The sequence below is a fragment of the Amblyomma maculatum genome, chromosome 2, assembly GCF_055883805.1.
Source record: "Amblyomma maculatum isolate TAMU_Amacu chromosome 2, ASM5588380v1, whole genome shotgun sequence".
Lineage (NCBI taxonomy): Eukaryota > Metazoa > Arthropoda > Arachnida > Ixodida > Ixodidae > Amblyomma > Amblyomma maculatum.
The window spans coordinates 93,378,171-93,433,778 of NC_139345.1; the positions used below are offsets into that span (position 1 = coordinate 93,378,171).

The 55,608-nt window shown below is 44.1% G+C and overlaps 1 protein-coding gene and 1 pseudogene across 2 annotated transcripts in view; both read left to right on the forward strand.

The window, feature by feature from the left end:
* Positions 1 to 6,618: 6,618 nt before the first annotated feature.
* LOC146199273 (steroid 17-alpha-hydroxylase/17,20 lyase-like) lies at positions 6,619 to 23,763 on the forward strand (annotated as a pseudogene). The gene is made up of 9 exons (XR_014704669.1): positions 6,619 to 6,723; positions 8,631 to 8,811; positions 10,930 to 11,023; positions 13,483 to 13,638; positions 14,271 to 14,476; positions 15,317 to 15,446; positions 17,151 to 17,254; positions 21,900 to 22,031; positions 22,507 to 23,763. The product of XR_014704669.1 is annotated as a steroid 17-alpha-hydroxylase/17,20 lyase-like (transcript).
* A 12,758-nt stretch (positions 23,764 to 36,521) lies between these two features.
* LOC146199274 (arylsulfatase B-like) overlaps positions 36,522 to 55,608 on the forward strand; it is a 26,090-nt gene continuing 7,003 nt past the window's right edge. The window contains exons 1-7 of the mRNA XM_084592088.1: positions 36,522 to 36,593; positions 44,938 to 45,042; positions 46,421 to 46,580; positions 48,263 to 48,375; positions 49,557 to 49,667; positions 50,631 to 50,756; positions 53,086 to 53,209. Coding sequence (XP_084448214.1) covers positions 36,522 to 36,593; positions 44,938 to 45,042; positions 46,421 to 46,580; positions 48,263 to 48,375; positions 49,557 to 49,667; positions 50,631 to 50,756; positions 53,086 to 53,209 — 811 coding nt within the window. The remainder of the gene's footprint in view (positions 36,594 to 44,937; positions 45,043 to 46,420; positions 46,581 to 48,262; positions 48,376 to 49,556; positions 49,668 to 50,630; positions 50,757 to 53,085; positions 53,210 to 55,608) is intronic.

Sequence of the window (55,608 nt, forward strand, 5' to 3'; positions counted from 1 at the left end):
TCCTAATGAACTTATTCCACAGAATGAAAAGAAAAACCAACAGAAAGTCACAGTTATCCCATATTGCCACACCCTTTCCCACAATCTAAAGAGGATAATGAGCCGAGCCAAAGTGCGAGTGGTGTTCTCCGCTCCTGACAAATTATCAAACCTTTGTAACCGCGTGAACCCTCTTGCTAATAAAGCCAAAAAATGTGGAAAGAATCATAAGAACCAATATGTCTCCTGTAAAAATAATGTAATTTATTCTATACCACTGAAATGCGGCCGGAAATATATAGGGCAGACCGGCAGATGCCTTAATGACAGGTTACGCGAACACAACAATGATGTTAGGAATGGTGTCAAAGGGCATCTTGCTTGCCACATTAATGAAAAAGAAATAGATGGAAAAACCAAGAAATGTCCCAGTTGTTATCCCGATTTTAAAAGGTCGGACGTCATTGATTGCCACAAAGATCAGCTTACAAGGGAAATCATAGAGGCGTTCAATATTTCATTGCAAAAAGACATGTGCATCAGTGCTGCCTCAGTGTTTTTATCTGACAAAGAAATGCAATACCTGTCTGCTAATCTGTGAACATGTTTGACGATAACGCTGTTTGATTGCTTCCTATATTTTAACGTTTTTATGTCTCCCCCTCTTCTTTGTCAAGAAAGTGCTTATATTGCCTGGTCTTGCATTAAAAATTCAGTTGTAAGTTAGCGCCCGTCCTGTGTGTCTCGCTGTGTCCTTGTCTTTTTAGCGCTATGCACCAATCGAACCATCACCAACTCGCCCACGCTTCCACTCTTGCAAGTTCTGTATCTGTTGTTTTGCGTTATGTCTTCTAAAAACGTCTATACCAACTAACCCAAACCAAGCTTCTGTTATTACCGACATCCTCCACGATTTGTGGGTAGGTCAAAGGTGATTTTCTTCAAATAAAGAAATCTGCATATTCTTAGCGTATTCCTTGTTAAGGCGCATCAGATAACTCTGTCAGCACTAGACTTATAATCATTGCATTTTTGCTTGAATCACGCTGTCTGTAGATATTTTGAACTAATTTAAGGCGAAAGCATTTCTAGGCTCATATAAAATACGATGCGCGAGATGTGCGCGGGATCTGTGCATCGAATCTGTTTGTTGGTGTGTCAACCATCCTGATGGCGTCATCAGAAAAATAAAAAGCCTGTCTCCACCTGTAATCCAACCTCCATCCCTCGGATCCTCAGCCGAGCGCTTTAACCAACTGCGCCACGCCCTTGATCGCGAAACGCAAATCATATTTCTCCTTTTCTACCGTGAGGATGATAGTAGTGATGACAATGATTCTGCAATTACTGATAATGACAATGATGACAGTAGCAGTGATAATGACGGTACTTTTAGTTGATAATGATAATGAGAGCAAACGTGATGCTCCGTGTGCACCAGCAACGCTCCGACTTTCGCATTTTCTACAGAGCAGATACCACAGTGCTCTCGGAATTTTTTATTTTATTCTACAGACCGAATAGCCGGTGCCTTTTATCAGTTATATCGAAAGGAAGTCAGGTGCCTTTCCAAAACAGTACAAGTGCCTGCTGATAACTTCATGTCACATTTAGAGTTTTATTTCCGTTCGATTATTACTATTAAAGGTCAACGACCCGAGTAATGGTATCATTATCTGGGCGTGCATGGCCGAAATGTCGTGCAGTATCTTCCTCATGGGCGTTGACAAAGGATTATCTGAGGCGATTAAAGCAATTAGTGTAATAAAATTTCTCAGATATCAATACAATTTTGCTTTGTTTGGAATAAATACAGTCACCTTTGATCTATCCCCGAACGTTAAATGATGGTCTTTCTAGCATCAGACAACTCCCTAAAGGAATAGATTTAACTTTCGACCTTGCTAAGGAGAACTTTTTGAAAGTATCAGACCTACAACTACAAATCTCGGAGACGGAGGTTTTTCTGGAAGTATCAACCCCGTGCACCAAAAGCTTTGCTGACGCATGATTCCAAGCTTGTACAAATTGATTTCATGTGCCTTGAGTCCGCCCTAAGAAAGTCTTGCTGTCACAAAGCACAGGAAACCTTTAAAGATCAGATCGCGAAGCTAAACGAGGCAGCTTTTCTTTCTCTGATAGATAGCACAGTTGCCGAAGCTTTGCTAAAGAAGACTTTAATAACCGCGCAGGTAGAATTGAAGGGATTGGATAGGACACAATTAAGAGAATAGAGCGCTACCAATGGTCAAGTCAAAGCAATGGTCATTCCTTATCTGCATAAAGCGGCATAAAATCTTAAACGTGTTGCTGATAAGTCCGATGTGCCTATGTTTTTCTTTTCTTTTTTCAGACCTAAAGAAACTCTCCTTAGCGCTCTATTCTCTTGTGTTCTATCCCGTCCCTTCTTTCTACCTGCGCTGTTACTGAAGTCATGTTTAACCAACTAGCTCAACAAGCACAAATTTTGCTAAAGAAGCTGAAGCAAGACGAAAACATGAATGACACGGTCACAGAACCTCAAAAGAAAGTCATACAAACGGTCACCCCTTATCAGCCTAAAGCGGCATAATATCTTTAACATGTGGTTGATAAGTGCGATGTGCCTGCGTTTATTTTTTTTTTTCTGACCTAAAAAAACACTCTTCACTGCGTCGTTTGGTTTCATGGTTTCATAGAATAATGGCGTCAAATTACAGTGCGCTATTAAACGGGTGCTATAGGACAGAGGAACTAGAGACCAAATTGCCAACCTTCGCTGGATCATGGAAAAAGCAAGAGAGTTCCAGAAACCCATCTACTTCTGCTTTATTGATTATGCGAAAGCGTTTGACTGCGTAAATCACAGCATACTGTGGCAAGCTCTCCAAGAGATGGGAGTTCCAATTCACCTCATCTGTCTCCTCAGGAACCTGTATGAAGGGCAAGAGGCCACAGTCAGAACTGGGCATGGTCTTACTGATTGATTTTCTATCGAGAAAGGAGTGAGGCAAGGCTGCATACTTTCGCCCTGCCTATTTAACCTATATGAAGAGTGCATCATGAGGAAGGCCGGTCTGGACGAGTCTTCAGCTGGAGTGAAGATTGCTGGAAAACGTATCAACAACCTTAGATATGCGGATGATACCACTTTAATGCCAGAAAGTGAAGTGGAACTCATGAGACTTCTGATGCGCGTACAAGAAGAGAGTGAGAAGTTTGGTCTTAAACTGAACATTAAAAAGACAAAGATCATGGCGTCTTGCCCTATCAAGTCCTGGAGCATCAATGGACAAGAAGTGGAAGCTGTGACAGATTTTCTCTTCTTGGGCTCCAAGATTACCTCGGAAGGAGACTGCAGCCATGAAATTAGGAGACGCCTGCTTCTGGGAAAGAGAGCAATGGTTAGCCTTGACGGCCTAGTAAAGAGAAGAGACATTAGTCTGCCAACCAAGATCCGTATAACTCGTGCTATGGTCTTTCCAGTTGTGGTGTATGGATGCGAGAGTTGGACTGTTTGAATTGTGGTGCTGGCGAAGACTCTTGAGAGTTCCTTGGACTGCGAGAAGATCAAAACAGTCAATATTGTCGACCATAAACCCTGACTGCTCATTGGAGGGTCAAATTCTAAAGTTAAAGCTCAGCTACTGTGGTCATCTGATGAGAAGAGAGGAGTCGCTGGAGAAACATTTGATGTTGGGAAAGGTCGAGGGTCGCCGGAGAAGGGGTAGGCAGAGAACGCGATGGTTAGATGGCATCCTCGAGGCACTGCAGATGAAGTTATGTGATGTTAGGAAGATAGTGAGAGACCGGAAATCGTGGCGTGACATGGTCCATAGGGTCACGAAGAGTCAGACACGACTGAACTGAACTGATTAAACGGGTGTAGGTAAATGTGGGTAAAACGGGTGTAGGTAAAAAAAAATGTCCCCGGTAAATACGTCCCCGGAAGAAACGACCCCTGAAAAAGCGGAAGCTAGGTAAAAAAAGGTTACCAAGGCAATACCGGCCATAAAAATTATTTCTTCCGGATCTCACATGATAGAAGAAAACATTTTATGCCATTCTTTCTAGGCTTTGAGATAAATGTAATCATCATTTGGAACCTGCGTTCTCTGGGGACCCGAAATGTAAAAGAATGGTGAAACAGCCATCAGGTTCTTTATACATTGCGAGGTTCCGAGCTCCGCAGCTCGTGAAGCAATCATATATGGCAGGTCTAATAAGCTTGATAACACTGCCCGCTGAGAAAGGTACAAAGTACAAGGTAACCTCGGTAAACCGCCCAAAGCAGAAAACATCCCTAGAATTACATTCCAGACCTTCTGGTGGCGAGGTTCAGCCGTTCTTCTGATGACTGTGTAGAATTGTGATAAGGGTGATGATGATATAAGGAAGACGAGGTTTGCTTAACCGGTCGTGCATCATGGTCATATTAAAGCATCGCTCCAAGCTTCTCCGGTAAATCCAGTGGTCAGCTCTCATTTTCCCCGCAAACAAAGCGAATGCGAGGCGCTGTCATTGTATTACCGCTGCCATCATTTTTTTTTTGTTATGAATGCCCGCATCAGTTCGATATTCCCGGTCAATTCCAAGCCGACAGGTGAAACCGCTGTAACAAAGTTAGCATGCGTCATTCATCATTTGCAGCTCGCCACAGGGAAACGCAGTCTACGTCCTACAACGCAAAACTTCAGCCCCGTTCGGCGACATTTTTTCTCACTTTGCAAATAGGGACATTTTCCGAGGACGTTTCTTCCGCGATCATTTTTTCCAGGGACGTATTTACCAGATTCCCTATAAATATAGGAACCATTTTGCGAAGTTAAGAGAGGTTGTTTATAAAATTTCATTGACATGTCCGAAGGTGTACATTGCGTAATCGAGCCGTTGTATTAATGAGCGCTATATGGGAATTAGTCTATGGGGACTGTTAGTGGTTTATACCAGCCCACACACATTAATGACAGCGGAAAAAGCATACAAGGGTCAGGGTTCGGGCTAGTGAGTAATCTACATGAGGTGTCCCTTCTTTGTCGTGCGCTATGGAACCTCACTGCAAATCAATTACTGGTAAATATTGAGATGCCTCAACGTGCAATACAAGGCTCCAGGGCACTGGCATCCTGGACAAGAGCTCTGACATTATTGCTTGGAAGCCAATTGAAGCTTATCACATCAAAACGTGCGGGCGTGAATGTGTTAGTATGCCGTACGTGTCCATTTATATAAGGAGATTACATTTTTTGGTGTGTAAGGAAACATTTGAGTCACCTCTGCCTTCTTTTATTTTCTTTTTTTTTTTTCAATTCTTACCCTCGCATGTGACATATATCTCACCTTTCCCTAAGTATAGGATGATCCGCACTGATTTTCCCGAATTAGTCACTTGTATGTTAGCGCTCTGTATTGTCTTCCTTTTCTCCCCTTTTCTGACGTAAAAGGAGTCTGATTAAACAATTACACGTCTCTAATTTCGCTGTGCAGGCTACGGCAAAACAAAGGAATTTGTTTTGTTTTTTTTTGCGTTCTTTGTGCCTGTTACTGGTTCGAGGAATTCGACTTGACATTTCGCACGGGACAGTAACTGCCGGTAATAGATCAAATGCTCATTTATGGTAGTTTACGAAATAGCGTGCTCTCATATATCTCAAATATTTCTATATAAAGATAGGAATTATTTTTCGCCTGATGGATCAAAGGCTTGTATTAAACTTCCAGAAATAGTGAATATTCGTTCAAGGTAGTGTCTGTAAATAAAAATAACGAAGGCCTTGGTGCAAGTGGCCGAAAACTCAGCACAAACATGCAGAAAATAAAAACTATAAAATGCAGTCGCTGTAAGCTGATAGTTTCGCCAGTTTTAAGCTCGATCTTGAACACGGTAACAAGAACACCTTCATGGCAGACGTCTTCTCCTGTATATCGCGTATTTCATCTTCATAAAATCATTGTTCTAACCGTTAGTCAAATCGATGCACGTCTGTACGCTTAGTTGGACAACAAGTCTAGGAAGCTGCCAAGGCTCCTTGACGTAAACAAAATTATGCAAAAGCATTCTGTGACACCTCAACAACAATGTTTTTCAAAGTGACTCCAGTTGTGACTCATTCCCGCAATTTGTTTCATGCGTCGCCTGCACAAATTCCGGCGTAAATTAATCACACTGACAGCTAGCTGACAATGCAATTAATTTAAACGTGAAAAATGGTTTCTAGACTCTCAGTATGTGTTTTATAAACTCTACTGCAACCCATTAGGCTTTCTACTTTTCTTTATAGTCAATCTGTAGGCTATCTATCAACAACCGTAAATTTGTAGATAGTATATAGAACTTATTCACAGAAACTTATAGAGTATGTGGGCTGTCTTAAAAAAGTTTACAAGGGAGCGTCAATAACATGTCTAAAATGGTTGTTCTAGTTGGTATAATTCTTTTGCACCAGTAAGTAGGAGTTTCCAGTTGCCTATCTCGGAATAACACAAAGCATAACAGCACAGCCAAAACTAATCGTTTGGAAAGAATGCAGCAGCTCTTTACCTAAGTGCACAACATCCTGAATGTGACGGGCGTGATACTAGTCCTCGCCTCGAGACAGGCAAGATGAGTGGCAGCCTTGCACTTTTTCACGTTCTCTACCAGGTCCTAGCGGCACAGCCATGAGTGTCGTTGCTATGTTCGCGAGCTGCCTGTGCGACTGGCGGTGGCTCACTATGGCGGTGATCTTCACGTTGACGGGCCTGGTGGCTGACTTCTACTACCGGGTGTCCAAATATCCCAGAGGGCCGTTTCCGTTGCCAATCTTCGGAAACCTTCTCAATAATAACGTTTTGTTTTTTATTTGTTTTTCTCATGACTTATGCCGCTACCTTCATTCTGGCTTCTTGGCTCAAATTCTCTTAATTAGCAGAACCGCGCTTTTCGTTTTGTACCTTCTAGCTGCATGTCACCTAGCAAGTAATGTAACTGCCATTAAGTTAAGTTTGTCCCTGCCACTTCTATCTCACCACAGGTGAAGCGCGTCATTATGCCTTTTTCATAAAATTTACCACTACAGCAATCTGAAAGACATATTACTAACAAGACCATCTTACTTATCGGCACGCTTTGATCACCACCACAAAACTGGGGCTCCATCTTGTCACACAATTTTTTTTATGATTAATTCATACCCAGAGCTTGTGTCAGCTGGAATAACTTTCCCCACGACATCTTTTATATACCAGGTTATAACCCATTTCGCAAAGCTATTTGTTTCTCTTTAAATGTTTGTATGCTAATACTTATGGCAATATTTTCCTTTTACTCCCTAAAAAATATGTTTTAATGTATTCTCACCGCATTCTGAACGTATTGTCTTCTTTATTTGCAGTTATTTTATATACTTGTAGTTTTTCTCTTTGTCATTGCTCTATATATATTGTATCCCCACTGTATGGATCCCCAGTCCCATCTGTAATGCCCTCGGTCCCTGAGGGTAAAATAGATAAATACTGTTCGGTTTTTCACAGTGGTCACTTCCTATAAAGGACGAGAGATTGCAGGGTATTTCTGTACCGAAATCTCTTGAATGAAATACAGAATGAGAGAGAGAGAGAGAAAGAAATAAAAGAAAAAAGAAAGAAAAACAGAAAGAAAGAAAAAGAGAAATAGGAGAGAAAAAGAGAAGGAAAGGAAGAGAAAGAACGAACGAAAAAGAAAGAAAAGATGAAATCTTAGTTATTCCAAATAATCCTCATAACAACACGTACCCGAGTCGAGTGGGTGTTTGGCTTTTAAGTGTTTATTTTGTCACTTCATTGAGCTGTCGTCTTTGTAAATTTTGACATAATTCTCCATCGCACATTTTGTTATTATTGGGCTTGTTATATTTTAGTTGATACTTCGGTGCTTATATAGGGACGGGAGGGGGAGGGGGGAGCTGAGCAATCATTCTAAGTTTCCATGAACTGATTATAAACAGATCCGTCCCTGACATGCTAATCCCTTGTTCAAAGCTAGCCATGGTTTCTAGAGGAGCCTTACACAATGTATTATTTCTGCTGTCTTCTTATAGGATAGCAAAATAGTTTAACTTTTCATACCACTTTAAACGTGGCCATTTTAGTCTCCAATGCTTGTAATTTGGTTTGCCTCACGAACTCCTCGCACGATCCGATGTGTTTAACTTTTACGAAGTATCTACCTCTTTGTAGCTTAAAAATAAAAAAGCGCCATCTATTGCTGCTACTCGTTGAAATTATAATCTGCCATCGCCAAAGCTGCCTGGAAACTTGAGAAGCTATAAGCATGGGTAAGGCTTCAAAGCAGTTCAAAACTTTTGTTACGGCAGGTTATCAAACTATGCTTACGACTAAACCTTATGAGCTTCTGACTAATCACGTCGCGTCAGTTCGATTTCTTCAGCAGCGAGAGCATTTCTAAGGAAGGGGGAGGGGGTTAGTGGGCGGGAGGTTGAACATATGAATGGTCGGATAAGTATTTGGATTTCGGCGCAGTTCCGACTACCCCCCAGTATCGAAACTACACCGATACTTTCAACCGCGGTATTGTGTTCTAGAATTGCGGTATGCCTATTACCGTGGTCTGGCTTTGGCTTGCAAAGTTCATAATTTTGTTAGTTTTTATCGGGATTTACGTTAACAGCAACCGCTTCATTTGGCTCTTGCAGCTCTGCGAAGGGTCAGAAGCTTGCCACTGCCAAGTAACTGAGTGGTCCCAGGTTTACGGCGACATCTTCACGTTGTGGATGGCTCACAAACCGACGGTGATCTTAAACAGCCACGAGATTATCCGAAAAGCTCTCCTCGACCGAAAACACCAACTGTCTGAGCGCTTGCCATTCAGGATGCGTGAGTATACGGATATTTGTCTGCGCCTACACGTATTAGTTTGCGAAGATGCTTCTTTAATGCGAACACGGAATCCAGAACATTGATGTCCATCCCAGGTGCGTCTAATTATTATCCGTATTAGACAGAATATCCCCTTGAAGATTCCTTCCAGACTTAAAGGACAACTCTTCGTTTTTATTGGAGTCTGGCTTAGTAGAATATTTGCTATTTGATACGGCAGCAAGTGGCACTTCTTTTAATAGCGCTGTCGTGACCATTTCTTCGGCAAGCAGCCGGGCGCATGTACTACAGCTGCAACAGGAAAATATTAGCACAAGTGTCTTACGACCGAAGCAACAAAGTTACAATACGCAGCGCTATTGCTGCCGTACGCGCAGATAGCGAGAAGGCCAAGCACGCTTTGCCGACTTGGCTACACACTCAATCGAGTTAGTCTTTTTTCTTTTTTTGTTTGGGGGGGGGGGGGGGGGGGGGGGAATGAGAGCAACTATGCCTTTATCGCAGTGCTCATTTGAACAAAACATTGCTGGGCGATGCACTGTCCAAAAATTGCCGAGGATTACTTTACTTCCTAATGCGAAATTTGAGCGCAGCTCATCAGCTGTTTCATCTTTTCAATAGATTGAGGCAATTTTTTACATGTATTTCTCCACGAAACACTCCACTAACACTTCTTGGCTGTTATGAAAGAAGATTTGTGGTCGGAGAAATGAAGAGAGCAATTAAGTTATCGGGAGGCTGCGGGAGACAGCGCGTGGGCCCATAGGAATGTTATAGCAGCGACTAACTGATGCCGCTGACGCCGCTAGCGAGTGAAAAAAACGTGGCTCTGCGTTTCGGCTTGGTATGCACGCACCATGATCCGCTGATAGCGAGCCGGAATTTCGCTAGCCGCAGATATATAACTTGATGGGTGCCAGAAGTGCTCTATTACTCGGCTAATAAAGCAAAAACTTTGCCTTGTTACCTTCGACAAAGACCAGCAAACAGGGTCAGCTACGTAGTCGTGGGCCTTTGCCGGCAGTGCTAGCTATGCGAAGACGCGCTAAAGCCGCGTGATGAGAGGAACGTATTTTGCACGTGACACTTCTGTCATTTAAAAATAACAGTGTTTAACTTCCTGTCTATGCGATCAAGTAAAGCCTACGTGACAGTAGGCTACAGCCGCGGTTATCATCTGGTCTACTTCGTTCGCTTCGATGCCGACAGCGCCGAGAACACCAAATCTACCTTAATTTGAACGGAGTCGTTCGCTGTATTTGGCAGTGGTAACTGATGTGACAGGCGGTGACTGGTTCCATAGCCCTCTCCGCTGCTGCCTCGATGCGAAGCACGCCAGGCCTTCGGCGCCCAGCGATGGGCGCAACAACGCCGGCAGACGGCACGTAACCAGCACGAATGGACCGAATTAGTAATACCAGGTTCAAGATAAACTTACTTACTGCTAAGTTTTGTGCATCAAATCATCGATATATCTAACTATTGCGATCCCCTTTCAGTTCGATAGATATATGATCGAATGTATGAGGCTTGGGTATGGAGAAAGGAGATGAACTGTCTATCACCATACGCTTGGAAAGTGTCGTGGAGGAAGATATTAAATGGACGAAGATGAAGAAGTGAACAAAAGTGGAGGTGCATCCTATGCACTGTTTCGGGTATGCTTGTGTAGGTACAACGCCCGAGTTCCCGGCCCCGCGTATAAACCAAATTCACGGTGTGTTTGCACAGTGAGGACAGCACTGGATGTAGAATAGGTACCGGGATAACTGATGTAATGGGTTTTCATAATGCCTAAGAGCGTACAGGTGGGTGTCTGTGGAGAAAAGCGCACCTTTATTTGGCTCAGCATGTTTAGCTTATGCAATATAAGCGTACGAATCTCGGTAAGGACATATTGAAGACTTGCCTGAGAAAACTGGGCTTTTTCTTGAATGTTCTAAAAAAAAGCGACCTCACATGTAGGGCAAAGTGGGATATGTTGAAGAAGGCAAAAACATAAATGCTACCATCCGCTGCTTTTAAGCAGTTTGAAATTCTTGAAAAAGGCATCACAAGGCGATTTCTTGTCGTGTAGTGTCCCATCCTTTCAGCATGCCTTGTTTGCTTTTCTAGGTGATATACAAAATCGAGGAAACCATGACATCATGTTCGAAGACTATACTCCATATTTCAAGGCGCTGAAGAAAGTAGCTGCCCTGGCTATTCGGTAAGTGACCCCCGGCGTAAGTCAAACCTCGGCACTAAGTGATTGCTTAAAGGCTGTAGTATGCGACCACTAAACGTGAATTTGCTTCCTAGAATTTCGTTCGCTGCGTTGGTCAGCTGAGATATAGATGCACTTTTAATCACAGACGTGTCACAATATATCCATATTTCTCAAATCCAGTTAGTCTCATTGCACGTGCATAGGTATAGGCTCTTAATAAGATTTGTTTAGAATTTAATTTCCCACCTAAAGTCCTACTCAACGTGCTTGCATGTGCCCGACGGGTTGTCGCTCTTACGCTGCCCTTAGTGAGACGGTATTTTTGCTTTTAAAGGCCAGGCATGCCTTTTATTTTGTAATGGCAACTTTTGGTTATTAATATGGAAGAGGTTTTTATTTATTTGAATTTTAACGTATCATTTAGGATATTAATATGAATACAAACGGCATGGCAAGTAAATTAGGTTCGGCAATAAGCGCTACATTTTTGTGCTAGAATATCCACTCTTTGGATGTTTCTGTCTTTTTGTCCACACAAGCAGCCACATGCATGTTCGCAGTTAAAGTGGCTTGCTGCTGTCAACAAATAAGCGGGTCACAGATAAAGTCAGATTGTGTTTACAGGAAGACCCTCTAAGCAAATGATCATGCACAGATAGAGTATCACACAGCTGAGCTAGTTTTCCTATGGAATATCACGGAACTGGAAACGTTGAAACGTGGTGTCAGGCAGAAAGCCACACGAAGAAGCATTATTTACGTCGAGAGACATATGTGGCTGTCTAAATCCCCCTGAGAATTAGGGCGTCACTGCACTTTGCCTAGATTTGGCCCTCTTCTTCCAGTCTTCAAGCTCTTTCTCAACTAGTGAGAAAATCTAAAAGAACTACAACAATTTTAACACCTTCCTTTTTCTCCTTTTGTACATTTCTTTCCTGTAATCAGGACTTTTCTATCGTCTCTTCTGGTTGAGTGTTCACGTACAAAGTAAGCAGGTGGTGTGGGTGTTCGAAGCTTTCCATTGGCCCCTCGGCATTCAACGGGCTGTTATCTATTTACTATAACAGGCCTGCGATCCGATTCTATGTGCTGCCTCGCATCGTCACTTGAGTGTCCACTATTCTTCTGGTTGGCAGATATAGGCAGTGCACTTCATCTGCATTATCAGTATGGTAATGCACGTGTAGACCATGGTAATTCAATTGAGCCTGCTGAGAAGATGTGATGCCACAGAATAACAGATTGCGGGGTTAGTGGTGCATGACAATCAGGAACAGCTGTGCCACACAAACAGCACAAAGAGAAAACACGACACGCAGGCGCACAGCACCAATTGTTAACTCACACTTAACAACCTCATCTTCATCCCTCCCACCCAAGCACATGACCTACATCAATATCGCACACCCCTCAATCACTCGTGAACAAGGCTCTGCAACACCTTTTTTTTTTTTTTCTTTCCAAAAAACCAGAAAACGTCTTGTGCACGGCAGTGTCCAACCAAGAAACCAAGACAGGGTCAAGGACACGCACTAAAAGCAGCCACACCCTGAGACCAAAACATTCACAAACCTCGCCACTTAAACCCAAAGCAAAAAAAAAATAAAGCTACATATCTCTCAACAGTTCTGAACCTTCATAAGAATTCTTCGAGAAAAAGAAATTCATTTCTGCATACAGCAAGTGAGGCATCGCGGACACATTTGTCACTTTTCTTTATCAAGTAAGCCTCCAAACTTTCACGACCTACCTGATCCCTACGCCTGCCTAGGATCCTAATACTGCTCTACAATTGCTCACATTTGCATTCTTGGCGATGGTGTTTTCATTGCAGCGGATAGTGTACGCATGCTTAGTGTCCTTTTTTTTTGTGCTGTCTTCATCGTGCCGCTGTTACTGGATATGATCCCATGTGCGTCGATTGCGCTGAGAGGTGCAAATGTCTTCTTCTGCTGAAATTTTTTGCGTCCCAAGCTAACTTAAGGGATGTCATTTCAGCCGTTCGGTGAGGCGCAACAGTCCAAAACGGTTTTTAGATTTTTGCAACAGCTGCGGTTTCCGTTATATCTTATTCCAGATGGAAGCGTGCTCAAGGCAGTTCAGTGGCATTTCGCTATCCTCTGAGCTCGCTCATACCTAACCTGCAGCTTGTTTATTTAAATGCCAAAACTGAAATAATTTGTGCGAAATGCATTACAGCGTAACCGTGATTCAACTAACTTAACCAACGCAGTCACAGTTTTTACACCTAGCTCCAGTGCGCGCATAAATCAACTACTAATTTTTTTTAATATGAAGGAAAGTAAATGAAATGCTTAGTATGTGGCAAACCAACACTGTTGGTTACTTTTAAAAGATATTTCAAAATCATATTCCCAACAGTCACAGTAGCTTACAGGCTCCGTAAATATGTATGCAGGGAGCTTTGAATTGATAATGCATCTTTTAAATCTCTGTAGGAAATTCGCCGTTTCCAAGTGTTTGGAGCACCTGTGCACTGAAGTCGTTGATAGCTACGTGGATTCTTTAGAACAGGGGCCACAACTCATCGATTGTAAGAAACTGATTTTCTCTATGATGTAAGATCTCAATGGAGCTACGATTTTCGGCATAAGGTAAGCGAACTTGATGTTACTTCCAGATAAAATGCCAGAGTTGTTTCTAACAATGCTTAAACAGGCCATGACTTTGCATCTCGTGAACCATTTGAATAGCAGCAACGCCGAACTATCAGAAGTTAATTACAGTGCGGCCTATATACTTTGTGATGTTCGACAAAGAAGTTATTTATTCATGACCTTGTTCTCCCAACGTGACCTGATTTTTCCCAAGGGTCCTAATGTGGCAATCGGCGGGCTCGTGCAGCTATTCTTGGCTGAAAATAAAAGCAGGAGCTATGCTTCATTCGGTCGCATCCTTTGCGAAGCATTAAAGATGGAAAGAGAATGTTGCGTGTTGCTGACGTCGTGTATTATTGTAGTGTCATACTCACAGTTCGCTACGTACCACCGCTTTCTATTAAAGATAACTTAAAACTTCCACATTGCACCTGACTAATAATACTTCTTGTAGCCTGAGTAATATTCCTGATTACTGATGTTATCTCAATGTGACTCGAAAGGATTTTTTTATTCTTTCAATTTTTTTTTTATTTTTTTTTTTAATTTTTTAATATACGACCGGCACATATACATCATTATGGGCCAGCCACTGCGATGAACTCATCTGAACAAAATTCTTTGCTCAGGTCCAGCGACGGCTACGAGATCAGGCGTCTCGAGGAGATAGACCACGAATATTACGAGGTGTCCCCAGATGGTCTGCCTAGCGATATCGCGCCCCTAGTGGGGCTCTTGTATCGAAGACGGGAGAAAAAGATAGAGGCCTTGTACACTGAATCCCGAGAAATAGTTCACCGGCTGTTCACCAATGCAGAAGAATGCTACGTCCCAGGTATCCATTTTATGAAGTGCACTGACCCAGTTTTGCGCACACAGAAACAGGGACCATTTAGTTGCTAAACTGAAGATATCGCTCCAGTATAAACAGCTCAGTCACTTTTTGCCCAGTTCATTGAGAGAATTGCCTAATCTTTGTTGCATTACATGTTGTTTAAGCTAAAACTCTCGTAAGCATAGAATAAAGGTAAAGGTTCCGTTGCGATGTATCAGTGTTTATAGCGTCGGCAAATGAAAACAGGAACAGTATCGGTTCCGGCCGCGACAAGTGAATTTTGATTGAGGCAAAATGCAGAAACGCTTATCTGCTTTGCGGTATCAGCATCCTTTAAAAGATATCTGCTCCACGGTCGAAATGATCCCGGAACCCTCCCCTGCTTTAACAGCCCACATGCAGCTTTAGCATGTGGCATACCACCCCATATTAATGCTCTAGAATGGAATTTGGTGGACACTTATGACTCTTCCCGTCTCACAGTGGCGTTAAACGGCCGCATGTTTTTCCTTGACACATCATAAGCAATAACCAGGTATGCTCCAGTGTCAAAGCGGTACATGTCGTTCAGAAAGGTTCATTGGTGGAGAGTCATGAACACCCAGCGCAAGAAATGCGGCCGATGACTGCTCAAGTCTGGAAACATTTCCACCGAGCTCGAATACATTTTCATCAAACCCCGAAGCGGTTAGCAGACCCGTTTACTGGGACGAGGCTCGCAGAACGGCAGCACACAGCCTATTGGAGAACAGCCTTAGGACACGCGCTAAGTCCCGTCAGTCGGTCTCATGGTGGCTTCGGCAAAGTGTCAGCACTCTATTATTATTTCCGTCTTTTCAGGCCAAATTGTAACTATTGTACACGGCCTGCTTGCCGCAAGGGAAGAAGCCATTCAAGAGAAAAAGGATGAAGCCATATACCTGACCAAAGATAACATGGCTCAGGTTACAATGAACCTTTTTGGTGGTGAGTGGCATCCGGCCCATGCTAAACTTTCTTTTGAACTGCTCTGCATTTTTTAATGACTAGGTCGCTTTGGGCGAACTAACCAGTTACTCAGTGTAAACACTATGCAACAAACGTCGGAATGTTCGAATTCAAATGCCTAAATAATGAGAAATTTGTTATTTTTGACTATGTAGTGAAGACGTTGTCACTGGGACACTAAGCAGAAACTGACACTGACGAGAAATGTATTTTTCTGTGTGTGGTGAGGATGCTCTCCCTGGGTCACTAAGCAGTAGCTGACACTGAGGACACTGAATAAGAGTTGGCACCTAGTATTCCGAACAAGAGCTCGCACTGGAACTCAGAACTGACGCTTAGGGAACTGAACAATAGGTGACATTGAGTGCACTCACCGAGCGCTGAAACTGACGGCACTTAAGAGGAGCTGCCAATGAGGACATTAAGCAAGAGATGTCATTGAGGGCACTGAACAAGTGCTGACACCAATGACGCTCAACCAGAGTTGGTACTAGGGCGATTGAACAAGATATGACGCTGCGGATACTGAGCAAGAGTGACAGTGAGAATTTTGATCGCAACCCAACAACGATAACAGCGATCAAAATCTGGCAATGAGACTACAAATACGAGACCCTAAAGAAGAGCTTAAGTGGTCGCTTCTAAACCCGCATACCTTCTTTCGCCTCTTCTGTTTCTCAAGCCTACCTTCGATATTAGAGCCGATAATTGGCACTGATTGTTTAGTTAATTGTCATAACACTTCAAATTCCGACTAGCACTGATAGAGCAGCAAAACTATGAATCCTCATAAAAACTGCTGTCAGGCTTGCGTCCCCAGGATGCTTCTGTTAGTTTCTCACTAAGCACAACTCGATAGTATTCCTATACCATTGATGACCCCAATTGTTAAAAAAAGCTAATTCAAATTCGTTGTGAAAATGAGTGCGCCTTCAAAAATGGCATAGTCAACCAAACCATAGAAAACCAAACAAGGGGTGACTGGTAGCCGCAATGCGCTATCCAACGTTTTCACAAGTGTACTTCCCTTCACCTGAGTAGCGCATCATCCGTGGCGGAGTTTATATACGTTTTTGCATTTGAAGCAGAGCAGGAAAAGGAATAGGAGGCGAGCAGGGCAAGAAATATAGTACTGTCTTGAAGATGGCTTCGTCTGAACAGGGAACTTTTGATCCCCGACGTAAAAGAGGAACTAAAGAGGCGACAGCAGCAGAAGTGCAGTGCAAGGTGCGTGGGGTATCAACACAAGCACCACGCTCGATGTTTACGCATGTTTTCTGGAGAAAATTAGCGATTTCAAAGTGAGGTGATAAGAATTATTGCAGCAGCATAATTTTTGAGAAAGCATCGAAAATTGTGAGATACCAACGTTGTCTGACGGTGAATATTATTGCGAAAAAAATAAAGGATTTTGCTCTAATGGCTGCTTTGGCCGATCGGCATCTAGCCGCCTGTACTGAAAACCATGTTCATCCCATTCCAACCCTCGTCGAATATACAAATAAAGCATTGCACGCGCTGTAACTTATATAAATATTATCAATTCCTACTTACGCTTTTAGTGAACTTTACAGGTTACTTTCGGTTAACTTTTGCAGCCCATGAACCCGCATTTAGGTTTTGTGCTCGGGAGTGAGCATACGAACGGTTATTGCTGTAAAAGTCCATGTCATTCGACTTTCGTAAGGGCAACCGACACTTCAACCTCGACCCTTCTTTGGATGCTTCTCAGACTCACTAAATATCCAGTACTTCAAGACGAGATTAAAAAAGAGATTGAGGACAACATTGGTGAGAACAAAACGTTTTCTTCACCAAGTTATTGTTTGAGAACACCGTTTCGCAACTAATTGTCTGTAGCTGGGCATCACCAGCTCAATATTACACCATATATAGAACAGTGACTTCAAATTATAATATTTTTAAGTAAGTTTTCAAACTTGTAACTGTTAATCTTTACCTGAATAGTTCAGTGAGCTGAGTACGTCACTTATCGGTTTGGCCACAGTCTATCACATCCGCATGGCTGGGGCTTTCCGCTCACACATTTGCTCCGACGCAGCGGAAGGAAACTTAAGTTTGTTTCTCTTTCGGCTACTTCATTGCAAAAATTAGGTTTAGAGCAAACGATTCCTTCGCATCCGTCTCTTATTTTGAAAGCGCACAGTAAATTGTGAGCTTAAATCTGAAAAAAGGTTGATTTGGTTGGCTTGTGGGGTCAAACGTCCCAAAGCGACTCAGGCTATGAGAGACGCCGTAGTGGATGACTCCGGTAATTTCGACCACCTGGGGTTCTTTAACGTGCACTGACATTGCACAGCAAACGAGCGCCTTTTTTTTCGCCTCCACCGAAAGGCGGCCGCCGATCCCGCATCTTTGGGAACAGTAGTCGAGCGTTGTAACCACTGCGCCCCCCCCCCCCCCCGGCGGGGCCTGAAAAAAGAAATGCGTTAGACTTTTTCACCTTTACGCGTGTTCCCCACCGACATTGGATTGGTAAAACGTTTATTCGGGGCCTGCAGTAGAACGCGCGCTCGCGCGCGTTGAAAAATTTATTGAGCGTCATATGTCGGAGGCACATCCGCAAGAACCTGCTCTCAAGCTGCATTAATGGTCGAAATGTCTGTGGCATCGAGGAACGGAGCTGCTCTGTTTGGCTTCACTGTTTATCTTCCTGGCCCCAGTAGCCTCATTTCTTAGCGCTCTTCCACTACAGGGTACAAATAGCAATATCTGTCGTAAGATATCTAGTTATAAATGTTTCTTAAACCCGAGAACTGATAGCGGAGGCGTAGTTTTGTCGACGCCATGAGCATGCTGAGTATATTTCGAAACAAAGGTGCGCAGTGACTCCTGAAAATTATGGAGCACACTTAAGATCCGTCTTTAAGGATATGACGTCATGGCTTTAGGGGCTCCCGCTTGCGGCTCTCCTTGCGGCTCTTAGCGTACATGAGCCACGCTGCTCGATTACTCATTAATCCTTTATTAGCCCCTTATTCGATGCATCTGTTATCTCACACATCCATATTATCATGCAGTCTTACGCTACTATGTTAATTGAAAGCCCAACCTGCATAGATGGCCTGCTTCAACTAAGCCATACGAACGTTTTGGAGCTGAGGCGAGAAACTACCAGCTACGACAGCGTCACTACAAGAAGGATCGAAAAAGAGACGTGAGCACAAGACTTCAAATAATGTTGACAGGAAACTTCGGCTGCCGCATGCCAGGCGCGCTTGGAAATTATAAGTAAAAGGGCATGATGACCTAAAGTAGGACTATATATGGTGCTCGGTTTCAATGCGTAACCGTTAAGTGTCCATGTTTCCGTTCGTCCACAAAGGTTGTGGGCCCAATTTCGTCCTAACCGAAGGAGTTACCAAAAACGAATTATTGTACTAGATAGAGGAGGAAAAAACTCGTTTGGGAAACTATATAGGTAAAATCGAGTAAGTAGGTAATTACGTATGGCAAAAAGTCAATTAGACGTCGAAATAACCAGGCAGAGTAATGTTGACGTTAGGATGGAACGTCACACTTCCGGTCACGTGACGTGTGGCAAAGGTCTTGTGACCGGAAGTGTGACGTATCTGCATATGTGTCAGGTGTACGGAACTTGGTCGTAGGGAAAGAACAAATAAAATGTGTAAAATTAATCAGAAAAGCTTCAAGTGTCGTGTAATCGAAGACAAAAAAAAAAACTAAAAGAACATGTTCAGCCTGCTGCACAATGTTGTTAATGCTTACGCATTTCTCCAGTGGTGGTACCGCAGTAATCTGTAACGTTTTATTGCAGAAAGGGATTCAAAGGCTACATTTCTCACCTCTTTTTTTTTCTTCTCCGCACATTTTCGTTCGTCCTTCAACAGCACGCGTAAGGATATAGACGAATTTACGGAAGGGTGAAAGGTACTGCCATATTGGCACGCTGGGCTGCTCCCTTAGCAAAGGAAAGAGTTGACGACACCCCCCCCCCTTTAACAGCCCAGTCAAACCGGTTTCTCCGAGGGTCGTAAAATGGTATATATTCTTGAGTGGCAATCGAAACTGCACCTTTCAAGTTGCTACTATGCCAGTGGCGAAGCTGCACTCTAAGTCCTTTTTTGCCGACGAGAGCTGACAGAACTGCATGTGCTGAAGAAAGAAATAAAAGGAGAGTACACGCGAACTGCGCCATTATATTCGCGGACAAGTTTTTCTGCCTATGAGCCAAAGCTACGGGGGCGGAGCTTTCGTCATGGTGTTACTTACTACACCATGTAAAGTCTCTTCGATTTGGCTGCACTAGTTCTAATAGTGCAGCATCGCCGTCCTCGTTTTGCCGGTGACGCGCGTGCCGTCTGCACTTCTCTCCTCGTTTTGTCAAGGTGCAGGGCTAGTTCTGCACTAGTTCTCGCCCACCCTGCACTCGCTCCAGAGGAAGTGCAGAAAAAAGTGCAGTGTGGCGTACGCTCCGCTCGGCCAAGACCAGACGACGCTGCGCGTCGTTCTGCATAGCTTTTGTAAAGTCCATCTCCTTCAGAACCCGGATGGTTCGCTGCTAAACGGATCCGCGAATGGTTGCGTATACCGGGTAGTTGGGCTGCATTCTGGTGATTGGCATTTTGTTGATGGAGGAGCGGTATTATATGTAGTTGTGGCCACATATGTAGTGGTACGAGGCCGCGATACGGCACCTTTGCGCGCGTTGTCCTATGTAGTATTTTTGTTTATCGTGTTATGACCTCAGAAGACGGGTAGATGCGAACAGAAATCAGTTGCGATCGATCTAGTTTCTGTCGTTCCAGGTGTGTGTGCCACAAGACAGACATACGTTCGTCAGCTAGCGCTTTTGGACAGAAGTCCGCGGAAACCCCTAACCCTTCAGAATATACAATATACACTAATTCAATACAGGCTATACGCGTCATTCACAAGGGTCGCATTCCTGAAGAACTACACGATGATTTACACAGAGTTCTCACCGAACTACGTCCCAACACTGTCACAGTGAGGTGGATTCCTGGTCACGCTGGAATCCCATGCAATGAGGTAGTCCATGGCCTTGCCCGCGAATTTCAGCACCGGGCGCCTGGGATTTCCTGGCCTTATCCACCCACGTGGGACGCTACTCTTGACTACAAAAACGAAATCAACACTCACTATGGCAAAATTAGGGAAACTCTTCGTACACTTCCTCTTCCTGATAAATCCCTGACTACCACGCAAATACGCATACTTAGACGCATACAACTAAATATAATCGTTACTCCTGCGCGATCATTTCCATACCGAATCAGACATTCCCCCACATGCCCAAATTGTTCTGAACATTATGCAAACTTAGAACACTGCATGTTTTCCTGCCCTGTTACAATACAGTCACCTCACTTTCCACACCCTCCTCCCCTAACCTGGCGGGCTTGGTTAATGTCTGACCAGCTGAAGGACCAGTTGGCCCTGGTGACTCTGGCCCAGGACATTCTCGACGCTTAATAGTGCGTTCAATGAAGTTGTTTCCTCCTCCTCTTCTACATTGTATTTCGTTAGGGTCTCGTCTAGTTAACCTGTGCATTGTCTAGTTAACCTGCCTGCCTTTCTGTTCTATTCCTCTCTCTCTCTCTCTCTCTCTCTTCACAGAGAGAGATTACAGGACTAATTAACCACAAACAAAATTTTTCAAACAAATCCCGTAAGCTTTTTTTGGCCTTCCCGACCATTGTCTTCATTGGTGTATAATATCATAGCGAGCCCCTCATTTCCCTACATTTCTCTGCCTAAAATGTTACGAGCACCTTCTTGGTTATGGCAGTCTTGAAGTCATAGGCAGAGTAGGTTGTCACACCTTCCAGGGCCCTTGCATCCTGAGTCACTGAATCAGACACACGCTACCCCTAGTCCACGCAGTCACGCTCGTTAGGCTAGGTTAAAGCGGGACTCTGTAACTACGTTGGGAGGCCTTCCGCATACGACTGTATGCTAAAGAGCATGTGTAAAATATTAGAGCTGCAATTTAAGTTAAAAGTAATAAAATGACTGGTACAGTCCAATTCGACGCGAACAAGAATCCGCAAAGAAAGCTGGCAGACGGAGCTATTAGGGTTGCCGCTTTATACCTTTAATGGCAAATCTTAAATGTACCCAAACTATTTATAGGGTTTATTCTCTCAGGCAATACCGACATGCCACCTTTCGCAGCTTTTGACCCGCTGCGGGAATGTAGTGGTTAGGGCGTTCAACTTCGGTGCCCAAAAATGTGGGCCGCGGCGGCCGGTAACGAACGTTAAAGAACGCCAGGTGGTCGAAATGTCCGGACCCCTCCACTACGGCGTCTCTCATAGCTTGAGTCGCTTTGAGAAGTTAAACCCCATAAACCAAGCAAACCTATAGCAGCTTTTTCTCTAAATCTTCCATGTGCTAATTTTGTCAGTTTGAATACTGCTGATTCATTTAGGGAGTACCCCACCAGTCTACGAAGACCGCGAGAAGCTTCCTTTCACCGTGGCTTGCCTACTTGAGACGCTTCGCTGCCATCCTATTGCTCCGCTGGGCATGCCACATGGAGCGAGCGCAGACACGAAAGTTGGTAAGCACTCAAAGCAATATCATTTACTGTAAGTGAAAGTGTGTCCAGAAAACAAAAAAACAGCCAAATGCGCATGGAGTACTCGTAGCGAAGGTCTCTCCGGATCACGGACGAAGTTGTTAGAGAAGCGAAAGGGAAGGAAGGAGACATTTTGAAGAATATAGAAAAATTTGTGTTGATTTAATTCCAGGAAAAATCAAACATTGTGCGCAGTATATTTTGCACTCAACACAAACTTGTTCTTGCTAACGATATTCCACTCGGGCAGTTTATGCCTGCAAAGCCCTATTGCAGTAAAGCTAGAAGATGGCATTTCTGCAGGCCCTCACAAGGCTTTTTTGTGAGATGCTCGTGCCGAGGACATACATTTAGTGAACGATGACAACATGTAATCAGGCGAACTGCGAAGCCTCGTCGAAGAATTCAAGCGTAACTTTCACATCTGCATTCTACTCTATATGATTCATGTCTGCAGGCTCGGCGATCATACCCGAAGGCTCGACCGTGTTATTCAACATCTACGCCGTCAACCACGACCGTAGCGTGTGGGATGACCCAGAAGAGTTCCGGCCAGACCGGTTCATGGATTGCGCCACAGGGAAGCTGCGTCAGGACGTTGGACCGCTACTCACCTTTAGTCTCGGTCCCAGGGCATGTCCAGGGGAGAAGTTGGCGCAAGTGGACATGTTCTACATCCTTGTTCGACTTCTGCAGAGGCTCAGTTTCAGCGCACCTGAGGAGAGCTCGAGTTTAGACATGAGTAGCATCGGATCATCAGTCTTTGTGATTCCAGCCCAGCGAAACCTCGTTTTAACCAGGAGGTTCTGAAAGACTTGCACTGGGACTGTGCTGAGCACTGCGCTTTTGTAAGCAAGTCACCGAGGCGGAAACTCGCTGCTGGCATACATTGAAACAAAACAGATGATGAGATAAATATTACCATCATACACGCCCTGATTAGCATCTACGTCATAATGACGAATCCTCTTCCAAGCTTAAGACGCAAGGAGGCAAACCTCAAAGCTCGCGCTTCAATTATTTCTCAAGCTTATTGTTTTTTATCGTGTTTTTCTATTCCTGTTTCCTGCACTACGTAAAGTTGACATGCAGACTGCCTACTAAGCTACACGCCGTTGGCCACTTGCATCCTTTTCGGTGCTCTTGCAATATATGTTGTCTCGCTGCATACGTGATCAAGTTGTTACCGCAAAACTTTGGTAATATCCATCGGTAGCTTCTAACTTAGAAGCTTTAATAAACGCTGACGACGTTCGACCGACGAAGCGCGTAATTTTTTTCCATTTTCATTCAGGGTGTATTTATTTATTTCAATTTGTACACGTCAGCCCCACAGTGCAAACATATATTACAGGCGAGATAGCACACAACCCACTACAAAACACAAGTTCTCACTTTCAGCCCTTGCACGGTCGAAAGCATTCGCGATCGGTGTTGTGGATTTTTGTACAGCTAAAAATAACTGCGATTCATAGCGTTCCAAGAAACTAACAGTTGTAAATGAAGCAACAAAACTTAAAAACTCGGCGTGCGGTGCCCTGCGTTGGCCGTTATATATTCGGTCTTACTTGTGCTGAATTTGTGTTACATATTTATAAGGTCCTGGGTGGAACGAGACAAAGAAGATGGCTACACTATTTGAAAGAGCACTGAAGAGTAGAGGGCAGAGAGTCTCACTTTGCACTGAGGCTCCCGCCTAAGGCTCCCCTCCCCCCCCTCCCCCCCCCCCCCCGATCAACTCTTATTCAGTGTTCTTTCATATATTTCTAATATAAATTACAATAAATTTGGTAAACGTGCGAGGAGGAGGAGGAGGACTGTGCCAGTGGCGTGAGTCATTCGAAGCCGCAGAAGTTGTACCGAATCTCTAAGCTTTCTTTCAAACAGAGGTGGGCCGCTACGTGTTTAAGGGATGCATTTTTTTGTGGTTCCGCCGTCCGTGCATTCCGCTAGTTTAAGGAGGATACTGTCGATTAGCATATCCGTTCAGACTACTTCAACTTGCCTCACTTTAAGAAACTGTTGTTACGCCCATTCCTAGTGACAGCTGTCTGTTCATGAAAAGCAAGGAAGTATTTTCTCATAATGTATTACCTAAGCCAACAACAGTACACAAACGGCGTAAAAGAGCTGAGTTTAAAACGTCTCACTGTTTTCTTTTTGCTCAGCAACTAGCTAGCAGTATCCTGTCCTTTTCTTGAGTGTGTCCCGTTGTTAGCCATTTTATTTTCACTAATCAGTGTTTACCAACTTGCTCAACTCTGCCCTGTGTAGCCACCTCCATTTCGGAGCGGCGCGCGTAACTTCAATAAAGTTGTTGCATTCTTATAAGCTTGTTTTCGTCTGTGTTGCGTAATTCTAGAGCTATAGTTCTATTACACCAGGGACCGCTTCAGTGCGTCAACCTGACCTTCAATATCACCCAAGGTCAAACTCAGACTTAGCCTGCCTAGCGACAGGAGTCTTGCTTAGTACAATGTGCTGTAGTGAACTGGTGCATAAGAAACCTTTACTGACCAATTTTGACCGCATAATTAACTGACCGCTTTATAAACTACATGTACAATTGCAGTTAAATATTTAATTGCGAATAAGTATTGAAGCATCGAGGTATGAATAATTGCTGTTAACTGCGAATACAAATTGCACTTTATACTAGACAATCAAGTCATATTGTTGGATAGCTTATGTCGAGTATGAATGCCCTAGACTAAATTTAAATCTTATAAGATTTAAAATTAGTATAGTAACTAACAGTAATTATAATTACTGTTATTAACTTAATTGAGAATAAAAATTAAACTTTTGTGTTACAGCCTCATGTAATATATTGTTGAGTAGCCTATACTGTGCTCGCACTACACTAATTAACTTCTTAAGGGCCGTTAACTGTAATTAAAAATTGAACTTCGCGCTACGGCGACGTCAAATATCATTTAAAAGTGTTCTGTGAGTAGAACCCGGAAGTATCATCGTACAGCTATTGCTAGATCTCTGGTGTAGCTAGGGTTAAAACTTGGTGCATGCGCTTTCATTGGTGGACAGCTCTATACTCTTCGCAATGCAACTCCCAAGATCATTCCCTTGCGCTTTCTTCCTTGAGCCGCTGGAGCATGCCTAGCGAGAGCGCTCCTGCCCACGCCACTGCCCGCGTCTTCGTCTTCCTCGTCCCTAGCACTACCGGGGCCACTGGTCGTGGACATGGAGACTCTCCGCTGTGATGCCACATGCCTACGGGAGGAGGAGGGGGGGGGGGGGGGTTAACGAATGTTTCGCCGGTGCTTGATTGGTCAGTGTTGCCAAGGATGATGTCTGTGCTGGTCCGAACAGGCCAACGCTTCGGCGCAGGCATCAGTCTTCGGGCTGAGTCGGATCATCCAGTCAATATAGTTCGCCGAGAAACAGCAGCGAAGTGAAATCGTGATCGCTCGAGGCAGACACGGAAGAAGACGCTCCCATAAAAAGGAAACGCGAGTACGACCGTGCCGACATGCTGAACAGAGCTCGTGCTCGGACAGGTAGGGGATAAACCTCCTCAGTTTTATACATTTCATAGTTTGTCTTAAGTTCCTCAAATCCTTTTCTGATCAGAATTTTCATCCTCTGACTGAAGTCATGTGGCTTTGAATTCAGCTTCCTTTTTGCAATGCATTGCAAGGAACCATTGTTTTTAATTTACATATTTATATTTTATAAGCTATAGGAGGTCATCGCCAGAGTCTGTGCAGCCAAGGTTCACACTATAGCCAAACGGGCGAGTTGGTGGAACATATTGGATGGAAAAACAGACAAACACTGCAGCAAAGGAACTCAAGATGAGCATGCAAATAACTTAGAAGCTAACAAATCTACTAATCTCGTTGACCACGTCCGTGACTGCGAATCTTGTTATCCTTCACTGCCCTATTCTGATATCCTTTATAAACACCCGGCGCGCTTAACACGTGAGATAATGGAGGCCTACCACATGAAGAAAAAAACTAGGTTGTGTGTTAGTAAGCCATCTATTTATCTACATGAAAGTGAGATTGCGTGCCTGCATCCCACGTAGCAACACGTGTTTGTGCTTGTCCTTTTTTTTTTCATATATTGTGTTCCCTCTTTAATAAACTTTCGGTTGTGAGTCAGCGCTCGTCTTGTGTTCATTTGCTGTGGTGTTCGTCTGTCGCGCTGTTTTTCCATTCAAGGTTCACAGCAAGGGGAGGACTATGCACTTTATATACCTTAATCATTAGGCAACTAACCTATTTGTTTGTGATTTTAGGGAAAATATATGGCACTGTTGAAGGCTGCTAACTTCAAAGGTGAGTCAATTATTCAACTTTTCTAATCAGAGATGTGGCTCAATATATTGAACATTAAAAATACGCATCCTAAAATTCCTTGGCTTGACATTTTAGCAGTGCGCATTGATTAAATTGGGTCACGTTAATTTCTTGTGCATGGAATACAGACTCAGTTCATGAGTTTGTTAATGTAGAATAAGTTCCTACGTCTTACTCCTGTGGCCTCCCGCTAACTAATTCACCAGCAACAAAATTTTCAAAAAAATCCCCTAAGCTTATCTTGGCCTTGCTGACTATTGCCTTCATTTGTATGTGCATCAACAGTAAAGAGAGAAGTGCTACTCGCATTGTCCATTTCGCCTTGTGAGGCAATCCCTCCTTCTTCCCCTCCCATCTTCGGTAAGCGCGTGTCAGCAGAGACGGCGCAGAGACAGCAACGCTGTCGGACTCAGCGGGTCACGCTGGGAACTACAGCTGGCAAGATGACTCCACTCCTTTATTTGGATCGCTCGCCTGCCCTCTTCCTGTGCTGCCGAGAGAGGCCAGCATTTAGGAGATTCCAGAACATACACAGTGTTTTCTGCTGGCTGTCCCTCGCTCTGCCGTGTGTAATGTTTTTCGTCGCCACAGGTATGGCCGGACCTACCGGAGCAGCCTTGTTTCTACTGTCAAGAGCCATTTTTATACACCAAAGTGAAGACGCTCTCGAAGTCCACCTGTGGGAGCTACCTTACGGAGTATATCATGACACCCGCCACATAAGCAGTATTGCGAAGTCGGTAGAATTTCATGTACGAATGCTTTAGTACGGTTAGCGACTGAGCTATTTCATCGGGAGATCCTACAGGATGCGTATCCAAACCTGACGGCGAAAGCTTCTAATCATCTCTTCGCTAGGTCTTGACTCGGGACCGCAAGTGCGGCTCATCTATAACGAGTTTGTAGTGAGATGCTATCGTACTACTTTTTGCGAGGGCTACCCTTCACATTCGCTAGGTCAAGCCGACCAGTTGGGCCATTTTACAGGTGATGTCCCAACGCCTAGCTCTACCAACGTCAATTCATGCGGTAAGTGTGAATGCAGTCACTCGCCCATAAAAGGTTGATTCTCAAGTGACCAGCTCACGTTTGAAAAAGAGCGGCGAATACGTAGTCACAAATGCACTGGTCGCTGACAATCGATACCGAAGACGAGGGCATAATTGGGTAGCTTTCGTATCACCATCTGCGAAAGAAAATCGTATCGGGTAACTTGTCATATGTAAAACACTTCGAGCACGTGCACTTTGTTGGTGTAGATATCCCCCTGGAAGTTATGCTCAACAAGGAGGAGGAGGAGGAGGAAACAACTTTATTTAACGCATTGCATTAAGCGTTAAGAATGTCCTGGGCCAGGGTCACCAAGGCCAACTGATCTTGCAGCTGGTCAGAGGCTAATCAAGCCCGCCACGTTGGGGGAGGAGGGTGTGGAAAGTGAGGAGATTGGAGGGCGACAGGGCATAAAAAGATGCAATGCTCCAAGTTTGCATAGTGTTCTGGGCAATTTGGGCATGCAGGGGAATGTATGATTCTGTATAGAAAAGATCGGGCAGGAGTAAGCAGTGTATTTAGTTGTATGTGTCTAAGAATGCGGATTTGTGTGGTAGTGAGAGATTTATCAGGAAGAGGAAGTGTACGGAGTGTTTCTCTAATGTTGTCGTAGTGAACGTTGATTTCTTTTTTGTAGTGAAGAGTAGTGTCCCACGTTGGTGGATAAGGCCAGGGAATCCCAGGCGCCCGGTGTTGAAGCTCGCGGGCGAGGCGATGCACTACCTCATTGCCTGGGATTCCAGCGTGACCAGGAATCCACCTCAGTGTTACAGTGTGGGGACGTAGTTTGGTAAGAGCTCTGTGTAGATCATCGTGTAGTTCTTCAGGAATGCGACCCGTGTGAATGGCGCGTATAGCTTGTATTGAATCAGTGTATATGGTGTATCCTGAAGGGTTAGGGGGTGCTTGTGCGAGGTCTTGAATACTGATAACTATTGGTAGGGTCTCGAGAGTCGCTGTAGGAGGAGGATCTATGTAAGGACCGAGGATATGCGTCACTACATCGCTACAGCTCTGAATTGAGTAAGCAGCCGCTGCGACGTTTGTTCGTGATGCATCTGTGTAGATGATCGTGGAATCTGTCGGGTGAACATGGTTGGAAACGCGAGCGGAACGTCTGCCTGTGTTAGTGTCGGGTGCAACGTTTTTTGGAATGGGGATTATTCTGAGGTTATCCGGGAGCGAAGAAGGAGGGGTAATTATAGGAAGGTCTATAGGTTTGAGTGCGACCTGCTGTAGTATCCAATGTCCTTGTTTGGTGCTAGAAAGACGTGCCATTTGCCGTCGCGATGTTGTTGTATGAGGTCTCCCAGGGGCAAGAACAGCCCCGTAGAGTATAGGCGATCCGTGGACGTATGTACAGGGACGTTAAGGGCGGCCTTGTACAATATGTGAAGCGCAACCTCAATCTGATGCCTTTGGCGACAAGTTAGTGTAAGGTAAGGAATCGTATATAAAATTTTGCTAAGTGCTAATGCGTGGACAAGCTGCCTGACTTGACCCTCGCGTAGCCCGGCGTGCTTATTGACTATGCGGCGAACTAGATGCGTAAGCTGATTGCAAACTTTAACGGTTGTAGATACATTGGCCTGATTGGTTGACTCATGGATATGAAGTCCGAGGATCCGGCAGGATGATACACGAGGGATGGGGTGACCTGCCATTGTGAGATTGATCAGCTGGTTATGTTGGCATTGATAGCGAGTTTTTGCAATCAGCAGCAATTCGGATTTTTCAGGTGCGGGAGATAGCCCAACTTTATCAAGGTAACTAACGACTGCATCGATACCTTGCTGTAGGGTCTCCTCTACTGCTCCAGGAGACCCAGAAGTGCACCAAAGAGTACGGTCGTCTGCATAGAATGTGTGTTTTAGGTTTGGGATAGACGCTAAAGTACGAGATAGGGGAGCCATTGCAAGGTTAAAAAGGGTGGGTGACAGAATAGCGCCCTGAGGAGTACCACGTGTGAGGGGGAAAGGATCAGATATCGAATCGGGGAGACGGAACTTGGCCGTACGGTCGCGGAGAAATGCTGTGAGGTAGCCATACATCTTTGGACCACAGCCAGTAGAGGCAAGGATGTTTAATAGAGGATCGTGGGCAAGGTTATCAAAAGCTTTTCGCACATCAAGGGCCACTATGGCTTGGATCTGGGAAGTGGGCGGAGGGTCAAATTCGTGCATGAGGAGAAAAAATAGGTCCTGAGTAGACACGCCTTTTCGGAAGCCAATTTGTTGAGGGGGAAAGAAATCTATGGATTCAAGATGAGTCTCGAGCCGATTGAGCACCATCCGCTCCATGGTTTTTCCCAGACATGATGTTAAAGAAACTGGGCGGAGGTTTTGAAGCGCAGGTTTTTTGCCTGGCTTTGGAAGTAGGGTTATAAGTGATTGTTTCCAAGATGCTGGGAGTGTGCTTTCTTCCCAATGTAAGTTTATAATGCTGAGAAAATGTTCTTTGTCCTTGTCAGAGAGATTTCGAATGAGTGAGTATGTAATCTGGTCTTCACCTGGGACTGACTTTCGCTTTAGCTGTTCTAGCGCCCAGTCGAGATCCCAGAGGGTAAACGGCTGATCGAGTTCTACATTGGAAGCACCAGTGTACGGAGTATAAAGGCTGGGTAGGGGAGGAGGAATGTAGAGATCGCGGAGTTGGGCTGTTAAGGCATCCGCGCCTAGTTGAGAATAGTGCTTCTCGAGAGTGGGAACAGGCGCCGGTTGAGGCCCGAGTAGTTCTCTGAGTAAATGCCAGGTTCTTTTTTGATTTAGTGTGCCGTTAATGGTGTTACAAATTTTGTTCCATTGATTGGTGTCAAGTGTAACGCAGTGTTCTTTAACCTGTCGCGTCAATTCGGTGACTCGGTCGGAGAGGCGAGCATTGTTGGGCTGAGTGCGAAGAGTGCGCAAGAGTCGTTTCCGCCTCTTCCAGATGCGTACAAGGTAAGGGTCCGGATTATCTGACGGGGCTGAAGTGGAACTCTCCTGCGTAGCTTGTTTCTGAGCATGTTTGAGTGCTTTTGTCCAGCTCTGAAGACTGCCAGTAGTATGAGAGGTGTCTCGTATAGTGCGAAAGGTATTCCAGTTTGTGTGGGAAATTTTACGTTTACGCGGACGGGTACGGCTAGGGACAGTGATGTTGATAATGTAATGGTCGCTGAGCAATTTTTCATCTGTAACTTGCCAGGTGACCTCTCGCAGTCCGCGGCCCACTGTGTGAGGTCTGGCATGGTGGATTGTTGGTTCCTGTAACCTTCCCGGGTAATGGAGTTTAGGGTGTTATAAAAAGTTAATTGAGCTCCGTTTAATGCGTCGTTGAGTATACGGCCAGGTCGGAAGGTGTGTGGGTAACCCCAGATAACGTGCGGGGCATTAAAATCCCCACCTATCAAGAAGTCGGAGTCTCGAAACAATCTTGAAGTAAAGTGCATTAGCGGTTTGAAAAGCGTGTACTCTGTAGGAGGGTTATAAAAATTTAGAATGGACAAAGGGCGAGATAAGTGATCAGAATACAGTGTAAATGCAATAAGGTGACGTTCAAGACGACTGGGGACTTCAATGGCCTCAAATCGGATGTCCAGACGAATATAAGTGCTCACTAATGGGTCACAGTCGCTGTCATGCGCTGCATGCAGGGCACGGTATCCCGGAATACCTTTAAGAGCACGCGATTCTTGAATGAGAATGACGTGGGGCTGCGAGGGTAAAGTCAGGAGCCATTGGATAAAGAGTGTTCGATTGGTACGCAGGTTTCTGCTATTCCACTGTACAATGTGTATGTGATTGTTCCCTGCCATTCTTAAGCTAAGTTAGCGCGCTTCTCGGGAGGGACAGAAGAGGATGCAGCAGTTGCTTCAGGGGATGTAGATGGACGGGGCCGTTTAAGAGAATGATTTAGGAAATCCATGCGTTCGTCATCCTGCAGGAGATTGCTAAGGAGGGTATGCATGAGTTCGAATGCTTGGCGAATGGCGGAAATTTCTTCTGCAAGGTACCAGATAATAGGGTCATTTCGATCTTTTATGTGGCGCATATAATTCTCAGATGTGATAACTGGTGTGGAATCGGGAGATGTATAAGAGAAAGGTTTGGGAGAGGAAATGGGAAGTGGCGGGCTCGGCTTACCCGGTGGTGGGAGCGTAGCTGGCTTGAGAAGCGGACGTGGGGCAGCTGGCAGTTCTTGAACTTCTTGATGCCAGACATTGGTCCGAGGGGGTGGTGCCGTCTCTTGATTTGCATGTGACAGAGGGGGGAAGTCCTCGCGAGTCGGAGGATGAAGGGGTTGCGTGTTCTTCTTGCAAGGGTGACCAGACATTTTCTGTCGCGTAGTCAATAGTCGCTTTGTAGTGGGACGCTGGGAATTAGATGGCTTTTTCTGGTCTTGGACAGAAGGTTCCAGCTGTTCCCTGAGACTCTTCCTTGGGTCATATGCAGCCTTGTGACTCTTTTGGTCTTGTTGTTTCTGTACAGGGCAGGTGAGGTCAAAAGTTGGATGGGTTCCACCGCAGTGGAAGCAATAGGCGGAGCAACGATGTGGTTCATCTTGTTGGCTGAGCTGGGCTGAGCAGGTGGGGCAGCGTTGATATGTTGGAGGGTGAGGGCAGTTCAGCAGCCGATGACCATATTCACGGCACCTGCTGCACTTCAAAGCATTTGGTCTTTCAGGCTTGCATCTGTACAAGACGTGGCGGAACAGAATTTGTCGAGGTACATGGGTGCCTTCAAAAGTTATTAATACAGACTCGGTCTGTCCCATCATACGAGCGGACAGGATCGTCGCATGCCACGATTCAAGGCTTTCTAAAAGTTCAGCTTCTGAAAGACCTTTCTCGATTCCATGAATTACGCCCCGGCACGACGCCACCGGGGCCGTCATGTAAGATTGGATGTTATGAGTTTTGGCTCGGATGGATAACGAGGAAAGTGCTGCTACCTTTCGGGCGGTCAATTCGTTGGTGGTCTTCAGAAGGATGACATTCTGGTGGTATTTGATTTGTAGAGTCAGAGCCTGTCGCTCATGTGGCGCCAAGTCTGCTGCTGAGGAAATTTCTTGAAGAATTTCGTAGGGTTTAACCTGGGAGATATTGAGTGTACTTGGTGCCCTGATTACGACAGTTTTCAGCATTGAGAAATGTGTCGCCGGAATCTTTTGTTTGCCTTTCCTCTTTGGGGTAATCCAGTCAGACGCATCTAAATCTTCAGAGGTATGAGCGCGTTCTTCTCTGGCGTCTGAGGCATTGGCGCGTGCTTCGGCAGCGTGGGCACGTGTTTCTCCAGGAAATTCATCGACGGCACGTGGCGGCGGCGGTGCCGTTGCCATGGTAACACAATCGAGATCCGTGGCAATGCTTAGCGAGCCTCGGGCATCATCGGAACCTATATATGGTCGGTTCCTAGCCAAAAAGCTATCAAATTCAGCACATGAGGAGTCAGAATGATCCCAGGTACTTGCCGAATGACGTGAGTTGGGCGATGGAGGTCCCAGGGTTGATGGTCTGGCAAAAAGACGGTAAATTCCGGAGCTCGATGTTCCGCCGTCTGTTCTAGTCGACGCCACCTAGCGACCCCTCAACAAGGAAGTGCATCTGAATCCTGAGAGGAATGCTCAATTTGTGTGGCGTTTCGAAAGCCTTACCTGCGACTGAGGCCAAGTTGTGCGGTGGAGCCACTAGTCCTAGAAGTTGACGCTAACTCCGGCGTAACTCGCATTGCTACAAGTCACTGGAGAGCTTCCTGTGATACCACGCTGGAACTTTGCTAAACAATTAATGGGCGGCTCAAGCTTCGCTTTAGGAAATGAATCCTTACCTCCATTGCGAATGGGTTTATAGCAAAGGAAAGGGGCAGTTACCAAGGCCGAAGTCAAGGCACACACCGCATGGCATAGGCAAGGGTAACGTGTTCAAGTGGGGCGGCGTCTTGGTTCGTTGATGTCATTTGTCGCTTCTTGTTTCGTCGCGGTCTTTGATCGGCACGTCGAGTCAGTGGGGTCACATGTTCGTTCGTCTCGTCATGTATAGTGATCGTGTGGGTGGCATGTCGGGTCAGTGAGGTCATTTGGCTGCGTCTCTCGTGTCTTGTGGTCGGACCGGAGGATGGGTTGGTGGAAGGGCGAGGTCGCGTCGGGTCGGTCAGGCTGGGGTCCAGCCAAGCGATGCATCGAACCCGCTGGCGACGGCGAAAGTAGACGCATTACCATTCCCCGAAAACACCAGCAACTGAAGTGCCGGGTGCTACTATTCTCATATATCCTGAAAAAACGTTCTCTACCAAAACACATATGCTGCATTATTAAGGCGAAAGCCTATAACATTTCATACTGTCGGCCGTTCGCAGAGGGTGTCACACCTCCGGCAGCGACCCGAAAATTGGCCACGAACATTTACTAGCTATCAGTTACTGGTTAATAAACTAACCACAACAGTTCTTAACTATTAACACTAATAATTTAGCGCCAATTGGGTACTAATTAACGCTAGTTTGTTCGTGCTAATTTGGATAACAATAACACTAATTGTTACCTATAATTAGTCACCACCTAAACTGTAAAGTAGCAATGTATGGTACATGTGTGGTCGTTTCTAGAGCTTCATAAACAAGCAGTGGAACGACATCGAAGCAACGGATACCATAGAAGTCAGCAAAGAGGAGGCGCCTGAAGCACCTAACCACCACACGCGTTTTATTAAAGCATTATAACACACTCAGCAACAGTTGTGTATTTTAATCGCAATCCAGCACTCGCAAATCGTAAGCAATCACTCTCAATTATTCGCAACTCCTAGCAGAATGCCAAGCAAAGGCTTTCGCCTCTCAACACTTTAGTCGACAAAATGTCTCGTAATTTTTGTCACTAAGTGCGCCTCCAGCGTATTGTTCAAAAATAAACCTCAGTAAATCAAACCCCTTTTACTTCGGTTTGAGGATAAATGCCAATACCTAGGAATACTAAATATTCCAGCGAGACACGATCCACTGCCGCCATGATCTTCCTATTGTTTGTGATTTCACACTAACTCAATTTTGTAAACAGAAAACACCACATGAACACATTCTTCAAGAATTCTAGCGCTTGAAGAAAACTGAGAATTGCACACAATTCTATACGGATGGCTCCAGGACAACAAAACACGTTGGTAGTGCAGTAGTACAAGGAAAATGGGAAAGAACGGTGATACTACTACCTCAGTGTGCAAGTGTTTTTACTGCTGGATGTTGCTCACTTGCTGTGGCTGTGAGAAAAATAGTAAATGTGAACATCACAAACAGTATTATTTACACAGACTCCTGAAGTGTTCTCACAGCGCTTCACCACAAAAACGCAGTTGCATCACTAATTGAGGACCACAGACGCAATATATCAAGAGTCTCTATTCATGGACATAACATAAAACTTTGTTGGGCCCTGAGTCATATCGACATTAAAGACAGCGATAACGCAGACTTTTGCAGTGCTCAAGCCCACGAAAAACAAATCAAGAACCTCAATACGCCGTACAGAGACTACATGACGTTAGTACACAAGAAACTGAAGAAAGACAGGCTTCATGGTGTAGGGAGGTAAATATTAATCTGCAATTGGTGAAGCCAATTTTGGGAGAATGGAAATCATGTTTTCATCAGGAAGTGATATGCCGTCTTCGCATTGGCCACACACACATGCCACAGAACTTTTTGTTGAAAAAGGGAAACAAACCCCTGCGTGAAGAATGCGGAGAGGAACTCACTGTAAACCACGGTTTATTTTCATGAACAAGACTTGAAATGCAAAGAAAAAAGTATTTTACTCGATTTACGACGAACACATTCCGTTCCATCCAGAACTTATTTTAGGTGAAAGTGGACGCGTTGATCTGTGATGTGGTTTTAGCTTTCTAAAGGACGGAAATGTTTAAAGACACTGTAGAATACATAGTATACATTACTTACAAACTTGTGATTGGCGCATGATAGCCTGAGCTGGTTATGAGCCATAAACATCTTGAAGGACACTGATGTACACTGAACCTGGCGATGAGGACACTGAACCTGGCACAGATTTGTACACGTGAGGCTTCAGGATCACGGAAGAAACATATTTCTATCAGACAAGCGTCAGCCCTTAATGTTACTGGAGATGCGGCGGCGCTGGTAAAGGCAGTGACTTTCGTGGTGTAAGCAACAGCCCAGGCCGTCTACATTGGATGTGCGCTGCCCGCTGTGTTTTTGAACATAATTCCCAATCCCCACAGTACGGTATCATCCGCAGACATAAAACCGCGGAACCACTACTCTACGCCTTCCTTTATAATATGCGCGACAAATTAAAACCTAGATTACATCCTTGAAGTCTTCTTTTCATAGTTATCATTTAAAGCATGAAAAGAAGTGGTACTAGAGGACAACCTTGCCTTAGTCCTTTGCATGCCTCGACAGTTGTGCGTATTGTCCCTTCCCGTGTAGCTGAATCCTTATTATGTCGATGTATTCCCTCTGTACAATTGTTTTCTTCATGACCGATACGTCGCTCGACTCAGTTGCCTCCTCTTTATTTCAGATAAAGTATTGTAACCAGTACAAGGCAGAAGACACTAAAAGGATGATTCTGACACCACACAACTACACACAACTTCGTCCTCGTTTTCCTCGGTCACAGAGAGGCATGCGCTGCGGTATTATAATTTCAAGTTGGCTGCATCTGTCCATTGACGTCACCCTTGTCATTTTCAATAGCCAGGTGCGTTTTGGTTAATGTTAATGGACACTTTATCAGAGGTATAATAACGAGGTATTCGTCTATACCAAAGGCTGTATTTCGAAACCTCTGACTCACAGTAGGGCCTCAACAAAAGATGGTCAATTGCAACGCACTGAAGTTAATGAATGGTCCTTGAACAAAAGAAATACGAAGAAAATATATACAGTCGTCTGCGGCATGTGTCGGGTCTTGTTCTATCGTATTTTGTGGGTGAGGGAGCCAGACAGGACTGTAATGAACTCCACATGTGGGCCGGCATACGATGTCTACAGCGCCCAATCCATAGCGAAGCAGCGAATGAAAACAAGAAAATAGAGCAACGGACCCATTTGACAAGCTGCCAGCTCAAAGCCACAAATCAGGAATGACAAGGATGCTGCACGCGCAACTGGTCCTGCAGTGGCGCTGTCGAGCAAGAGCTCTCGCCCGTAGTGACGTAAGTGCGACGTCACTTTTGTCGAGGCATGTGTGTTCGCATATGGCATCGTGCGGTTTTTAATTCACAAATGTAGTGCTGCCATGCCAGATTTTCTCCCTCTTCTGCATCGCTACTATAATGCCCACCGCGGTAGTTATCGAGTTTCAACGCGGTGGGCATAACGGTAATCCCCCTCCTCATAGTTTTCAAAAGCGTTCGCAGTGTACAAGCCGCATGGACAGGAGGATAGATTAGTCACGTTAACTGTTGTAGATTGCAAGAGAAGAAGACTTCCTCTATAAAGTACTTGAGCTTGAAGAGGTAGCATAATGTAGTAAAGTAGGTATGCGGGTCTCCACGCATTTTTGTTAACCCAGTGATTTCAAGGTGGGAATGCCGAGGACCAGACTGAGCATTTAAATAATGGGTTTCAGTGCTCACTTTACCGACTGGCTTGAATCATGTAGGCAAGGTCTCATACTGCATGATGTAAAATGCTTCATGTATATGCGCTGTCACGGAAAGGAGACTGCGGTCTCGAGAAAGCAACTCGGTTCTTTGGTATAAATGTACAACTTCAGTAAACACGCGGAAATAACCTCGCAATTGACGATAAAACACCTATTTGTCGCTAAGGGACTTTCTAAATAAAGTCTAGCGTTCGAAAAAAAGATGGCTAAGCAACTCAATTTCGGCAAGAAATGAAAACTTCAGGCGAGGCATTTGAAAGAGATGTGCGGACTTAGTTCGTCAGCTTCGCAATAGACAAAAAAGTATAATCGCAAGCTCTAAACATTCGCAAGCCGAATTATTATTTGAAAAAAAAAAGGAAGCTACACGCAGATATTGCAAAGAACGCCAAGCTGATAAATGAAAATGGTGCACTTCAAGTCAAATGTAAAACGCTGCCACAGAAAGACTAAGGCACTTGAAAAACATCTTGTGCAGCTCGAGCAGTATTCCATACTGAAGAATACTGCGCTACTTGATAGACAGAGACAAGTGAAAGACGACACACGATTGTAGCGCAGTATTCTCCAGTATGATCGACCAACTGGCCCCCGTGCTTGCATTGTTAGTATTCCAGAACTTGCAACTTTGAGGTTAAAGGTGTTGAAAAGCACAAAGCAGAAAATGTCCCCGACATCATTTCTCATATTGGCACTGCTCTCAAAGAACCAATCACGACAACCGACAAGTTCCGTGAAAAGCGCGAAAAAGTTCTGAAGACGGCAAAACGCTTAGCTAAACTAACGAAGACGCCAGGATCAACAACAAGGTACCCATATTTACAGAAGAGCATCATTTCCCCACTCCGTAGCGTCTTTTGGGCAGGGCCATTAAAAAAAGAATTTCAGTGGAAGGACGTATGGATATTCAGTGGCGAGGGTATACGCAAAGGAAACTGAAAACTCTGTAATGGTGCGCATCGCTGATGAAGACGACCTTGGAAAGATTTGCTAATTATCGCAACAATACTTAGCTCTCTGCTATGTTTATGGTTCGAATCGGTTACCACAGTGCTAGCTTTCCTGAATGCGCCAACCCTGGTAGTAATAAGTACCCCTCTGTACCACACCTAAATGCTCGTTCGATGGTTAACAAAATGAAATAAATGCATGATTTCTTAACGCAGTTTTCTTTTAGATACAATATTGCAGTGATTACAGAGGCATAATACAGTAATAGTTGTCAAATGTTTGAACTTGATGATCAAAAACCTTTTTTCTATATCGCACTAACCAGTGAGGAGATGGCGTCACCGCGCACACTGTAGCAACTCAAAACTATTCCTTGGTGTCGAGTTTCTGTCGAGGCACTGATGACTATGAAATCTGAACTCTTCAGCGGTATCGAGAAATTATAGTTGTGGTATATCGCCCACCCCATTAAAAAGTGCGGTGATTTCTATTTATGTTTGAAAGCCTTCTTGATTATGTTGCTAATAATAACATTCGGCTTGTATGTGGAGGTGATTTTAACATAAATGTGTTAGAAATCACTCATACTGTTACTGATATGAACACCATGTTCAGTTTATCTGGCTTTGTAAACTTGATCAAAACGCCAACTCGAATAACACAGTCTACTGCATCAACACTTGACTTACTAGTTACAAACATTGACACACTTTTTTATCATACCGAAACTATAGCATCAGACATCAGCAACCACTGTCCCGTTTTTATGATTTAAGGCATGAATGAAATGCACAAAGAAGTTTGCCCTGTGTCCATTGTCATTTAGCGCGTATTTGTGTCAGTTCTGGAATCTCTTTATATAATAAGTAGAACAGTGTGATTGCTCGTTCTCATTAAAAATAAAAAATGCAAATGATTTATATACCAATTTTCTTGGGTCATTCAAACGCATTTGTGCCAAGTACTTTCAAAAATTCTAAATTTTTCCAAAAATCAAAAATTTGTAGGTACTCAGTTTCACATAGAAATTATAAAAAGAAAAAAATAACTTTGTCATACTTTCCTTCTATGTCAATCTCCGTTGCCACTGCGGGAATTCACATCATACAGAAATAAACTCAACAACTGACTTAGGCAAGCGACAGCAGCTTATTACAACAATATATATTTTCTATATAAAGAACAAGCAGTCGGGCGCAGTATGGAAACTGATCAACCGAGTGTTGGGACATGAAAGGAAGCCCTTGGTACCTGATAAGGTAACACGAGATAACAGAGGTATTACTGGCGAAGAGCGGGCAAAAGTTTTTAACTCGCACTTTTTGGATGATTCTGCAAATGACGCAGGTCATTTCATATAAAACATACCAGGCAACATGTGACGGTTTCCTTTTTTGTTTATTTTTTTTTTGCGGCTACTGGTGCGAGCGAAATTTCTGAAATATTCATAACTCTTAGCAAAAGTAAGGCCTTAGAAATTAACGACATGCAAACTAATCCAGTGAAGTGCGTGCAGGAATTTATTGCCCCTGAACTTACACGCATATTTAGCGTATCGCTGAATTTCAGGGTACTTCTAGTTTTAATGGCGATAGCTAAAGTATCTGCAGTACATAATGGAGGCGAAAAGAATTCATTATCAAACTACAGGCCAATAGCAATTCTCCCGATGGTTTCTAAAGCCCTTGAAATAAATTGTTCATCTATAGACTAACAGACCTCTTCACAAGCCATAACATAATCTCAGAGGTACAGTTCGGCCTTCATAAAAGACGGTCCACTGAAATTGTGCTTTTAGCTTCGAAAGAGAAAATCCGAATAATCATTGAAAAATAGCTTTTCCCGTTGGTGCTTTACACCGTCTTTTCAAAGGCTTTATTTTGATTCAAAAGCTTGCGGAGTCGGGAATTCGTGGACTACCCATGCTACCGCTAGAGTCATACCGAAGATCGCTCTCAATCCGTGTGACCGGGTACCCATTACTCGCGTATCCTGTTCATCTCTAGAGGTGTATCTCAGGGGAGTATTCTAGGTCCTCTATTTCCAGCATTTTATTTCAATGATATTGTGAATAGTAATAAAACAGTTTCTTTTATAATATATGCTGACGATAGTACTATATTTCTCTCCGGAGAAGACATCAGCACCATCATCATCAGCAGCAGCAGCAGCAGCAGCAGCCTGATTATACCCACTGCAGGGCGAAGGCCTCTCCCATATTTCTCCACTTAACCCGGTTCTGTGCTAGCTGCATCCACTTGACCCCTGCGAACTTCTTAATCTCATCCGCCCACCTAACTTTCTGCCGCCCCCTGCTACGCTTTCCTTCCCTTGGAATCCAGTTTGTTACCCTAAGCGACCATCGGTTATCTTCTCTTCGCACTACATGTCCTGCCCATGTCCATTTCTTCTTCTTAATTTCCACTAGAATGTCGGTAACTTGAGTTATTTCTCTGACCCACTCTGCACGCTTTCTATCTCTTAATGTTACCCCTACCATTTTTCGTTCCAGAGCCCTCTGGGTTGTCCTCAACTTAAGTAGAACTCTCTTGGTTAGCCTCCACGTTTCAGCAGCACATTGGCTACTAAATGCAACCTTGTGCTGCTAAATTTATCCTCCTGGTCTCAAACCAATCAAATTGCTATATATGCAAAAAAGGCGAAGGTAATATTTTAAGGTCCTGAAATAAACCTCTTCATTTGCAAACTACATTTGGGTTTGAAGGGAAATCTATTGATGTCGTAGAAGAACCTAAAATACTAGGCGTAGCATTTTCGTCACACCTTACTCGGGACCGCCGCATCAGTCAGGTATGTAACAAACTTTTCTCTGTCACTGGAGCCTTATCAGGATGCAGATCCTTCCTTCCCGTTCAAATTAAGCTTCGATTTTGCCATGTGTTTTCTTCCTTCCTCAGTCATTGCAGCCTTGTCTGGATTACGGCAGCTAGGCCAAGTATCCATAGAGTAACTGTATTGTAAACGAAAATTGTCCGCATAGTTGTGAACACTCCATTCCTTGCGTCGGCATGCGCTTCATCTCAAGAATAGGGATTGACAAAAGTTGAAAACTGATAAAAATACCGCATTATATTATCGTTACATTCTACGTCTACAGCATGAAGAGACTTTTTAATATTAACCGGATCTCTCGAAGCCACTACCAATTATCCGCGCACACACTAAACACTCATGGATTGTTCCTCATTTCCGCATTAATTACAATTTACGTACCACGCAATACACTCTCTCTGCCATTCTTAACACGCATAGATACACAGAACTTCACACAAAAACAGCTCCGGCAGTGTTTTGGAAAGATTTAAGGCACAATATATGTGCAATATTTTCTGTCGTTTCTGGTCACTCAGGCCAGCATAGCCCGCATCCAATTCCCTCCACAATAATACCCCAAAGTTATTATCATCATCATCGTTTCTGGACTACTTGATGTCGTTCTGAATACCGTGTAAAGCATATTATTCTTTTTTTTCCAGACGAATATCCCCATGTTAGTCTTTCTTTTTTCTTGCAAATTGCAGTTCAGTGTTTTGTATCCTCATTTATGCTGTAGTGTACATGTGTTTTGTATTTTGAATTGCCTTTATTTCCATAAACATACAATTTATGGGGGATTTAAGGAAAATGTTGCACACGGCAACTTGACGGGTCTTAAACCCAGTCTGAGGGCAGCGGCAGCGGACACAGGCACTGATTCAGGAAAAACAAAAGAAACATATACATAATAAAAAAAATAAGAAATTATAAAAAAAAATTATAATTTAATATTATACTTAAATTGTAATAAAAGAGAAGTAGAATAGAGACGAGATAATATAAATTATTATCTCGTCTCTATTCCACTCTTTTATTACTCATCCGAAATTATGCGCCCATTGCGATTCATATGAATTACCACAATATATATTCAGTCTTTTCTTTCTCTTTCTTGTTTTGTATCATGCCTATATTGTTTTGTCCACTGGTGTGGCATCTGTTGGCGTACAGAGGTAGCGTAGAGGTAGAACATCCGCCTCTTTGTGAGGAATAGAATAAAACCAGTTCTTTGTGAGGAATAGAATAAAAATGGTCCTTGGAGTCATTTGAAAACATATTTTCAATGGTTTCACAGGACTGAAAAAATTCCATAATGTTTGTGGAATTCATTGTAGCGAAGGGGTCATCAAAAGCAAGTGCGTTAAGCTGCTTTAAGAGAAATGGCGTAATATGTATTTGTCATGCATTTCACTCACTAACGATACACCGGAAAGGAACGTCGTCCTTATGAGTCGTAGCAGTGAAAAAAAATACTGAGAGTTTTTTTTTTTTTTTTTTTTTTTTTACCCTCACTTATTGCGTTTGCCAACTGCTCCAATTCCAAGTTCTTGCACATTTCAATTTTTGGGGATGTCCGGATTCGCAACATAGATTATTTGGGGAGTTTTAAATGCAGTCTGCCTCTAAAATGACGCAGCATACTTTGTCACACACATCTTCAAAGCGCTGGCCAACATTTAATTACCGGCCACCACTTTCGGTGTTCTGCAAAGCGAGAACAATATTGCGGTAAGTTCTGTTTACACGTGCTTGTATGGGTCGCCCTCCCAACTCGCACCCGCATACGTTTCGCGGTGTCTTAAAAATTTTTCGCCTCGGTAATGAGATTTCATACTTTCACGATCTGTTCTGGGATGTTCATGGTTACTCTGAACTGAATAACGATATCACAGGTGAACTGTGACGTGAGAAAACTGCTCTGGAATCTTTCGGTTCCATGTACCCCCAGTCGGCTGCGGCGCCGTGAGCGCCCCCTTTGTTTGTAAACACAGTGTTGGTCTATAGGGATTCCCAGGTGGACGCACAATATAGGCAGTAGAGACACCTGGGAGACACTGCTGCGCAGCTCGGGCCCTGAGCTCCAACTCCTGCTCGTCCAACTGGCTGAAGAGGCTGCTGGGACCAAAGACCTCCCAGCCTACATCTGAGGCAGCGGCACCCGCCCCCTGACCTGCGTGTCCGGGAGTGGGTAGATCACCTTATCCGTTGGATATTAAAGTTTAGTCTATCTATCTAGGGACTATTGACTCAGCCTCGTTTTCTACCCGTTCGTCGTAAAGACTTTTCTCGAGTAACAGTATTTTGCTGGCATGTCACAGTATCAATCCTAATGAAGACAGGCTGTCCGCTAGTTAGTTTTCTAGCTTTTGTTTTCTTTTTTTTTTTTTTGCAGTGCGTAGCAAAACAGGAAGGAACAAGTAGGATAAACAAACGCTGAACTGCAACTTTACTGTTGGTAATCCGCGAACCAAAATAAGTGCGAATTAAAAACCTTCATATGTTGACTTCATATGTTGCCGCTTGTTGCCCTAGATGAATGCGGTAAACTCGTCAACTCCCTACAAACCTAAACTGTTATTACCTTTCTAGATAAACCTAACTTTAGCTCGCGTTAGTTCATAAAGAAAGAACTATGTAACTCTGAAGCGCATGTCGAACTGTCGGTATCTTGACCCTTACGTGAGCCAGGAATTGAGGCCAGCAGCTGCCTCATCGGCCGCTATTATGCAACGGCTGAACATACTAAAATGTCCGCTTGAGATCCAGATTTTGACCTAATCCCAGAAAGATAGTGCAACCTCGTCGGAGGTGCTATCTTATGCGGTCACTCTACGCATCCTGGGTAGTGTGCTTGCCGCTCCAGTGTCCGAGCGACACACTTACTGGTGACACGTGTTTCTCCCTGCATACTTTACTCGAGCTCGCAGCTTCCCATTACTTAATCCCGCATGTTCCAGTGACTCGCGCGATTGCGGCTCGCTGCCGTTGGTGAGGAAGGCTCCCTGTCAGTCAGAAGGCGAAAGTTAACCTCATGGTTCGTGAACACGGTTCTTCCCTATGTCCTCGTCTTTGAACAAGTTTAGCTGGAAACCAAATTTTTATAATACTTGCCCGAGTAGTCCCAAATTGGTGAACGGAGTCACTCTCGCTGTAATAAGTCGTAACCCAAATGTTTAAGTGGTCCTGAAAGCTAGCACATGCACTGCATCGAGCCTGGACTTCGGTGCGACCATCGATACGCTTCTTCGTACCGGATGAATGCTAAATATGCGGAATTTTTTTTATTTTTACCGAATGCTGTTTTACAACATCGGCATCTTCAGAAAATTTGTTGCATTTTTTGTTTACATGGTTTACTACTTCGGTTTGTATGATTTGCTACTACTTCGTAGTAGAGGGCTTCGGGAATTGCGACAACCTAGAGCTATTAACGAGCCTTGACTTCGCACTTTACGCGGATGCCTTGCTTTTCGCCACCACCTAAAAGCGGTCGCCGTGGCCGGAGTTGAACCCACATCAATCGACTCTCTTGAGAAAATTTTGACATTTGAGTTGATCCATGATCAAGACAAGCAATATCAAGGAAGATAAATACCCTTCTTATCAAACAGTCGTTAGGGTCAAAAAGTAAGCCTTCTCCCCAGTTGATTTTGCTCTTCTTCTCGAAGTTGCATTAACTGACATGTCACATAAGGGGCCATACGTTCGTTTGTGTAGACAGCAGTACAGTTAATGGGCAAAACAGCTCCTTCTAATAATATTTTCTGCGAAAGCAAACTTGGTAAGAGCGTTTAGGCATTGATACATAAGTTTCCGTGAAACTTGATTAACATGTAATCGAAATTCCCCACGAATAAGGCTGAAGGATTGCCGTCATCAAACAACATGTTGAGGGGGAAGCGTGAGCACAAAGGTACCCCCCCCCCCCTTTTCGAGTTCTTTTTTGTTTGTTTGTTTCTTTATGCACAGTTTACGTATGATCAGTGCCTGTGAACAGAAAAAGAAAAATAAACCTTTGCTCCAGTGAGCTAGTAAACATCGGCATATTCGTCATCAGCGCAGCACAGGCAAGCTTTGATGGAAATTTTCCACCTTCTTTGCAGGCGTCCCCTGTCGTCCCATCCTTGCTCCTCATTGCCTCGCTGCCATGGCTCTCTAAAGGGTCCAAAATGCCACCGAATATTATCTTCATTTTGGCTGACGACTTGGTTAGTATATTGAAGATGGCACTCAAATGTGTTTCAATTTTTCATTGCATTTTTGATGACGTTTTACTACAAATCTTTCTCAAGCGTGGCGTCAAAAGACATAATGAACCGTACGATAGTCATTATCTGCCATCGGTGTCGTTTATTGTCTATACCTAGTTGGTTAGATGACTCTGAAGACGTCTGGCGCTGCATAATTACTCACGTCTTGCTGTAATCTCTAGTGTGTGTGAGTTGTGTTTGTGAGTAACTACGCAGCACCTAAGGTTTTCACAGTTACCTTATGTATATTCAGGCCACTACTCGTACTTGGCAAAAATATCAGAGTACGTTAAAGTACGCTGTGGTAATTCCGTGCGACAAATTATAAGTAGATGAGGGACGTGATCCTTCATTTACTTGAAGCTTTGCTAGCATTCAAATAGCATATTTAAAGAAGCGTAATTTCTAGCCACTGTTGCTTTTCTGCATCATCGCTGTACACCCTAACCAATCACGAAATCGGCATTACCATTCCTCCTTCAACATTTATTACAGCCCTCTGACAAGCTGTGTGCCCAGTTGTGTACCAAGTGAGGCGGCAGCTTGCTCTGAGAGTGTGCTGCACTTAGTGGCGGTTTCATTGGTGGAATTTACAATTCACTTTTTTAAGAAATAAGGTAGTTTTATATGTCACATTATCGAGCAAAGAAAATATTTTGCAGGAAACAGTAAGCGAGGTAGCATGTAGTCCGCCAGTTTTCGGTAGACATTTTATGTCACTGGTAGTTACATCAAATTCTTTTCTTCAATGCTAAGTGAAATTTGCGCCCTCGAAATAGAAAGAGTTTCTCCGACCCTTGGGATGCTTACTTGATTTGTGGCGAGATTTCGACATTGCTAGTTCTATTAGGTATGATTATTTGCGCTAAATTTTGCATGCCCCTACAAAAGGATTGCCGCTAGAATTTTTCATTGCAAAACTAACAGGTTTTCTTTCTTTGAAGCATGAGTATGTCATTTAGGTGGAAAAGTGCATACATTCAAAGGAAGCAAAATTGGAGGGTGGAATAAATAGGCCATGCCTGATCGAGTGTATTCTTCCCAGAACGCTTCGCTGGCATCAAGAAAACGGGCTTCCGGGCTTGAAATACCAGCATCACTGAGATAAACTCGGTTTTCAGCTGATCATTATTGTGTCGTGGTCTACAAGACACCTTTCCTTCCATAATTGTTCTCTTTTGCTACACTAATGCACGTCTCGCTTGTTGCAGTAAATATCAAGAAGACGAATGTGTGCTCTAGGCAGAAAAAATTTGAAATAAAACAAGACAGCCTTCATCCCAAATTGAACGTGCGTCGCCTGTTGTACTATGATATGCTTCATCTATTCCATCAGGGCTGGGACGACGTCAGCTTCCACGGCTCTCCTCAGATTCCGACGCCCAACTTGGACGTGTTGGCAGCTGACGGAGTCATCCTCAACAATTACTACGTGCAGGCCGTGTGTACCCCATCCCGCGCAGCCCTGATGACTGGTCTGTACCCTATACACACCGGTAAGTGACAAGCTGGCCTTGCAAATCTCTCGGCTAACGCCTGATTTGCAATAACTGCTAAACTAGCATCCTGTTTCTGCGCCTATGATACCACTCTGGTAACAGATAAAGCTGTCTGACACACAGAGTACTACTGAGATGAGATAAATATAGAACCCCCAGCTTCGTGATGGCTATGCTTTTAAGAGCGCTTAAGCTGACGGCATAAGGGGAGAGAACAATTGTATTACGGGGCACAGTGAGCGTACAGCTGCTGTTGCGGCTTTGGCGATCGAAATTCGTTTCTTTTATTTTTTTTTTGGACATGCCTTAACTCACTGGACCAAGTAATTCTAGATGTCCGCCCAGGCTGTGCGATCAACTCACCCTATTCGCAGCGTCGATAATGCTCTGTAGCAGAGCTTCTCTCAGCGGCCAGCGACAGCGGGCTGTGTGTAAATTGCTGGGGTCAGCTCGAGCCTGTGAAAAGAAGCGGTTGGAGAACCGCTGAAGTCACTCGCTCTAAATGGCAAGCAGAAAAGGGAAATTTGGTGGACAACGTTCTCTACTATCCGCGGTGACGTCCCTTAAGAGCCACAATTAAGTGAGCGATGTCATCTTGTGTATTAGCCGGAAGAAAAAGAAATTTTAACGCGCCGTTATGACTCCTCACCTCGTCACCTACTAGATTAGACAATTATTACTTCATTTTCGCCAACAAAAAAAAAAAAGAAGAAGAACAGGAATAAGCACACAACCAGAATACAAGGGGTCATTTTATTACTCAAGGGTGACTTTTGAAATTGTGCGGTGTCAAATGTACATCCTCCGAGTTTTTGAGACTTTCAGCATCAGTTCACGCTGTATTAAAGCCGCCAAACTGCAACTTTGAAAGCCTTGGTTTGAATTCGTGCTGCCTAACGCAGTTATCCGTGCTTGGAGGCATGACTACACGAACTGCTTTAATAATGTGCCACCTGTGTAACCCTTGATACCGCCTGGGAAAGCGAGGTACATAAAATTAAACAAAAAAAATTCAGGACGATTAAGTTTTGCCTGAAGAATAGACGCGATATCATGCGTTCGTTTCGTTCGTCTATTTTTTTTTTTTAGCTACGAAGGGCTACGACGCAATGATTCAGCGTTTTGAGTTCGATGAACAATGGCCCAGTGACTAAACACTATCAATTTTTTTAGTGATGTCAAACTACAACAGGATCCAGCAATTCTTATTTTTGGTTCTTTAGTTTTTCTCGTTTGTATTTAATTATTCTTACTTTATTTATCTTACTTCTTGTTTTGCAACTAAGTATTTTTAACTAATGTTAGTTATCGATGATTGATCAATAAATTATGGCTCTAGTATTAGCCACCAATCACTATAACACTTCGCATCTATTACCTAGCACTTATCTGTCAACTACAGGCCTCTACACTTCCTGCCACGTTCCGAACACCCGGCTACACCCGAGCCGAAACTGGGGCACGGCGACGGCTGTTCGACCGAATGAGAGTACAAGCTTCACGTGAAAATAGTTGCCACGCCCCACAGGTCGTTGGCGAGAACGGTTTGGTAAGAGATCGATTTGCTGAGAGATCGGTTTGCTAAAAGATCGCCGAACGTAAAGATGCGCAGCTTGAAACTATACAGAGCTACTTGATGCAACGCATGATTTTCTCTTGCTCACGTTTTCGTCCTCAAGGCATGCAGACCCTAGTCATCCTGGTAGCCGAGCCCTGGGGTCTACCGCTGCATCTGAAGTTGATGCCTCAATACTTTAAAGGACTCGGCTACGAAACACACATAATAGGAAAGGTAAGAAAAAAAGAATAGAGGGAAAGAGGGCATAGTTGGAGTTCATAATCAGGAAAAAAAATTTGATCTGGTTCTTTTTATTCATGCATATGATAGCGCCAGATATCACTAGAAGTTCCATCGCTTTAGAGGGGCGTCGTGCCCCACGTCAAAATCGGTGAGGTGCTTAGCTACTCTAAAACGACGATAGGAGTTACAAAAACAGCATATAATCTCCTTCATTCGTCTAGAAAAAAACTACCTTTGTAAGGCTAAATTGCGTGCATATTCTCTAAACAATTTCTTTCGCCGTATTACAGAGCTGACCCGCAGCATGCGCTGACCCTCAAGCACACGCAAATGATGTATTCGTTCGGTTTAATTTCAAGAAGCGTACATCATTTATATTTGTGTACTTTGGCGAAGGTACAGAGGTATAGACCTGCCACAAAAAGTTCAATCTGAAGCATGTTCAGGACAGCTCCTATTTACAAATAAATTGAGGCGTACAAATTTTGCTTTTTTTTTTTTTTACAACCCATGTAATCAACATTGTCCGCACTAAAATATCTAATTTTAGGTTTCTGTTCTCTCAGCAAACATCACGCTTTTGAACCAATTGTATTTGCCATATAATTATTCGTTGATAACCTGCTAGAACTATCGCTCACAATCGTGCCTAGTCTAGTCATTTTTATTTTCTATTTAGTCTTGTTCGTTTTACAAAATAAATGGTACAATAATGCACCTTTCTTTAATTAACATGCTTGTACATCTGCTTTCTCATAGTCTCTGTCTCTCTTCCTACTGTCTGTTACGCTCTCTCTGTGTTACATTTCGCATCCCTCTTTTTTACATATGCTAGAAACTCGCAATATTGCTGCAAATTAATTTATGCCATTATTAATGGGTTCAGCTGCAGCCAACCGCTCAGCCATCATGAATTTTTGAAGACAGAGATGATGTGAAGTAAATTTGAATTTAAATTCAATGTACTTTGAAGCAGCTCTGTGAGAAGCATCTTGTTACAGGGCAGGGCATGATGTCATGGGACGGTTTGAAAGGTAACCGCGGCTATAGCATGTTGTCCTCTAAATTTAATAAAGCCCTCCTGCTGCGATTTCTATGTATGCTCTGGCGCTCTGGACTTAATTCATGAATGTACTCTTTGAAGAGCGTTAAATATTGCGTTTAATTTGCAGTGGCATCTGGGCTACTACAAGGAAGAGTACACACCCACATATCGCGGATTCGATACATTTTACGGTTACTACAACGGCGAAGAGGATTATTACAACCACACGCTCAAAGAGGTATCATATGCTCTTCCCTTCCATTTCAGCAGTTTGAAATGATGGAAGACGCTTCTCTACCCGCTATGCATTAGTGGAGCGGGAGGCGTCTGTCTATAGACTCCATAATACTTTCTGTCGTACTGTGCCGCACTATCTCTGAGCACACTAGCGAAATTATTTGCGGCCTACTATTGACAGATCAAATCTGAACAGATTAGAAACATTTCTAATAATTCTTGGACAATGGCAGTCCGCAGGGAGTATTACTGGCACAAGCAGTGCGGTAGCATCTTGCACACTACAATTATCTGCAAGTTATAACGTACCAGATATGCTCTAGAACGCAGGATAAGCTCAACGGCTTATAGTATACGCATGCATGACTGCCTCAATTCAGGACCTTGGAGGCACATGTGCACCTACAGTGAAGGAGCATGATTCTCTAGCATATGTGGAAAAGGCCCGATTTACAAATACACTGGGGCTTTTGTCGTCAGAGTACCCAACGATACATTTGTCGCGGGTTCGTCAAACACCAAAGCGATATTAAGTATGAACAACAGCGTGAGTTCGAACGGCGGGCAGATGGTAGGTAAGAACTTACCAGCTGTTCCCTCCAGTAGCAGATAAGGAAGTGCCGAGCTCTACCCCCAGTGTTGCCAGGTACCCACCCACTCTCCAATTAGCACAGCCTTCCCATGGCATGAAGCTGACTATTTTCAGGGTTAAACACTTGGAAAATGCATATTTTACTGTTTGTTAGGGAGGGAAGGCGAACATGTGTTAAGGCTTTCTTTACACAAGATTCACTTGACCCATTAGAATTCATCATCATCACTTTCTTCACTTCAGAGCAGTGCTGTGACCAATAATGACTAAAACCGCAGTGAAAGCAAGTAGGGATGTCTTAATGTAATTTGCTGGCAAATCCTTCATTTGCGGGGTCCTTCAATGTCTGAAAGGCTTGTGTGCGTCTGACAGGACTCGCACTTGGGTCTTGACTTCTGGCTCAATACTCAGCCACTCCGGAATGAGACAGGCCACTACTCGACTACGCTGTTCACCCAGCAGGCCATAAGGCTGATCAAGGAACGCAACCGGAGAAAGGTAACAAGCGCATGCCTTTTTATTAATCCGGAAAGAAAAAGCAAACGAAGCAGCGGTCACTTCAATGGCCACGTTATATCTGGTACAAAATAATCTTAAAGGCAATGAAAACATTTGGCGATACTTAAGTTTCGCCTATATGGGTATCCTCATTTGTGTACATGAACTTTCCTACTCGCTTAATCTCTAATCATTTAATGTTCCTCTGTAATCTTGACGTGGTCCTTAACATTCATATGAGAAATCAAATCCCGACTAAGACCCTCTGGTGGAGAAATTTCCTGAACCCTCCACAACGACCTCCCTAATAGCCTTATTCGCTTTTGGAGGTTGAACTACATAAACAAAGCCAAACCACATACCGTACAGTTGTAACCTATCATAATGTGAGTAATAACAACCATGATAGACGTAATGCCTCGCTTTAACCAAGCCACATGAACATGACTGCGTGACCTAGTAAATAAAGAAAAAACATCCCGCGTGGCCTAAAAGTAAAATGTCTGGCTTGAGATCCAAAGGTATAAGGTTCGATTCCCATATCACTCTATTTATAGAGCTCCTTTCAACTCTGCCATGTCAGGTGGTCTCCTGACGCCCCACAACCCATCGAGAATTTAGTTCCAGGCCATGCAACCTGCCAATTAGCACCTGCCACGGGGATGATTGATTTTTATGGACAACGTCAAACCCATACTTTCAGCAAGACTGGGGCCTTAGCGCTGCCACTTGACGTTAGTTTACAGATCTGGCCGCTAATTACAACTGCCTTAGCCCTGTACAATGCCAGGCTCTTTCAATGGCGAGAGAAGGGAACACACGCCCCATGTCAGAAAATTCTAGGCATCAGTGTGTTAGAGGGACACATATACGATAGCCCCTAAGACACTAAATTTCTGTGTCGACTAGGAGAAGTAACACACTCAACTATGGGAAACTTGCCAGCTTCATGGCATAGTAAGTAAAATATACTGAATGAAATTAAGCATTGTGCCCTGCGAACTTTTGACCGATGCTGTACGCCACAACGTCTGCTGCGCTTCACTGCTGGGCCTTTCATGTTCGGTGAACATTTTTCTGCCGCCCACAATGCTAAGCAAGCAGGTTTTTGCTATACTTAAGTGCGTCTTGTCGCAAAGGCTAGGCAGTTCACTTAGGAGCATTTAATTTCACGGTTCATTCGAAGTGCTTTTTTTTTTACCTCACTACTCCTGGCTACGACGTCAGGGTTGACAGCAAACATGGTAATTACTTCACATGTTACTATATCGCATCCGCGCGGACTGGTCGATGGCATACACGGTTTCATGCAACTGTAGCGAAAGAACGTGCATGCGACGCAACTCAGATGCTGCAGTTGTAGTTTTCAAGGTACAAATAATATCTATTAAGAAAGATGGACGCAACAGTGCATATCAACAAAGATCATATTAATCAGGAACACGCGTCATATCTCTCATAAAGGATGAAGTTCTATTGAGAGAGAGAGAGAGGGAGAGAAAGACACCTATGTACGGAGGAGATCAGAGATTGTTTCGAATCACTCAGTAATTTAATGCTGCAGCTAGTTGGCAAAACTTGACATCAGCACCCAAGTGCAGGAGCAGAGTCCAAGCGGCTACTGTACACTGTTGCTTCGAAAGCGAGAGTAAGCCCAAGGTTAAGTCCCTCTCTAATAACTGATAAGAGCTAGTTGCTAGTGAACGAGTGAACGAAGAATGTGTGTGTGTGTGTGTGTGTGTGTGTGTGTGTGTGTGTGTGTGTGTGTGTGTGTGTGTGTGTGTGTGTGTGTGTGTGTGTGTGTGTGTGTGTGTGTGTGTGTGTGTGTGTGTGTGTGTGTGTGTGTGCGTGTGCGTGTGCGTGTGTGTGTGCGTGTGCGTGTGCGTGTGCGTGTGCGTGTGCGTGTGCGTGTGCGTGTGCGTGTGTGTGTGTGTGTGTGTGTGTGTGTGTGTGTGTGTGTGTGTGTGTGTGTGTGTGTGTGTGTGTGTGTGTGTGTGTGTGTGTGTGTGTGTGTGTGTGTGTGTGTGTGTGTGTGTGTGTGTGTGTGTGTGTGTGTTCGTGCGTGCGTGCGTGCGTGCGTGCGCACTTAATAGAGCAAATGAGGCAAGTGCGATGGTTATTTTCTTATTCCGGAATGTATCTTCTTTCAAATATTGCAACTTGTGGCAGTGTATGTATTCTGACTGTGACTTTCGAGCGACAACGCGTGGTGCACATCGCTTGATACTGCGTTTCATCAAAGTTTTTGAGTCCTTTTCCTCACAGTAAAAACATTTATAAATTTACTTCCATAAAAACAGTAAAAGATTATTTCTCTTGTTTCCTGCAGCCCTTTTTTCTCTACCTGAGCCACCAGGCAACCCATGGAGGCGTTCAGGTACCCCTCGCTGCGCCTCAAGAAAACATCGATAAATTTCCCTACATCGGAGAAAAGAACCGGACCATATACGCAGGTAAGGCAATTGAGCAAAATCTCGCTGAAAGTGGAACAAAACTACGTCATGCTCAATGGATAGCTTAACTGATAATGGATTCGATGTCCTTTCGAAACAAAAACAGTGGTGTTTATGTCCACCGAGTAACCCGCGTAAATTGGAGGAAATTTGGGCCTCCTGCTGCGCGCGTACTTCTGGATCCTAGTGATGGCTGAGAGCATACTCGCATTCCGAATCGCACCCCGCTGGATTCATACGCATCGACACTTCTAGCCTTGGCGGGCAATGCCGCAGTAGAGGGAACTTTCTACACGGCAACCGGCAAACAATCGTAATTCTATGCCGACTCGTTATACCTAGTGGCACGGGCAGAGGCATATTATTTTATATTTTTTTTTGTAACCTCACCATAATATATGTATAAAAAAGCCATGCACTCAGCCCATGCATTCAAGTGAGCAATCAGTTAGCAACTGTAGTTTCACGTGAGTGCACATTCTGCTCTTGCAAAATTACTCTGCCATTGTGAGCTTGTAAACGATTCCTGCGGCCGTTGTGTTCGCAACATTTCGGGAAGTATGCAGCGCCCTTTGAAGGCGCCTCTCTACTATTACGCCGTCAGCCGATATTTCTTTGCACACTCTAGAGCTATGAAGTATCTTTCTGAATAATTAACGCGCCGAATGGTATGGATCCATATATAGGTCGAGCGCACAAACACGAGCACGGTCAAATCGTCTCAGAGTATTGTTGCCTGGTGTACGGACCATGGGCATTACCAAAATATCATATAACGGCTAGCACATAAACAGTTCCAGTTTATTGTACAGCTTGCACAGCGCGCACTAATGTGAACGTCCGGACGTAGCCGGTAGCCGAGAGTTTAGCAAGAGGAATCAATTTTAACATAGTAAGCACGAGCTCGCGATGCGGTCGTGTATGCACAGCGGTGGATTTGGCTTTCTCTTGAGTCATGGACGACTACATATGTACGCTTCCTTAAAAACTCCTGAAAATAAAATGCGCGCAACGTTTGTGTGAGTCTGACTGAGCAAAATTTACAGAGAACACCTACAGACTTTGGCGTTAGAAAGAAATAACTGCTGGTGCTTTCACTGTGCAAACGTTTTCGGCGCGGCATAGTTTCAACGATCGTGGTGGATTTCAGTGCTAAATAAACAAATTGGCACGGCTCCCCGAATCAGTTTGAAATGGTTACTCTCAGCCACTTGTTCAACGATTTCATTTCAAGAACCTGAGACCGAAATGTCGATCAAACTAAAAGTGTTTTCATACCTCTCGCTCTTGTGAATATCGGTCAAGGCAATTCCGGGAAGACAATGTTCCCTCGATACTAGGTTTCTGAGAACAGTACTTCGGTTATGTTCATAGTTACAAACGATAGGGACTAGTCTGGTGCGATATTTTAAGAATAAATATGCGCAGCACTGTACACGTTCGCACGCAGGAGGTACTCGTAACGAAACTCGTGAGAAAAGACGAACTCCGAACAAAATTTGAAATCAAAACTTCAAAGACGTCGGCTCAAACTTTGGTGACTATGTATTTGATGCACCTAGTGATCGAATTCTCGATTGAAGAGAAGTTTAGAGCTTAAATATATGAACCCAAATTTTTTACATCATGTAAAAACTATATATGCTCATTTTCTACATAATGGTTTCAGCAATCTGCGTATGAGCTGTGCTCTGTCTCAAAGGAAACGTCCTGACCCCACTAAGAGTTGTAATGCACTTGTATTTCAGTGCACTGGCGTGGGCCACCACTTTTCGCGCCCAGATTCGCCTGTCTTAAGCCTTACCCATCTTATTGCACATCAAACTAGAAGCTGTCACTATAGCTACATCACGCTGCAGCAGCCGAGACGTGTAGGTGGAAGCTTTTGCTACTAAGCGGATCACTTTGCTTTGTTTTTTGTTCTGTTTTGTATCCTAATGTTCAACTGCTGTTCATGCAATAACTTCACTTGCAAAAAGTAAACCATTGAAACGCTTGGATATTTACCGCACATAATTTAGCTCTATAATGTGAAGGAAGACCACCATTTCATATTGCCACAGGATAAATTAAAGCGCTCTTAAATCCCTCAAAAGTCATAACGAAAGGTCGCACAGGCGCTGTTGAAAAACGGGCACCCGTTCTATATCTTGGAGGGCCATAAGAACACCTATGCTGGAAACGGTCCGCCCGACAGTCTTGCGGATTTATGTTACCCGCTACCCTAAATACCGATTCTCGAGAACATAAAAACGCCTACATTTGAGCCGTAGAAACTGCCATGGGACTTGTCTCGTACAAACGCCAAGCATAATACGAAAAAAAACAACTCACCCCCGTTCTTGCCATGTCGCCAAGGATTCACTGCATACATCGACGGTGCCTAGTAAAGTGAGGCA